General features: G+C 38.9%; 2 protein-coding genes across 5 annotated transcripts; both read right to left on the bottom strand.

Annotated features, from left to right (window-relative positions):
• Positions 1-20821: 20821 nt before the first annotated feature.
• npas4l (neuronal PAS domain protein 4 like) lies at positions 20822-28776 on the bottom strand. The gene is made up of 9 exons (XM_047350982.1): positions 28529-28776; positions 26347-26510; positions 26018-26163; positions 25837-25936; positions 24374-24629; positions 24180-24289; positions 23946-24081; positions 22652-23862; positions 20822-21695 (listed from the first exon to the last, which is right to left on the bottom strand). Exons 1-9 carry the CDS (start codon positions 28627-28629, stop codon positions 21667-21669), a joined length of 2253 nt encoding a protein of 750 aa, XP_047206938.1. The 5' UTR covers positions 28630-28776; the 3' UTR covers positions 20822-21666.
• A 7912-nt stretch (positions 28777-36688) lies between these two features.
• On the bottom strand, positions 36689-71490 carry klhdc3 (kelch domain containing 3). 4 transcript variants are annotated; one of them, XM_047351742.1, is made up of 11 exons: positions 71353-71490; positions 69448-69690; positions 67680-67856; positions 67352-67467; positions 67197-67268; positions 64768-64981; positions 63437-63523; positions 60616-60724; positions 45550-45623; positions 43632-43710; positions 36689-39972 (listed from the first exon to the last, which is right to left on the bottom strand). In XM_047351742.1, exons 2-11 carry the CDS (start codon positions 69599-69601, stop codon positions 39906-39908), a joined length of 1149 nt encoding a protein of 382 aa, XP_047207698.1. In that variant the 5' UTR covers positions 69602-69690; positions 71353-71490; the 3' UTR covers positions 36689-39905. The 4 variants fall into 4 exon arrangements, with proteins under 4 accessions (XP_047207698.1, XP_047207697.1, XP_047207700.1 ...); XM_047351741.1 differs by having other exon boundaries at positions 71280-71431; XM_047351744.1 differs by lacking the exon at positions 71353-71490 and adding an exon at positions 71030-71133.
• Between the last annotated feature and the right edge of the window lie 599 nt (positions 71491-72089).

Here is a 72089-nt window from a genome sequence, read left to right as displayed (position 1 = left end):
CTCCATTGAATAACCTGGGATGCATCATCTCAAACATGCATCTCTCATTTAAAAAACAGCATGTAATATCAAGGGCTGCATGGTGGCACAGTTGGTAGCACTGTTGCCTTGCAGCAAGAAGGTCCTGGGTTTGATTCCCAGCCGGGGGTCTTTCTGCAAGGAGTTTGCATGTTCTCCCCGTGCATGCGTGGGTACTCCGGCTTCCTCCCACAGTCCAAAGACATGCCAGTTAGGTTAATTGGTCACTCTAAATTGCCCTTAGGTGTGTGAATGAGTGTGTGCTTGGTTGTTTGTGTGTTGCCCTGCGATGGACTGGCGACCTGTCCAGGGTGTACCCTGCCTCTTGCCCATAGACTGCTGGAGATAGGCACCAGCTCCCCTGCTACCCACTATGGAATAAGTGGTAGAAAATGACTGACAGACTGATCTAATATAAAAAAAGAAACATTATTTAACTGTGAGTGAGAGGACCATTTGAAGTACAAAAGTGACAAAGCTCATGTCTTAAGTCGAATAAGATGGGGAACCTGAGCTTATCTGTGAAGCCTGAATAACATCTAAATGTTAGGATGTATCTTTCTGATCAAATGGGGGTTAAGTCAAAAGTTTATGAGATCGATTTAAGAATAAAATAACACATGAGGTGAGGTCACACACGGTTTTACAAAATGACTAATTTCTGAACGATAATACAGTGCACACCAGAAATACTATTTTCAGGCACTGGATCAAATTGAAGACTGTTTTACTTATTTTGACTTACTGTACAAAAGAACAGTAGTTAGCAGTGTCAATCTATGTCTTTTCAGGATAATGTCTGAGCAATACATAGTTTAGAACAATATCTTTCCTGATAGGGCATGGTAGAATGGCACTAAGCATGCTTCCAGGGGAAAAGGTGATTGCTTAAACTATCCTTGCTAACTTCTGTTTCTTTCTTTTGCATGAAAACCCTGAGCGAATATAATTGATTATCACTGCTAAAAGGAGCAGTGCCTATGTCTATCAGTACAGGCGATGAGAGGGAACCAAATTGACCTACAGAACGTTACCCTTTGTTGATTTAGAGGCTGGACCTGGGTTCTCGTTAAGAGAGCTTTTAGAAGAATGTTCTTTGTGAATGGAAAATGGTTTGACCATTTATTCTATTTCTTAAGAATCTTATGTATTTTTTATTTGCTGCATCACAATGTGTTCGGGGCTCTGCTTAATTGACTTGCTCAGTGACAGAGTCATTCAAACGCTAACTACCTTTGAATAAATTTTATAAAGACAAAGTCCGGGTTTTCTCTTGTTGTGAGTCAACTTCTCTCCCACTTTGATAAGAAAATTCCACTACAGGACTCTGACTTCTAAGACAAATTGAACGCAGCATGAATGTTTCCAACTTTGTGTCAAAGTCATCCAACGGCCTGCTAACATTTTCAAATCCTATATGCTCCACAGCAGATAGAGACAGAAAGCCCAAAAGAATAAATGAAGCCACTTTTTGTAATCCAGTAAACCTTCTCAGTCTCTCCTCATCTTATTTTCTCTTACTATGCCCAAATATCTCCAATGAAGACCATACTGAGCAGCAGACTGTCTATTGGACCTCTTTAACAAGGTTTGCCAATAAATTTATAACTTTAATTAATCTGGTAAATTTCACCACAAATCTATTAAAACATATGAAACATCTGTTTATTTACATTTAAGTGTGCAACACTGCAAATATGTCCTGCAACAGCACAGGACTATAGTGTCAGGATTATTGGATGGACTGGTTGCCACAGTCTGATAGGAAATTCAAGAATAGCATCAATCTCGGGTCTGATAGCAATATTGTATTGGATCGGTCTCATCTCTGGTGCCTCTGTAAACATTTTCGACATGAAGACAAATTGCACCAACAATTTGGCTATATATACAGGAAATAGAGACTGAAGTGTCCATCTGTCTCCTCCTGCTATGCCTGAACCTCTTTCCAGTTTCCTTTTACTTAAGCATTTACCCATGGTTTGATGAATGGATAAATGGATGGATGTACTGATGACTGAGAATCTATATCAACATATTGCTAATGCCCAAGGATTTTTTTTATCTAACGGCCTTGGTTCCTTCACCTCTTCTAAGTATAGATGTGATCTGATTAGCTACCAATTAGTGTCCTTCTTTATATTTTTTTCCAGTGGGTCTTATTATTGCTCATGTTTTGAAATTGAAATATTCCCAGTAGCCATTGTGAGGCAGAAAGTGAACAGACAGTTCAATGTCATCCTGGCTGAGGTTTCTCTAAGGGTGAGGACTCAGAGACTGTTAGTTTATCTGGTGCAAATTAATCACAGAACTGAGCTTACTCTACTGGAACCGTTAACAGTCTCTTGACTTCAGAATCACTTACGATATTTGTCTGTTCTGCCAAAAGATGGGAGGAAGAGAAATACACTGGCTTTAAAAAATATTAACATTCCTTCCCTGCGACATTCAGTAGCCTCTACTGACAAAATTATTATGTAAAACTGCCATTTTCTCAAGAGATCTTCATCCTTCTGGCAGAGTGTCTTTTACAGGACGTTTACTGGACTTAGAGTACCAGCTGGACTCCTAATCCTCTCCCTGACCAGATTCTGTTTGTTTACTGAAATGCAGCGCTGACGTCAAAGAGTTGTAGTTGTTGGTAAACTCTCTACATCTTTTTTAAATACAGAGCTTTAGAGATAGCTATAAGCACATCCTGATCTTTCTCTTTGTTTATAAGATTTTAAAATGATCAGAGTTTTACATCATATCTTACTAATTAAGCCTTTTTGGAGACCTGAGCATTCACAAAAACTCAAATTTTGCACACATTGGTGCCATGAAAATGTCCATGTGTTAAGGGTTCCTAAAAAGTATTTCAAATAAGTCCAAATTGTCCCTCAGAGGCCAATTTGATCTACTGCTATGACAACTGGTAAACATAAAGAACACTGCAGGGCAAACAAAAAAAATGTGCTGGAGGCATGCAATAAACCCCACAAGATGTCAACCATTTTGGATTAATGTTGCCATTTGACATCGACCTTGCTCAACATTTTTTTGAGGCTTGGGGGATCTAAAGTCATTAAGAGTTTCCGTCAAGGATGTGAATGTGGTCAGACCCCAAACTTTGACTTCTCTCCATGAAACACAAATTTGAAAATCTCAATAACAGAAGGTCAGAGTCAAACCAAACCAGCCATCAGTGAATGACCTCATCAACTTCAAACTGTGTTCAATGTCGGCTAAGGTGGTGTTAATTCTTATTGAATAATGTGACTTTTCACTGTGTTGAATCCAAAACCGACAGGAAGTCAGCCATCTTTGATCAGAGCCACTATTTTGGTGAGTAAGCACAAAATCTGTTTGATAAAACTCGTTGAAAATCAATGAATATAGTTTTAAGGCATTGGTTAATTAGGTTTGATTAACTAAACAAGCATATGGGTGTGGCTTGGCCTTATAATCTGACTTTTCACTGCAAAACACAAAATTGCAACATATCTTAATAGATCTGTTTCTGTTTCTCATCACAATTCACGCCTCAACACATCTACACGGTAATGTTTGGAAATCACTTAAGCACCATCAACACACAACAGGAAACGCTTTTTTTGACTGGAAGATGTCCCAGTCTGATATTGCATATTATACAAGCTTTAAAGTGTTTCTACTAACAGCTAATCCAAACCCAGGATGTCAATCATTTCAGATCCTTCCCCGCCAAAACGAAAGGTAGAAAAACTTCCATTTTTTGATTTCACCCTACTGAATTATTAAAACGGATGCAAGCAAATGTTATTTTCAACCAAACAGCATCACCTACTGTTTATGCACACATATGAGAAGCCTGGGTGTGATCATTCTGAGTTTGTGGTTCTCAAACCCCTTGGTAGCACAGGCTACAGCACCGCCAAGGTACGATGTTAGTTCAAGGATGCTTAGCGCTCTAATGTTTTCTTTGCTACAACAGTAAAGTTACTAGAATGTCTCATTTAACTTTCTTGTTAATCTATTAATGTCTATTAAACTATGTCTACAGTTTTAGGGAACCATTTTGCGTAAAATACAGCTTTCCAAGGTGCACATTCCCTTAAAAGCATTGGTATAGAATGAGAAAGAACTGACTCACACCTTTTTAAAATGAATAATGCAGAAATTATACACGTGGAACCATGTAATGGCAACCTTTGGCTTTCACAACGTGATGTTAATTGTCTAAATGTATTAGTAGAAAATGCAAAAGAACATAAAGGAGCATAGTCATTATGGGATATTAAGTGGTTGTAATGACTAAATATAACTGTTAAGTGCTCTTAATTTTCTAAATCCTGCATATTCTACAGAAAAAGGTTGACAAATGTAAAGTTTGTCTGCAGTAAATGTCTGCATTGAATATACTAGGAATGAGATCCCGGACCTTTAAAATGAACATGTTTGAGCACGCTGCTTGCTGTTTAAAAGGTCATTGATTCTAATGACATTTCCAAGAGGTTTCGTAATGTGACCAGCTGATGCATAGCAAGCACAACGGTACACTACAAAAACACAGCAGTATCCAGAGTGGAACCTGTCTGCTGATTGATACCAAATTCCCGTTGCATTTCTGTATAAGTATGAGGTTTTTTGGGGATACCTCATTCAGTGTTTTGTTGTTGAATGCACACTGTGTAAGCGTTGTAAGAAAATGAGCCTACACCTTGGCTGGTTAACAAATGCTGTTGTCAGCCTCCAAGTCGGTACTAAATTAAATGGCTTTTTGACTGTTTTTTTCTTTTTTATTCAATTCAATTCAGTTTTAGTAACAGTATATACAGCCAATTCACAACACATTTCATCTCAAGACACTTCACAAAGTCAATTCAATCGAATCATACAGATTTCAAGTGAGGTACATACATTCCAATTAATCCTGACTATCGAACAGTGCAGTCAGATTCAGTTGTTTGTTCAAATTGATTAAAAAGTTTTTCTATCTAAGGAAACCCAGCAGATTGCAATGACTTGTACCTGTCACTCCTCCCGGATGAGCATGTAGTGACAGTGGACAGTCACTGGCGTTGACATTGCAGCAATCCCTCATACTGAGCATGCATGCAGTGACGGTGAGAGGAAAAACTCCCTTTTAACAGGAAGAAACCCCCAGCAGAACCAGGCTCAGTGTGAGTGGCCATCTGCCACGACCGACTGGTGGTTTGAGAGAACAGAGCAGAGACACAAAGAAACCCAAGAAGCACTGATCCAGGAGTCCTTTCTATGGGAAGGAAAAGTAAATGTTAATGGATGTAGCTCCTTTAGTGGCTTCATCTAGGAAAGAAAGACAGACTCTGAGCCAGTTTTCAAGGATAGAGTATAAAAGAGAGCACATACAGTTAGTTACAGTAAAAGCTTGGTCAGTAGCTATGTCTACGAGAAAAATAGGGTTAAACACTGAAAGACAGGGCCAAGTGTATCATCGGTAGAAGGTGACCATTAAGTTTTTGACAGCAGAAGATTGGACGATGCCCCTCTCCAGAAAGGTGTCACAGGTAGACACAGAGTCAGGCCAGGTTTAGCTTCTAGGAAGAGAAAAGAGAGAGAACATAAAGTTAAAAGCTGAAATAACAGCAAATAATGCAAAATTGGAAAATAGTATGAGAATGTAGCAGAGACAGTGAAAGTGGTCATTATGTCCTCCGGCAGCCTAAGCCTACATCAGCAAACTGCAGAGATAGCTCAGGATAACCTAAACCGCTTTATCAAAAAGCTGTTTTTAAAAGAATCTGACATATTTTTTGTTTTAGAATAGTTATTCTGGGGAGTAGGTGTGTTGGTACAGAAAAAAGGTCTCACCCTGAATATCATTTGTGCAATAACCACTACTGACAGTGGACATTGGGAAGCTTTGCCACATATTCTTCTTTTTTTCTCAAACAAATCCACCTAAACTGTTTTTTGGCAGAAAAGGCAATATTTTGTCTCATCAGATAAAAGCCCATGGCCTGAGTTAAAGTCTTGAATTACATGTTCTCTTGTTTTATCCCAATTTTGTAGAGTGTCTATTAGAAGCAGACCTCTGTAATAAGTCAAGCTTAGAGAGTCGCGAATTTTCAATTTAAAGTTCCTTAATACTGCTCAACTGACAGCAGAAAAGAATACTTTAAAAAATAATAATTCAGTTAAATTTAGTATAAGAAAAGTTGCTGAATTGGAAAGTGTCAATTTAGAGCAATTATTTTTTTAAAGAAGGGTCAGTTTGTAAATAGACTAAATGTTGTTTTTTTCTGAAATTCACAACATGAAATTACGTAAATATTTTAAGCGTTTTTACACCTTTTTGTGAGGGTGCTAATAAATGTCAAGGGTTTTTCTACGTACACGCCTGTTTAGTACAGTGTTGATATGACATATTTTGTTTCCAAGGTGAAAAGCATTTTAATGCTAACTTTGACATGTAAAATCACACACATAAAATAATGGCCCACACCTGTTCTGTGCTAAAGGTGATATCACATTTTACAGTGTACCATTACATTTCCACTGATGGAAATGTTTCTGTTGACTTCATTAAATGAGCACCATAGTCATACAGTGTCTGACTGCTGGCTGTCAGCTGCGGCTTCAATGCTTGGCCGCTTGTTAAATCTATGGCTGTTCATATAGTTAATGCATATAGTATAAGTGCATTTGTTTGGGAATCCAACATGCTGTGGGATGTAGCTTTACTGCTGTTTTAAATAACACATATAACATCATTAAATCATGTGGGATTCAATACAGTGTTGCTTTAAATAGGATCAATGTTTTATGCGTATTATGCATTCAGAAAAAACAGCAGCTCCTATTAAAAAATTTAAATTAACTGCACAGATACATTATCTTTCTGTTGTTGGTGTTCACTCACTCTGGAGTGTCACTGCAGTAATTCTAAACCTCGCAGGTACAATTACTGCCATTATCGTAGTAACAACTGCCAGTCCATAATCACAGCTATTGCCTGTTTCAATCAACTTCTCCAGCAGCAGTTGGTTCTAGTTTGACAACAGAGATCAGAGGAGGTAGTTCTTATCTTCTTGAGCAAGAAAGAAACAGACCTGCAGCTGAGCATGCTTGTGTTGTGGTCTCGACCTGCAGACTCCGTTTTTACTCACTGTGGAAAATCTAATTAGAATTGTACTCCTCGTATAATTTTTTGCATTTAAGGATTTAATAAACTAAACTAAATTAATGGTTAGACAGAAGAGGAAAGAAATGGCTTCATACATCTGACGTTGCATGCTTTCACCATTTTAAAATCATCTCTGTGAGAATCAATAGAAACATAAATAAAGTTGACTTTACCCTGATGGCCCAGCAGTGGTCATCATTAGTGGAACATCTCAGCAAAGCCACAGACGGATATCTCTTAGTGGATTTCCAATAAAAATCAACTGTTTATGCACCTTGACATGCGATTTCATAGCAAAACACAAACAAATTCTAGATGGACTCTATACAACTTCACGTAGAACTGACTTTGAAGGCACAAATGCCGTTTTTTCCGTTGCATGAGTGAACACATCATTATTATCCCATAAGCGGCTGAGAAGAGCTCTCATTGTCACCCCTCTCAACTCGTTTGCATTCCAGGAGGCGGATTTCCCTATTAGGGAATGTTAATAACTTGCTAATACTCTAAAATTTCAACCTCAGCAAAAAGTGGGGCTGCTCAACGCTTTAAATGCATCCAGTGTGCACTCACCCAATTTATTCCTTCTACATTCCCCCATAATCTGTAAAGTTTGATTAACTGTAATTAATACTTCATTCTTGCAGCCAAGTGAAGGGGAGAGTGTAATTTAATCGGCTTTAGATTAGGGAGTGGGTAAAAATGTATTCACAGTATTCACACCCTTGAACTTTTTCACCATTTAGGTTAACTCAAAGTAATGCTTAATGTGGAAGAGAAGCAAAATATTAGGTTTCATTTTATTTACAAATAAAAATCTACAAATGGTGTTTTACATTTCTACTGAACAACTGAGAAATAGAGTCTGTCTATATTTGTATGTCAGAGGTAGGAAACAGAGCAACACGGATTAGAGAAGATGAAGATGAGAAGTTTAGAGTTAGTTTATAAAACAAAATCCAATGGTTTAAACATCTTACAGAGCTCTGTTCAATCCATCATTTGAAAATGGAAAGAGTATGATGCACCTACAAACCTACCAAGACATTTCTGTCCTCTTATCCTAACAGACTTGGCAAGGAGATCAATAATCAGAGAAGAAGCCAATAGGCTCATGGTAACTCTGGGGGAGCTGCAATGATCAACAGTTCATATGAGAGAATCTGTTGACTGAACAACTAGTTGTGCTTTTCACAAATATGGCTTTTAGAGAACAAGATTTGTTAGAAGAAAGTCATTATTAAAAGAAATGTAGGTGACACAGCAAACATGTGGGAGAGGAAGTGCTGGTCAGATAAAACCAAGAAGGAACTTTTTGACTTGCATAAAAAGCACTATATATATAGCGGTAGCAATCACTGCAGTCACCGTGAACACACCATCCCCAGCATGATACACGATAGTGGTAGCAGCATTCTGTGGGGTTGCTTTTCTAGGGACAGTAGGGACAGGGAAGCTGGTCAGGGCTGATGGAAAGATGGATATAGATAAATATAGGACAATGTTGGAAGAAATCCTGTTAGAGGCTGCAGGAGACTTGAGACTTGGATGGACGTTTGCCTTCTAGCAGAAAAACATACAGTCAAAGCTAGAATGGAATGGTTTAGATCAAAGCATATATATGTATTAAAATGACCTAAGCAAAGTACAGATTTAAAGCCAATTGAGAATCTGACTGGGCTTGAGTTGTTTTACAAGAAGAATGTTAAAAAATTTGGTAAAACAAAAGATATGCAGCCGTAATTACAACTTTTGCCACCCTATATACTAATACAAAATACTTTGTGTTGGTCTATAATATAAAAACCCAAGAAAATTCATGGAGGTCTTTGGTTGTAATGTGACAAAATGGTGATGTGTTCAGTTTGTATGAATGATTTTGCAAGGCAGTGCATTAGCTCCTCAAAGGAGCTACTTTTAAAAGGTATTAAGGTTGTGTGAGATGATTTAAAGTCCTTCCTCTCAGTCCCAACAGCGGGATATAAAGCACTGCAGCTGAACATCCAGCTTGTTGTGACCAGGCTTTTATGCATGTCGCCTGCTAACGCTCACTGTCCATGGGGACACTGGGAACGTGGAAAGAGCCTGTGACCTTTCCTGTAGACAGACATGGTATAACCGCCTCTGATCGATAGGAGAGAAGAAAACCCAGAGGGCTGTCGGCTGTTGCGCTGTTCACTCAGGGCAACACACACACATATATTCCACCCATTAAAACTGTCAGTCACATCAACACTCTTCCAGTAGTGGCGCTGTGACAGAAAGGCCACACGCCACAGGAGAGCCCTGGTCAGTTTAGATTCATGATCTGAAGTCTAAATTAAGGTTGCAGCCCGTTTCAAGTTCCATGTCCAGGTGAAAGAAATGTGTTTGTGTGTGTTTACTGAACAGAACACTAGAGATGGGATCAACCACAGAAAGCCGATTTAAAGCTTTTAAAGTGGAGCTGTAAGCTTCTGTAAACCCATTTCACTATAACTAAATAAAACATATATTTCATTTGTTTTAATCACTTGATAATTATGGATGCCAATGTTTTGTGTCCTCTACGGGGTTTTAAAATCTTACCATTTGTTATTGTTCAAAGTGAATCTAATTAAAGAGCTATTTCCCCTCTGAAAAGAAGCAATGATGTGAGAAACGATGCTGAATGAAAAAGTCAGGAGACATTTATTTTTATTTGCAGTCATTTTGTCTTTGTACGGGTTTCTGTTTGATCTTAGTCAAAAGATTTACTGCTGTCAAAATCTGACAGGTAGAAAGGAAGAAATGAAGGTTGGAGACTGCAAATCATTGTGACCAAACTTAAAAGAGCCCTTTTCCAACATGTTTCCACATGTTCATCATTTATAATGTACTTTGTTCATACAGCCCTAACAGCCTGCATAAATAGACTTATTTTACTTGCATAGAAGAATTAGGAAAAACCAAACGTTTTACAATTATTTAATCTGGTAAAAGGTGAAACATTTCCCACCAAATTTTCCGGAATAAGCACCCTGAATGAAGGGCTAATCGAATGGAGAAAATCCAGATGGAAATTTCAGGAGCCAGTATGTTACACTGGGATTTGGTTATTGTTTTGTCCAGGGAAATCTGGCATAAACACTCATCACATTTATTCTAATGTGATTGACGGTGAAGAATTTATTGGGGTGCAGTTTAATTCAGTTAATTTATCCATCCATCCATTGTCACCTGCTTACCCTTGCAAGGTAACGTGTGGCTGATACCTATCTTCAGCGCTCAAAGGGTGAGAGGATACACCAGAAAGAGGTCAGAAGTGCTCCCCAGGGCAACACAGAACAAAGAACCAGGCACGCACACACTCACAAATTAGAGTAACCAATTAAAGTACCAGTTTGTGGACATAGGTAGGAAGATGAAGTACCTGGAGAGTACCCATTCATGCTAACTCCATGCAGAAAGACCCTAGGCTGGGATTCAAACTCAGGGCAGCAACAGTGGTATCAACTGCGCCATCACACAGCCTAGTTTATTTATACAGCATCAATTCATGACAAACCAGTTATCTTTTGGACCATCATGTTGGTAAAAAAAAGAAACCTAATTATTACCCCAATTGTTTGCTTCAAATGATATTTGAAACAAGCCCAAAGCACCACGGATCCTCCACTGTGCTCAACACTAAGCATCAGGTGCTTTTCCTTTGTTTTACACATTTATCTGTGGCAGAAAAGCTCAGTCTTACTCTAACCAAAGAACACCGTTCCTGTTCACTCCATATTTACATTTGTGACGGCAGGACAGACAAGGATGTTTTCTGACATCACTCCGAAACAGCATGTTGGTAACATCCAGTAAGAGTTCCAGTAATTTAGTAAAAACATATTTCTAAGTCAGATCTAAATCAGATTCCCTAAATATACTCAAATTTAAGGCTGTTTTTCCTCATTATTCTACTGCAATAAAAGATTACATTTATTTACATATCTTTACCAGGGGTGCCAGTAAGTATAAAAGGAGCTGCACTTTGTGTACAAGACTTGCAAGTGTTGCAAGTGAATGTGTTATTATGTAAAAATAAGCCCTCTAGTTTTAAAGTATGAAAATTAGCATATGAATAATGTCAATGCCATTGATGGGGTCAACATACAACAATAAGAATTAGTTTTCGGACGCAGACCAACATTTACCGTAGTTGAAGTGGATTTTTGCTTGTTTTGCACCCTGATTGCTGCTTAATACCTCTAATATGTGCTGAACTAGAAGGAGGTGTACAGAATATTATGGCACCTTTGAGGCTTAAACATATGGGGTTAGGGATGAATCCACATTCGGATTATTAGTCAGAGGAGGCAAAGCGCCTGACCAATCACAACTCCTACTCCATAATTAAGATTCTGTTGAGAAGCTGTGTACACCATTGCGATGAAGGACCAAACAATAGTGTAACTGTATTCGGAGTGTTCTCCTGTTCTGCAAAAGCCTCATTAGTGGTGTGAGTCACTGCTGGAGTGGAAATCAAATGAATGCAAATTAAATGTGATGGAAGGCATCTCCCCAGGTAACATAAAGATTTCACATCCAATGACGACTGTACCAGGAATCACGCTTGTGTCAAAACCTGAACGCTTGTCGCGTAAACTCCTCTCAGACGCCAGAAGAGTGCATCCCAAATTATAAAAGCTCAGATCACATGAGAGAGATCAGGGAGGCATGCTCGCCAGGTCATGTGGTCCTAACAAGTGAGGGTAGTGCAGGCAGACCGCTTTTAAAGCTCTGATTTTCTGTCTGTGGCCATTTAAGCAGTTCAAGTCACCCTCTAGGAGTTCATACCTGCTGAATAAAACTGTGCTTGCTGACAAGGCAAAGCGGGTGCTTTAACACTGAAAAGGGTTTGTTCAATTTGAATCAACTACTTTCATGTCAAAAATCCAAAGAGATTGTCTTTGATTAGCTGTGGGAAATCATTATCGATTTCTGTTTGTGAAACCCTAAAGTCATTTGGAGTGTGTATGCTAGCGTGTGGGTTAGAGAGGCAGGGAGTACTGTACATTTGGAGGTGTGTGTCATGTGGGTTTGGACAATAAAATATGAGTACTGTGGCAAATCTATGTTCGTTTTTACTTTCCATGACATTTATTTTCCATTTGGCTGCCAGCCCAGGCACTATCAATCGAATTATTATATTTTTTTCCCCCTACAAAGCTGAGTTGTTCCAACATGTATTGGCCGTAGAAAGGGGTGTACATAACCTGCGTCCGTTGTCTGGGCTACCTTAAGACCACAGGTCATCAAGATCCAAGCCAGCATATTAATCTGAGCATAAAATGGACATTGTAGATTCAATCAGTGGGCAGTTGTCACCCAAGGCTGTGCTGCATTTAAACCATCAGTTGTGAGGGATGAGCAGAATTACAGTCCCTGCCTGAACATCACATATACAGTTACCATGGGCACAAACGTCACATTAACTTGGATTTTTATTGATTAATTCAACCAGTTGTGTTTCCAGACAGGGAAGATCATAAAACAAACAACTTAAAAAACGAATGAATGAATGAACTGAATTTATTCTCTAATCCACAGTGTCATATACGGATGCTCAAATATATACATTTACACTAACAAATATTTGGTTTAATCCTCATTAGCAAGTTTTACCAAGCAGCTGGCATAATTCTGGCTGAATTGTTTTACACCAAGTGATGTCTATTGAATGTATACAAACATTTAAGAGAAATCATTCACTGGTCAGACTTTAATTCCTGAACTTGTGAAAACCAGAGGTTGGGAGGAAGGAATAGATTAAAGAAGAAAGAAAAAAGCCTCAAAAATTTAAGAAATAGGAAAACAAGAAAGGATATTATGAAGAAATGAAGCAAAGATGAAAGAAAAAACAAATGAATGAATAAACCAAGGAAGTAATAAAGAAAACAAGGAAGAGAGGACAGAAAGAGGGGCAAATGAATAAAAGGTAGATATGATAAAGGAATGACTAAGGACTGGAACAGACAAAGGGTAGAAATAAGGAACAAAAGGTGAAAGATAGGAATAAAGGGTGAAAGAATAAAGGAGAAATGAACAAAAGGATGGATGGAAGGAAAGAAAGACAGAAGCAAGCAAGGACAAAAGTAAATGAAGAAGGAGGTAAAGAAAAAAAGTAAAAAGGAAGGATGGGATGTATGACTGAAGAAAGAAACAAAGACACCAAGGATGTAAGGATGGATAGTGAGTAATGTGAGGTATGGAAAGACAAAGATGGACGGAATAAAGGACACAGCTTTTAGATTTTTTCGTACTCTTTTTTTCTATTTTACTTACTCCATACTTTAATACTCCAGACCCAGAAAAAAAAAATATTTCAGACATTTGCAGGCTGGGTAGCGACCATGACAAGCAGTCTTGTTGGCAATGGGTCTGCCACTTGTCAGTGAGGTGGAGGAATCAAATGCACACAGGAGGTAGGCAGAAATGGAGTTCCAACGAAAATTCAGAATGAAAGACACACCGTCTCCGCCGTCCAATGACTCCACTGTGCATCTCCCGGCCCTCCAATCAGCATCCTGTCCGCCTGATTCATCATCCAATCACCTTCCGACGCTTTGTTTTAAAGGACCTTTGGCTGAATAACTAAACATGATCGCATGACAGAACTGAAAAACAAAATCCAACATATGAATAACTCAAAGTACAAAACATAATAATCTACACAAACCAAAAACCAAATTGCTTCAGGTCTTGACACTTTCCGAATAAAGCTACTCAACATGTTTAGAAACAACCCAGAACACCCCAAGGCCCTGGTCTCCCATGCTCAGTAAGCCTAGTTCACAAGTGTCACTGTCCACAGAGAAGCAGCTTTAAAATCAATCATGCAGTGAGACAGTGCCAACCAAAATAGAGGCTCCAGCTTTAAATTTGACAGCTCAGCTGATATTTGCAGCTTCCCACATGCCTTCTGGGGAAATGTTTTCTGGTCAGACAAGACAATGATTTGGCTGTTTTACCAAAATGACAAGAAATGTGTTTAGAGTACTCAAGGTGACGCTTTGAAACCACAGAAAATTGTATCAACTGTCAAGGATATTTGTGGTAGTACTATATGGAGCTGCTTTGCAGCAGGCTGACATTGAGTTTCTTGAATCACACTGACCTGAGACTTATTGAAATTTGTAGATTTTGTATAAAAGTGTGGTCTATGCCTGGAAAACAACCAAAGTAAAGACATTTGCTGGTTTCTCTGGACGTTACTAAACATACACAAAATTATTGTTACAAAATCAATGCAGTTGTATTGTTTTATCACAATGAAAAGCTAATGGTTAGAAAAAATTATCAAAAGCACCATATAAATACAGCAGTAATTTGGTTATGATAGTGAGCACATGTGAACCTCTGACAGGAACTGGATGAGATGAAACATGGGTAAAATGTACCAAATGTATCTGTTCTCTAATATTTTCCTATTATACATATTTTTATTGAGCTCATTCGCCACAGTTTTTACCAATACTGCGCTTAACTAAAGTCAAGAGATGGTCTTGGCTATTCAGGAGCAGGAACAAATAACCTTTTTCTCTTAATTTCTTTGCTCGTTTTATGCAGGTTTCTGCATTCTGTGAAGCAGAATATAAATCGCAGATCACTGTTCCACATTAGTTGGTTTAATAAAACCTTATCCTTCTCATAACACCTGGATAATCTAAGATAATATTATCTGCAGGGTTTTCTTTTTACCTTTACCTTTGACAGCCCGTGTGCCTCGCTGTTTCCATGGCAATATTCTTAAGATCTTGAAAGCAGCGACACTTATAGCTTCAGTAACAGAATGAAATCGTCTGTCATTACTTAATCTAACTGTACAATAAAAAGCTTTGTTTATACTATAACAAAAGATTTTGTAGCCTGCCATTCACTGACACCCAGTATGGGTTTGCCATCAACACTGAAAGACCCAAAAAAGAGAGAAAGATCTGCTCAGCGGTGGCTGAAAGGAGTTCTTCATGTTCCCTCAAAGGTTGAAAGTGAAAAAACTGAAAAGGCTGGACGCTCTGCTCTGTGTCTTTGTTTTGTTTCTTCTCAGCACCTCGCTTCACCCACACAGTGACCCCCAACAGGCTGAGCTTATTTTTCAGAGCTGCGAGGCCATGAGAGCTTTGTCTTGACGTCAGCACTAGGCAAAGTTTCTCTCGTGTTTGATTTGAAGTGACTCGGAGTAGGAGAAGTCTCTGTAGTAAAAAGAGTTCATCTCCTGCTGCGGTAACTGTCAGCTATGTTTGATGTTATTCAGAAATGTTAATATCAGTGTAGCGTGTACAGTAATCAGCAGAACATCCCTGAACCCTGCCAGTGACGTTTTCTTTACCTAACTGTAACTTTGAGAAGCCAAAATGTACAAAGGTCTGACAAGAGAAATCAAAATGTGAGAAAGAATAGACAAGGGTTGAGTCTTTGATAAATGGGGTTGTAATGTTTATAATTTAAAATGTCCTATAAAATTCCAAGCATGCAGACAAACATGATTTAAATAATGCTTTTTAGCATGAGATGAGTGACATTCACTGTCAGAATTACTGATGAGAGCTAAATCCAGACTTTTTGAACTGTTCCCTTATTAAAGGAAATCCTGAAGTGCACGCACAGAAACGACAGTATACGCCAGTCGGTCAGATTAAATACTGTTAAAGCTCATAACATGCAGTTAACATGCTAAGTTAAATTTAAAACATGAGTTATTGTAGGAAGAGGATTCATTTAAGATAGCAGAAAATATGTTCCTGTTGTTAGTAATACCTTAGGAGGATTTTGTCAATCAGCAGTTTAAGAAACATCACTGAAAGGGATAGTTCAGTTAGATTACTGAGGTGGAGTTCTGTTTACAGGTTATTTGTCTTCAATAACTTACATCATCCTTGCATTCAAACTCAGACATCCCTCTCTCCAGCAACGCTCTCCGGCTCATTCTGGGGACCCCAAGGCGTTGCCAGGCCAGAGGGGATTTATTGTCCCTCCAGCATATCCTGGGTGTGTCCCAGGGTCCCCTCCCTGTTGAACATGCCTGGAAAACCTCTAAATGCCTCATCCATGAGAGACCCTCATCAGATTCCTGAACCATCTCAGCTGACTCATTTTGATACAGAGGAGCCGCAGCTCTACTCGGAGCTCTTTCAGATGATGGAGCTCCTCACCCTGTAAAGCCTGGCCAGATGACAGATTAACTATATAATTATACAATAAATACGTTTTAAGGTTACATAATCTGTTTTCTTTGTAAAATATGGATTGGTTTAAAAAAAATAAAATAAAATGGAATTTAGAAAAACAATCTATAAAATTTTCGGAGCTCTAAGTTTTGGCAGCTCATTAAAGACATTTTTAATTCTAGGTTGCTATGTATAATTTTCTCTGGGTTTGTGTAACTTCTTGTTTTAACGCTACATTCTCTTGTTGCGCTTTAAATTTAGTACTCAAAAAGAGTTGTTCTTTATCTTCGACATTATCTGAAAATCAGATTTGGACCTTTGAATATAAAGTTTCAGAACCCCATTTATATTCATTTCATCTTCAAAAGTTTGACATATTTACTGTTCATAAAGTTTTTAACAGTACTTAATGATGCAAATTGTATGCCTCGCTTTCCCTTTTACAACCATTTTTCATTTTATTCCAATAATTGATGAATTAATTTACCTATTTTAAAGTCCTAATTACATCTCACATAACTAATCAACTTTGTGAATACATTTTCAATCCCCAAAGCGCTGCATTAGAAACACTCCTTCTTGTTTATTTGTGTTGACCCTTGAGGGTATTGCAGAATCAGAGTAATAAACATATTAATGATGAGTGCCCCATATACATGTTTGGTATGTATGCACGGTGTATACGTGAAGAACAACCAGCAGTTGCTTCCATTTTGAGGACTTCCTTTAAATACCCACATCAGCGAGAGCCTGGAAAATCTAACTGGATCCTGCAGAGAACAACACACAAGCATGAGCACTGATTCTTTGAATGCTGGAGGGCGAGTGCATGGAAGTAAATAAACAATACACTCGGAGATGTTCTCTCGCTAAACCCTGCACTGTTAGTTCTGCACAACAAAGAAGTTAAACGTAAACCCATGAAAACCTGCTTAGGATTGTTGTAAAGCACAATACAACATCTTGGCATGTATTCTTGACTCAGTGCACAAACATTTCTTCTAACAAAAGATAAGGTGTTTATGAAGTCTTTCCACAGTGGGGATGCGTACATCTCCTGGGAGGACAGGTGCTTTGCTGTAAGTATGGCATGAAAACAAATCAAACATTCATATGCAAGAAGACTGCACTGTTAGGCTGCCATTTGTATTTTCCTCCCTGGATGGCTGGCCTTTCTCTCGTGAATATTATCTGGACGTGTTGATCTTTGTACCTCGGCTCCAGTGCTGAATCAGAGCAGTGCTTTCAGGCAGAGCAACTGGAGGAGCAGGCTGCTGTCTATTTTGGGGGCTTTTTCTTTAACCCAATTACAGTGTCAGAGCGTGCTGACTGAACCAAACCCAGTAAGGTGATGTGTCTCCTTTGAAAACTGGGGCAACAGCAATGCTATACACATGGAAATGTGATGTAAGCAGATAGATGGCAGGCTGTTTTTACGCTAAGACTGTGACAAAACTACTCACACTGTGGAGGATTTTCTCATATCACATGTAGACTCTAAAGCAAGGTTAGGGTTAACATGTAAACGTTGCTCGAGTCATTGTATCAGTGACCTTGGCTGCAATCAGAGCGTGGTGCAGCTTCAATCTGCCAAACAATCCCTGTGCACAAGTGACAAATCACATCCTTAGCTGGATGGGTTTAATCCACCGTCTTTACCTATCTGAAAATAAATGCACACCCATAGATAAGCTTTCATAGGAGGCCTCATGCCTGCCTGCGACAACAATAAAAGCATAAAGGCGCTAAATAAACAAAGATGGGGCAGCAACACCTGAGGCCCTGTTGTATAAAATCAAGCAGTTTCAATTTAGAAAGTTTTTTTTTTCTTTGCGAGTAAATGAGGTAATCATTTGTAAGGAGGTCGCTGGTAAGGGCGAGATATGAAAAATGAGTTCCCTGTGGAAGACATAAAATTAAAAAAGGGTTCCTGCAGGGTCTTAAAAACCTTAAATTTAATCATCCTAGTTTTAGGCCCTAACCCATTACTGTCTAAATATATTTACAAATATATGACAAAAATGGCTTTCTCTATTAAATTGAAAGTGTTCATTTATACATAGCACATACAATAGAGCCATATTCAATAAATTAGAACATTATTGAAAAGTTATTTCTTTAACTCAATTCACAGAAACAGGTTAAATAGATTATCACAGTCTGATGTTTTCAAGCCTTTATTTCTGTTAGTTATGATGATTTTCCGCTTACCACTAATGAAAACGAGACATTTTCAAATCAATAAAAAAAATTTATACACAAATGTGAAGTTAATGAAAGTATGTTTAGTACCTGCTTAAAGGCATTACAGATATACAAAGACTATTTTGGCTGGGTGCTGGGATGATGCACATTTTCGACAATAACCTACATGAGGTTAAAAAGCCAAGATTTTCTGGACCACATCTTAAATTACATTTAGTTATATCTAATATGTACATTTATTCATTTGTTATGACTTTAATCAACTTTTTTTGCATTATATGTGATACTTTTTTCCATTTTTCGCTCGTTATTTCTGTGATGTGCTGTAAGCTGTAATAATCAAAATTCACAGACACATACATGAGTTGAATTGAATTTCTGACTTCAATGATACTTTATAATGTTCTCAAGTCAACATCGTTTAGTTATTTATTTGTTTTGTATTTATTGTAATATATAAAGGTCTTTAATAATGTCACCACTGGTCCAAGAAAATCATACATTTAACCTACTAAAACTTGCAGAAACCATGGAAAGAAACTCGTGAGTTTCTTAGTTTCAGCTGCACTGATGCACTTTTCCCTCAGCATCCGCCTTCGAACCATTCAGCTCAGAAAGCATTTTAGGAGCTATTGAAGTAGGGCAGATAAATGTTTTTCTGATATGCAGTGCTATTATAGTCATGTAAAGACAGCTAAACTCTGTTCAGGAAGTCTGAAGGTTTTCACTAAGGGTCACTGAAATACAAAGGTGAATTTTTTTCTGTCTACTTGGTGTGGACACAATCTCAGTGTCACTGTGCCTGTGGGAAATCATTATCGTTGCAGGTAACACTGAGTGAAGCAGGAAGCCTGTAACACAGCAGATGTGGGAACTTGTTAGGAACTTTATATGCCATTGTACCCTTCAAGAGACATCACTTCTAATTAGGTCTCTATGGATAACAATAGGCATCTGGACTCCCTCCTATGAACGGACACACACACACACACACACACACCAAAAAAAAAAAAAAAAAATCCCCTTCATTTCAACCTTGTTTGAGTTAATCATGTCTGACTGAGAAGCAGTTGGAGCATTTGCTCCATCTAGTGGTTTTGACCAGTAATACATCTAAGGTGTGCCTGTGAGGCTTTTTGCTCTGCGTTCATTCATATGAACCAGGTGTTCCTGTGGTGCTACATCTCATTGCAGCCAACAGCAATCTATCACTCGCCTTAGCATTTAGTCAGGTCACGTATCTGAATTTTTATTCATGCATGCATTGATTTTAGGTCAACCTTGAATTCATTTCTCTGTGTAAAGTTTATATAACCAGACAGAAGATGTAAAAATCTCCCCGTGAGAAAGGAGCCATGCCAAGCCTGTCCTGATTATCTAAAGATATTTAGGATTCCTAAACAGTCTCAAAAGTATGGAATTTGATTTCAGCCTTTTCCATGTCTGGATAAGTATAGAAAAAGAAAGGTGAGGAAAAATAGTTGTATTTTCAGACTTTAATTCCATTGTCTAAATGTTGTCTCCTTAATTCTATCCTTCCTTCTCCTTCCTTTTCATCCATTAAGGTCAGACAAAACAAAGATGGAGGTACATGGCCACAGTGAAAAGAAAGGTTTGGGGGCATTAAAGTGAGGTTTTCAAATCTAAAAATACAGTACCAACTGTTATGCATGGTGATAGTAGCATCATACTGTGGGCCTGTTTTGCTCCCAGTGGTACTGTCTCATTACACAAGGTGAATGGGTATATTGAAGAATAAATCTTTAACTTCACCTCAGCTACTACGCGATTGGGACTTGAATACAACAGGCAGGACAACCATTGCAAACAAACTAGTTTAGGAATCAATAACTGGCTTTAAACTGGTGGCTTTTAAAAATGTGTGGGTGAGGTGCAACTCTTTATTTGCAAATATTATTAGTGTATGTGTATTAGAGTGTATGTGTATATTTGAGGTTGTCTGATCATTCAACACTGGAAACCATGTTTAAATAACAATAACAATTAAAACCCCAACATCAACATTCATACCGATGATGAGTGTAATGAAAGCCCAGTCTGCTCATTTAAATCCAGAGAATCCTGGGTACAAACCCACAGAGAATCCAGTTTCATTGGTTTGTTTCATTCGTATTTCTCACCTCTGATAAAAGCCACCGGCTTCAAACTGCACATAAAACTGCCAGGTGAACCTACTGCAGCTTTTAGCAGCTGAAGAGACGATGTGCTGCTTCCACAGAAAGCAAATGAGGGATTAAAGGAAAATGAATATTTTTACAGAACGCAAAATTAACAGTCATTGGTCCTTGTTAATTTATTTACATTTAAAAGACAAACTGATACAGCATCACTGATCATAGAAACCTACAGGCTTCTAGTACCAAAGGAGAAAAAATAATACAGAGAATAAACGTAAACTGTAGATAAATAAAACATATTATTAGAAGAAAGTGTAAAACAAAGTCAGTGTTCAAAACAGAATAAATACAATAAATGAAAATAAGTCAGACTTGGAATGTGTCGAGCTTTGCCACTGAGGTAGAAGCTGCATTTACAATCATTATTTCAGTCCTGCTGGTGGTTTACCTTCATTCCTGACAGCATCTCTTAGAGAAGTAAAACAACAAATCAGCAATCATCAATTTAGCAAACTACATATTTATTACCAAACTACATATTTATTACCAGTTTTAAGGCACCCGAAAACTAACTTTATTATAAGTAGTGTTAAAGCTTCTTCTGGTTAGATCAAGGTACCAGTTTCTGTCTTATCTTTTATGAAATTTATGCATCTGTGACTTTGATAAAGTGCTCAATAGTAAACTGTGGTCACTTAGTATTAAATGAAAAATACCTCCATTTCCATGTATAAATCCTGTCAGAGACATTATTACAAAGTACCTTCTTGTCTTAGAATAAAATACATCAGCAAAACATGGAACACACAGCAGTGCTTTGAGGAGTTACGACAGAGCTGCAGTGTACAGACTGACAGAACAGGACAATTTATCTTGGTTCAATTTGGGCACAGTAAACAGCATCTAACCGGAGACATCCTTCTTTCTCTCACTTTAAATCCATGGTAAGAGGGCTGCCCTGACAATATGTCATACGGGTGGTAGCACGGTAAGTCACAGACTTATTTCAATACAAGTTCTCCTCAGCAAGTCCATCTGCAGGGAGACAAAAAGTACCATTAATGAATCTTGTAAATATTGTAAATATACAACTGAGAAAGTATTTACCCCTTTACAGATTTCATTGGTTTTTTTGCTTTTCTTTCACACCTAAATGTTTTATGTCAAATGCATTTTAGTATCAGACATGAATAAACATGGAACGTATAATTTTCACATGATAATTTCATTTTTTGAGAGAAAAAGCTATCTGAACCAAACAGGCTCTGTGTGAAAAAGAAATTCCCCCCCTTGGTAAATCATGAAATAACCACATTGTTTAGGTTCAGTTTCACTAGCCACACAACCAGGCCTGACTACAGCCAGACCTGTACAATCCAAAAAATATCTTAAACTGAATGAAGTGGGCTCAAACATTTTTATAGCAACACATCAAAAACAAAGTCATTGACATCTATCAGTCTGGAAAAGGGGTTACAGAATAGCTTTGGGGCTCCAGCGAACTTGGTCCTGCCAAAATTTCAGATAAACAAGCAAGTCCACCTCTGAAAAGTTAATGAAACAAAAAATAATTAGGGTTTTAGAGTGGCTGAGTCAAAGTTTGGACTTAAATCCAACTGAGATGATGTGGCCTGACCTCAAGCAGCCGTGCATGCTTGAAACCGCTTCAGTGTAGCTGAATTAAAACAATTCTCAATGAAAAGTAGTCCCAAATTCCTCCGCAGGGATGTAAAAGCCACTTTGAAATGTATTGCAAACACCTGATGGCAATCAGGAGTGGTACAACCTATTTTTTTCATTTAGAGGGCAATGATATTTTACTACATAGGTTGTTTTGGATAGCTTTTTCCCCTAATAAATAATATCATTATCTGGAAAAGGTCATTTGAAAAATCTAGATGATCTGATATGAAATCTGCAAGGGGGTAAAAACTTTATCTCAGCAAAAACAGTTTATGCATGAAAACAGTTGGACTTGTAGAAACATTTACCTTGCTGGAGGCTACTCTGCATATTGTGGTTGAGTTGATGCAACCCAATGTTTTGGCCATGGTTTTCCAGCTGCAAACTGAAGGGATCTATGGCAATGCCACCTGTGCTGAACTGCTCTGCGGGCAAAGAGTCGCTGTAGGAAACAACCTCAGGGCTTGGCGTACTACTTTTTCTTGAGACCATGTTCAGGTCTTTGAGGATGCTGTCCAGCGTGCAGTCATCATAAGCCGGTCCGTGCTTTGGGAGAAGAGATAAAGGAAGAGGAGAGCCTTGGAGCCAGTCACAGTTGGCAGTTGCCGCTGGGATCACATTTTGCAGGGGATTCAGGCTGCGGTTCATGTTGAAGCTGCTGGCAAGGGAGGAGATCTGCTGGGCCAGTATACTGATCTCTGCTTGCTCCCTCTCATCATAAAGATTTGGCTCTCTCGCTATGGGAGACTGGGTGGGAGTCAGAATGCTGGAATGCATGACAATTTCTTGGTGGATTTGCTCCTGATGAAGCTGAACGAGAATGCCCCCTTGTGGATTGTCAAGAAGGTTGATATCATCTGGATGCAGGGATGCACACTCCACTTGGCTCTCGCACATTTCTGACACGGAGAAACAGTCTGGAACTAATCTAGCATCAGCTGAACATGCCTGGAAATCGTAGTTTGGAGATGATGAGGAGACGGAAGAGGAGGAGGAGAATGGGGAGCTGCCGGTGAACAGGTCAAAGTCTCTGCAGTCAAAGCCTTGTTCAGCGGTCGTGAGTAAAGAGTCAGCCGGTGACTGATGACAGGTGAGTCCTGTGTCTTGGTAGGAGTAATAAGAGGGAGAGGCCTCTGGAGATGATGGCAGCTGATCTTTGCATTCATGCACATCCATCAGGAGGTCAGGGCTGAGCTCCTCCTGATGCAGAGAGGAGCTGGATGAGGCTGGGGAGTAGGGAGGGGTGAACAGTGCAGGGCTCTCACCCAGGGGAACAGGAGAGCTGTTATCTTTAGAGGAATGGCACAATGCACAGTAAATGTCTTGCTCAGACTCCCTTCTTGTTCTGGCTCCAAGCGCCTCACTTTGGCTGCTACATATCCTCCTCCTCTTAAAACATTTAGCGCTGACGCTCTGACTCTGTGGCACCTCTTGAGCAAAAAAGAGGTAATTTGGCACAGACGATGGCTTGAAGGCAGCACTGCTGATTTTCTTCTGCAGGAATTTGGCCTCGGTTTCACTGTGAGATTAAAAAAGATGAGTTAAGAGAGTTTTAAAAGTAAAACGCTGTCAGTTCAGGGTTGCCTGAGAGGTTCATCATACCTGATGATGTAGTTAGTGCAGCTGATGCTCTGGCACTCTGGGTCCTTGTTAGCTCGAATATAGATCCAGGTCCATGACAGATTAGTGCTTTGAAGCCTCAGGATCATCTCCACCTGGAAGCCCTCTTCTGCCTGCACTAGAGAAAAGACAATTATGCTTATTATAAAGGATAAAAAACAAGTGATTCAGAGCTAAAAGCTTGGCAGCAAGCTTTAACAATATAAAAATGCTTACCTAAACTTTTATGAGAAGTTGCAGCCAATGACAGATCTTCAGGATGCAGGAGGCTGTACCATGATCGGTTGATCATTTCTTCCACCGAATACCCCAAATTGTATAAAACACTGAAATAATAAATCTATAAAAATCAGAGATTGTAGAGAGAGAGATCATTTAGGCTTGGTCTAAGTTGTAGAGTTTGAGTTTACCTTTCTGAGACCTGAGTGAAACTCATGTCCAGTCTGTGTGTGCTGCTGAAGCTGTAACAGAAGTGAGAGTCAGCGCTCGTCAGGCGATTCACTGTGGGGGTGCAGAGGGCCACAAACAAAGGCTCAACAGTGGGGGAGGCTGCTGAGGAGGGCTGAGGGAAGAACTGGAAGCGTCCTCTGACCAGCATGGAGCAGCAGCTTCCATGTTGTAGCTTAAAGGCCTTAGAGGTTTGCATGCAACATACAAAGCTCCTCTCTGACAAAAAAAGTAAAATCAAAGTTTAGTCTTCATAGATGCTAAATAGCAAGCTTTACAATCAACTTAATACATCAAATTCCACAGTGAGATTTGATATTATATGTGATACAACAACCACAATTAATGGCAACCACACTTTACCTTTTTTAATTTGTGTTTCCAAGAACTTTCAATTAGTTTCTTATAAATACGAAATTACACAGAGGCCCATTTCTTATAACCACTGGCCAAAAGGCAGAACCAGGACTTATATTTGTCTTGGCATCATGCAAAGTGCCAAGGAAGGTTAAAAAAATCTCCAAAGCTGGAGCACAGAGTGCGATCTTGAGGTCACCAAGTCTCAATAACAACTGTTAGACCCTGTCTACATGTCCTTTTCTGTCCAATTATCCCTCTTCTTAATCTGGAACTCTGTGCTTTGTTAGACAAAAACACTCTAGGTAGGTTTGGCATAACACCTCAATAGAGCTGTTAAGTACAGTGGGGGATCTGTAATACTGTGGGCCTAATTTCCTTTTTCAATACATCTGGAATGTCTAATGTCAGCTTGATTTTAAAATCTATAACCCATACATTTATCAAATGTGGATTACTTTAAACTGACTACAGATTCTTTAATACCTTTGATACCTTTAATCTGTTTACATAAAATATAATTGCAAACTGATAAATCCAAGGCAAAAAAAAAAATGCAACTTAAATTGAAATCTGTGTAAATAATTACTTCTAAATCTCTTTTATCGTCTACATTTTTTTAATATTCTCTATTTTCGATTTTGGATACTAATCTAGACCTGCGAAATGACACAAACTAATTTCAAACTGTTTCAGGCTTTTCCAGACAGTGTAGAAATCTTGTAAGACATACAGCCAAATCAACACAGAAACGGTTAATCAGACACAAGATCAACCATCTTTCATTGTTAGTTCCCAGAACTAATTCCTACAGAAACCCTGTGGTGTGAAGGAGAGAGCAATGGCAGCAGGGGTACCTATAATTTTGCAACTGCTGATTTTGTAAAAAAAAAAAAATGTTTTCGGTTGGACATTTAATAACGAAACAATAAAAGATGGATTAATTCTAAGGGTTTTTACACATCTTTATCAGAAGTGCCAATAAATGTGGAGAGCACAGTCTGACTGAAGAAGATTTTGGTTTAATTTTAGACTTAAAAAGAAAAATTAGAAAAATAAGTTTTTTTACCTGAAATTAAGTTGCTTTCCATGTTGAGGTTTGCGTGAATAATATCCACATCCGAGCGTTCCACTAGGTCATAGAGTGTGTCTCCTTGTAGAACATCTACCTGGAAAAGCAACATGGGATTAAATAAAAAAATCAAACCCTATAAAGGCAACACAGCTAAAAGTGAGCTTTGAAGACTCACCATGGACAGACCGAGGTATTCATCCACATTTTCCGACACATACACCAGTCTGCCTTGAGCCGTGGTGACGAGGATGAAGCCGTGCAGGGCTTCCAGAAAGGCCTCATACTGTGGAGAGCACTGGGTTCGTTCCACAGCCGGGAGCCCTTCAGGATGAAAGCAAGAGTACAGCTTTTGTTTCATGGTTTTTCGTCTCTGCAGATTGTCACATCTGCTAATTTTTTATGTTGTTCCTAAAGCACTTTTAAACTGAGCCTCCTACTGCTCCCCGCCATGCATTATGAATGTAAATTAGCTGTTCAAAGGCAGGAGAAGTTTAAAGAACTTACCCTGAAAGAGAACAGACTTCCGGATGTAGGTGCAGATGGCAGCCATGGAGTGAAGGTAAGAAAGGCGTTCTTGGTCCTCCTGGCTAATGGGAAGCAGAGAGCGCATATTCCTGATTTCATGGTTTATGTGGTCTCTCCGAGCTTTGGAGGCTCCTTTGGTTGACCTGTGGGAGACCATGTTTGCTGGTGTGAGAGGTGAGATCTAAAAATCTACAGCTTTTCAAAAAGTTGATCTGATCTCATTCTGTTCATTTAAAAATAAAATAAAGAATTGGCCTGGGCTGATTCAGCCTTTTCCTCCCTATGAGCTAAAGCCCACTTTGAATATCAAGGGTTCCTATGGAAACGGCTGACATAAGAGGCTGAGTTGAGAGATGAGGGCTTTCAATACAATTAGTCTGCATGATCAGTGTCTATCTGGGCCCATCCTAAAAGAGCCTTGGGTTTTTATAGCTGCCAGGGCTCAGAACGTGGGCGTCACACACGCAGAAAGGGAGGGGAGGCTGGGCTTCTCATGCTCCCTTCATTGCCTTATAAAGAGGGCGTCCTTGGAGCGGGAGCACCCCACGTCACACCACACAGAAATTGCCACAAAAGGACAGTGGGATCAGTCTGTATCCAAGCATGATTAAAGTGAAAATCCTAACCAGATATAATTTTTCAATATAATTTAAATTCAGGCAAGACACATTTATAATTAGAGCTATATATAAAAACATGAATACATTTTGAATTAGTGCGGTAATATAGTGCGAGCATCATTGAGGCTGCAGCAAACTGGCAACACATTTTTCTCAGCCTTGAGTCTCTGTGGTAGTAGTTCTCAGACTATTTATACTGTGCACTACCTTATAAAATACTAGCTTAATCAACATGACAGAGAATAAAAAAGCATTAGTATAAGTCAGCAAGAATGCAGGAAAACTGGTCAGATTTGCAGATGGAAATAAAGACTGAATTTAAGTCACTCTATGAGCTTTCTTCCCTTCTTTTGCCACGCTTTCATTTTTTTTGTGTGGAGACTTTGCAGAAGCCCTTTAAACAAAAAATAAACTAAGAAGAAAAGGCAGTTTGCTCCCACACAGGACATTATTTAATAACAAATGGCCATTTTTCAACATGATGAAGTGAAGTGAATTAACTTTGTCCAGAACTTGACAAATTAAAACTAGGTTTTGCAAACCATGCAGCAAAAAGTCTAAGTTTTGATTAAGTGATTTCAGCATATTCAAGAACTTCGATATACTTAATGAGATTTTGTATGAAAAACCAACAAAATGCAGTGAATAACTGTTAAGCAGAACAAAAATTATTTATATGGTTTTTTATTTTTTTTTTTCAAAAGAGAAAGCTGAAAACTGTAGCGTGCATATGTATTCAGACCCATATCCTTTGATAACCCTAAATAAAATACCTTTCAGCACACCTGACCATCAGAGATAAGGTTATGAAGTACTTAACAGCAGCTGAGGTTGAAAAACAACGTTTAAAGCGTTGAATATCTCATAGAGCACATCATCCGAACAACTGGCAGGCCAGGCAAAGACAGCATTTTTCATTTAACTCTGGAGGAACAGCAGAGATACTGAGCTCAGGTTGGAGAATCTGTTAACAACTATGGGTTGTGCACTCCACAAACCTGGCCTTTATGGGAGAGTGGCAAGAGCAAAGTCATTGTTGAAAGAAAGCCAGAAAAAGTCCTGCTGTCAGTTTGCCACAAGACATGTAGTGGACACAGCAAACAGTTGGAAGAAGGTCAGATGAGAGCCAAATAATACTTCCTGGCCTAAATGCAAAACGTTATGAGAGCTGGGAAACTGCACATCACTCTGACCACACCATCTCCATGTGGTGGTGGCGGCATCATACTGTGGGATGCTTTTTTTTGAGCACCAAATGAAGCTGGTCTATCAAATAAAATCCTATTAAAATAAATTGATATTTGTTGTAAAACTATGACAATATTGAAAATGACAACGCTGTAGCATCTATTCCATGCAAATGGTAAAAACAGCTGCTGGACAGGCCATTCAGCTTCATATTTTTAGATTCAGTTTCAGTTAGTTCAAAAACAAACATAGCATTTAATTAGCCTATAATTTAAACATAAACGCAGCCTTGTCCCACCAGTGGTACAGAACCAGGCCAGCTGGAGGACGTGGATCAGAGAGGAAGAACTGACCTGAACCTCCTGCAGGCTGAACGGCGCTGATCTCCGGGCAGAAGGTGAGATGTGCACGGAGAGCTGACGTGACATTTGCAGGCGTTGCACCAAAGAGCCATTGTGGCGAAGATCTGAGAGTGGACAGACCATACAAGTTGTTGCCTCTTCCTTTGAAAGAAAAATCAAACTTTTTTTATGAGGCGCTAAATGAATGCAGAGAGCGGCCGCTGTTTCAGGGTCAACCCCGCAGCCTCTTCATCTCCTACCTCCACAGGCTCTGGATGATGAGTGCCAGCCACTTGCTCTCGCCCTTCCTTTTATAGCCCCCCAAACCAAACCCGACACCCCTCAACCGCAGAGAGAAAACTCCGCGGAATAATCTCACTGGTGACGCGATGACAACCGACCGAAGCCAGTTATATTTAGTTTAACGATCACTAATAATAACCCGCTGGACTATAAACCACTGGTCAAAAGGTTTAGACACACTCTCTCATTTAATGGTTTTCTTTATTTGCATGACTATTTACATTGTACGTATATTTTCACTGAAGGCATCAAAACTCTAAATGAACAGATAAAATGATGTGGCAAACAAAAAAGTGCAAAATACATTTAAATATGTTTTTTTGTTTTTGTTTTAATTTTATTTTAGATTCCTTAAAATAGCGCCCTTTGCTGTGATGACTGAAATGTTGTGGCCGTCTCTCAATGAACATCTGGAAAGTTCTTTCAAGACTCTTTGGAAAACTATTTCAGGAGACCACCTCATGAACCTCATGGAGAGAATGCCAAGAGATCAAAGCAGTAATCAAAGCAAATATCTATAACTTCAGAAGTATGTCAAGAAGTTCTCCTCTAAGCAGCTCCAAACAGTCCTTCAGAACCAGGCTAATATGGGCTGGAAATGGTTTCCCACTCAGAACCAGCATGAATAAGTCATGTGAAACTTTTTACACAATTTTGATAAAGAACACACACTTCAGTCCCGTTTTGTTGACAATAGAACTGAGAGCATTTGCATAGGTACAGGGGTTGGACAATGAAACACCTGTCATTTTAGTGTACGCTGTATTGGCCACAAAAGGAGGCCCTACACCATACTAATAAATTATTGTGGTCTAAAACCAGGTGTTTCAGTTTCATTGTCCAACCCCTGTAGGATCGTGCATTTATAACCTGACTTGGGCATTTATGAGTTTAAGCTATTTTACGTGCAGTTTGCAATAGGATTAGAGGATGCAATAGGGTCACAAGATGAATAATGGTAGAAGAATTTTTGAATTTGTCACACTACTAAAAAAAACATTGAATACAATCCGTATTAAACTAATTATTTAAGACATTTGGAGGGATAATCAGCTTGCAGGGTAACTGCACTGTTAGAAAATCTGTCTAAATATGAGAAATAATCACTAAGTTCAAGAGAATATAAACAAAAGACAACTAAAGTAAGATACCCATTCTCCACAAGAATGTTTGAATAGGCAAAAAACAAACTAACTAAAGGCTTTCAAAGAGAAATCTACAGAAAATAAGTGACAAAACATTATTTGCAAGGCTTTTTTTTTAGTACTAACAGCTAAAAACCTTAAGTACTATGATACATTATTTAGGTTTTTCAGTGTTAAATTCAATTCAATTCAGTTTTATTTATATAGCGCCAATATACAACACATGTTGGCTCAAGGCACGTTACAAAGTCAATTCAATTGAATTATGCAGATTTAAAGTCAGGTACATACATTCCAATTCAATTTATCTATCAAACAGTGCAGTCAAATTCAGTTTATTATTGAAATTCGTTAAAAGGTTGTTCTATTTAAGGAAACCCAGCAGATTGCATCAAGTCAGTAGCATTTCGTTTATTATTTATTTTTATTTTATTAAACTATATTGCTTAAAAATCCACAAAGCAGTGACTGATTTTTATATGGGAAAAATGACTCAATGACCAGGGAGAGATGGTCTGAGGGATGCCTCGAACAATATATTAAAGCTATGAGTCTATTGCACCCAACAAATTTTATGTTGCTTATTTTGCATGCCAGTTCAAGAGGGAAGAGTGTGTGTTGTGCATATCTGTCAGAAAATGATTCACTGCAGCCGGCTATTGAAGCTGATTATCATCATAGCTTCAGTCATTTCATGCAGTATTTCACTTTCCAATATTGTCCACTATTTAGAAATTATTAGAAACATGTTGTATTGATGTAATTAATTTAATAATTTAGTCATTTCCTTAGTTAATTTAATAAGGAAATTTAACTAAATTAAGTTCCATGATAAAAAGTTACTACTGTGTGTTGAGTGACAGAAGGACGATATTGCTCAGGGCCTCATTCTTGCAAGAATCACCACTGCTGTAAACTGTTGCAAATCTTTACCAGCAAAGTAATTTATTAATGATTCTTTCACTATAACATCTATGCACTAGAAAATATCATTTCTCAGTTCAGCAGCAACTTGTTTGCAGCTAAAAATCAACAGCTGCATTCATCGAAGAGCAAAACAGCACTGGAAGGAGATGTTTTACTGCAGAAAGCTGCTAGGAAACTCTGTTGGCTGAATAAAAACAAAACAAACATGAAAAAAATAAATAAGAAAAGCCATCAGTTTCAGGAGAAAGGCACCAGGTTTATGAATGTCCACTGTATCTTGATCTAGCTCATGAGCCAGAACAAAAACTTCAGAGACACTGGTTTTAACTAAAACAAATCAGGCAAGACGAATGGAATGAGGAGACTCAGGCAGACGTCAATTGGCTGATTTTAAAGGTCCAGGGATTTCCCAGCAGTCCTGATTAAATTCCTCCTATCAAAGCAGGACTGTCACAGCTGTCCTAATAGCAGCATACATACTGAAAAAAAATGTCTGGTTGCATAATAATATGCACACATCTTGCTGAATTAGTGTTTCTTTATCACTTGTTTTAAAAGTACCCATCACTTAACTGTAATTATTCTAAACACTGGTGTCTGCAATAATCACATTAACAAATAATTACTTTGGCAAGTCTTGATTATCAACTCATCAGCCTCTTTCCCAGTTGATATGGACCATGTCCTTATTATGGTCACTGCCATATCATACGGTTGGGAAAGAAGCTGATGCTTATCATTGGTTGATAATGCTGAGTGACACACTGGCTTCCAGTAACCACAAATTAAAACTAGTTAAGGTTGCAACACCAGCTTTTGGAATAATTACAATCACATTGTTTGGTACTCTTAAAACAGGTTCTGAATTAAAAAGCCTTACTGAGATCAGTAAAGATCTCAGAGACTAATTTAGTCTGAAAAAGTCAAATAAGTAAGCATCACAATCTAATCTTTTATTAAAAATACCTCTCAAAACAATTAATTGAATGAATTATTGCTAATTACCGATTATGTCTTGGTTAAAACAGGGTTTTTTTGAAACCCTGTCTTTTTGTAAAATAAAAAGGTCTGCAGATTTGATGGCAAATTAAAAAAAAAAAGATTGGAGATTAAAGCTTTCATATCACAAACACACATAACATTTCATTGCTATAAACTAATTCATACTACAAGATCATGAGCAAACATATTTAAAGAACAAGTAGGCCTATGCGCAGTACTGTGTTATAAAGTGTAGGACAGCACTGAACACACTGGCAGATAAAGCAGTTTTATTCAAAGTGGGCTTCTGACATCAGATTTTAATAAATCCGGATAACTTTCACCCTGCATTTTACACAAATGTAAAAGTGCCTGTTTTATTGTTTTTGGTTTTGTAGATAACATGTTTACTAAAAGAGCTTTTCTAAAAATATTTAACAATGGTTGGAGCCAAAGGTCTTCTTAGCTTAAAAAACTCAGACTGGCTGGAAGAGCATTTGCCAACATCAAGTTTCATGTCTTGTCGTGCATCCTTAATTAGATTTAGGTCTGGACTTTACTGGGCCATTCTAACACATGAATATGCTTTGATCTAAACCGTTCCACTGTGGCTCTGGTTATATGTTTGGAGTCATCCTGCTGGAGGTTGAATCTGAAATTCAGTTTGAAGCCTATAGCAACCTCTAACAGATTTTCTTCAAAATTATTTCCTATATTTAGCTCCATCTATCTTTTATCAACTCTAACTCCTTCTCCGTGCCTGCTGAATAAAAGCATCCCTCAGCATAATGCTGCCATCAACATGTTTTAAGTGAAAGTTTGAAAATAACTCGTCTTACAGTGTTGGAGCAATAAAAAAGTGGCATACTTAAAGGGTTACTACTTCAAATGTTTTTATTTAGTTGTTTTTTTTTTTACCTTTCTTGAAGTTGAAAATGTATTTGATAGGTTTCGTCATATAGAAGAAGTATTTTAATATTGAAACAGATTGGCCTGAATAATAATGAATTTGTGCAGAAGCACAAAATCAATTAGATTGAACCCGCCAAACAACATGAAGTAGACTAAAAGATCTCTAAAAGCAACATATATACTGACCCAAGTAAATTCAACAACAGTCTCTGACATCTGTCAGTCTGGAAAGGGTTACAAAGCCATCTCCAAGGGATTGGAACTCCAGTAAACTGGAGTCAGAGCCATCGTCCACTAAGAAGAAAACATGGAAGAGTGAACTTTAAACCAGGAACCATGAATTTGGCTCTCTGGCAGAACATCCTTAAGGGGATTGTCAGACTGTCAGTTGGTGACCTTAAGCATGTGGGTTGTGGAGCAGAACAATGATCTGAAACACACCAGCAAACCCATCTCTGAACAGCTCAAAAAGCCAAAAATAAAGGTCTGGGAGTGGCCTTTGATTGAGATGGTGTGGGTAGAATTAGAAAGGGTCGTTTGTGCATAATAACCCTTGAATGTCCCTGAATTAATACAATTCTGCCATAAACAGAGTAACAGTTTTCCTCTGTAGAGATGTAAGAAGATGTAAGAAATAAATGTATTTCGTTTATCACAAATTCCTGATGTCAGTTGTTACCACCTAGGGTTGCACAACACAGAAACTGTTGCTTTGCATAGTTTTCCCCTTCATAAATTTGAAAATTGCTGTTTGTTTTTACCCAGTTGTTCTTTCTCTCTTTCATTCAAAGCATTTAAATGAGGCAAAAACCTCAAAACAAAACCTCAAGGAAGCAAATACGTTTTCACTGCACTGTATGTCTTGTTTTGTGGTTTTATGAAATCAATCATACTTCAGTAAAATACAGCATTGCTGTTTTGCAATAAGGCATGAAAAGAAAGAACAACCCGACTCCAGCTTCTCGAGTAAACTTTTGAGTCATCATCATTCAAATCCTAGACAAAACAACTGTTTGCTGCATCACTGCTTAGTTTATCAAGGAGGTTTGTGAGGCAGTGCGCTTTGGGAATTCGTTTTCCCAAGAACTTTAGTTGTGCTCGTATTAGTCAGCCAATTAAACCCCTGCTGGTGAAGAATTAAGCTACAGGACTGTAATCATGACGCACTGAGGCTGAGCATCCCAATTGCTCGCACTAAATTAGATCCTTTAGCAGATGAATAGATTATGGGTACCACACAATATGAGAACAATCATGGCAGAAACTTGGCATTTTAAAAAACAAAACCTAAAAGAGTTATATTTGTGAGCGTGACATCTGCAGGGAAAGCTACTTTTCTCAGTTTTCCTCACTCTTATAAAAATAGCTTCTGTTTTCTTTCCCCCTTATGTTTGCTTGAGTTTAATCTAAACTGCTACAACATCTATCCTCTTCTTCAGTGCCTTTTTTGTAAAACTCCAAATTTAGTGACCTCCTCAGTTCTGGGAGCAGAGAACTAGAACTTGAGTGAAGGAACTGGACAGTGATATGGCTGGACAAGACAAAACAAATCACTCAGAACAAATCCTTAGCCGTATTCTCAAGTGCCAGTGGGATCATTTGAGTCCTGGGGGGAAATTAGAGAGTAATTTGGCTGAGTGTCTCCCCACATTAGCGCCTGTGTTTTTGGGCTGAAGCAATCTCTGGGGCCAGACGAGGGGGACCCAGCACAGCCACGCTTCCTGTGCGCGGTGGGACCAGGCGGGACAGGGTGTCTCGGCTGCCTCACTTTAAGCTGACCCTCCGTCTGTGGCTTGCACTTAACGCCGCAGATAACGCTGGCTTTATAGCACATGGCTGGTGACAGACAGGATCAAACTGCCAGGCCACCGCTGGATGCTGGGGTTCAGGGTTAGACATGATGAGAGGGGGTGGGGGGTGACACCATGACTACCTCAAGTACCCACAGAAGTAGACGGTGAGGGCTATCAGACAGGCCGGCTGGGGTAGATGTTTCTGCTTCTCAGCAGGGAGCAGAAGCTGTGCAAGCAAGAGTTAAAGAGTAACTGCCAAGAATCCTTACAGTAGATCCAAGAGGAGACCTGATGCAGCTACTGTGGTCCTGAAAAAGCAGAAAGACGTCTTTAGACAAATCTATGCAAGCTTTTGCAAAATCTGCATTTGCAAATAGCTTATCATCTAATGTTCTTTAATGACTCAATAGCTGGGATTTGGTTATGACAAGATGTTGGATAAAACATGGAGCACGATGCAAAGCTTGGATCTTGACTGCTTTGCGTTCAACATTTCTGAAACAGCTTGTGTAATTTATTTATTCTTCATCATTCTTCAGTGTGTCCTGTCTTCGTCCATCTCAGTGTGGTTTAGTTCATCTACAAAACAGGACAGGTCCAGACTGCAACAAACAATCAGGTCTGCAGAGAGAATCATCAGGAATGACCTTCCCTCTATCCAGGACTAATACAGGTCTAGGGTCAGGAAAAGGGCAGCAAAAATCTCTGCACACCCAACACACCCTGCACACAAACTGATTAGGCTTTTACTTTTAGGTCGGCGCTACATAGCCTGGTCTGCTAAAACTAGCCACACCCACAGTTTCTTTCCCCACAGTTTCTCTGATGAAAACTTGACAGTCAGAGTTCCCGAACAACACCATGCATGCTCGCACTGTTCTCACATTATATCCAATTGTAAAGTCAAATGTGTATATTTGTTCATTTAAAAAGATATTCTTCATTATTGAGAGCAAATTGTACCAGAGTCAAATTCCTTGTTTGTACAAACTTAGCAATAAAACTGATTCGGATATTACTCTGTTATAACTGCATCCAACGGACCTTTTTGCTTGAGGAGAAATATTCACATGTTGGTGTCTAAAAATCTCTGGAAAGTTATTTAACTGCACTTTAACAACACAATTTAACTGGTTTACTTGTTTAACAAAAGATATAAACAAAAATGTGTATTCTAAGGAAGAAGTTAGGACACCCTACTCCCTTAATAGCTAGTGTTACCACACGTTTGGCTGAACTAAACCCAGTGACATAACTCTTGTAGCCATCTACCAGCCTCTGACATCAGTCTGAGGAAGGTTTGCCCCACCCCTCACTTTCAGCTGTGATGTTTGCGAGGTTTCATGCTTGTACAGCCAATTTGAAGTCATCCCAAAGAGTCTCAGTAGGATTCTCAACCTGACCAAGATGTGCACCAAACAGGCACAGACTATAATACTCCCTGCAGCTTTTTATCATTTGCTGATGAGCTTCCTCTGAAATCTGAAAAGTGTGGTGTGTGTTTGTATTTAGCCCCCCCTTTATTCTGATGTCCCTAAACAAAATCCAGGGCAACCCATTGCCTTCAGAAGTCCCCTAGTTAGGAAACAGAGTCAACCTCTATGTAACGTCATCTCTTATAAATCCTGCTGTTCTCTGAAGGCCTCAGAGGGTTTTTAGAGAACATTAATGCATAAACAGCATCATGAAGGAACACATCAGATGGGTGGTAGAGACGTTAAAGCAGGGTTAGGTTATAAAACTATGTATCAGCTTTGCATCATTTACCTTCCACTTCACGATTATTGACTACTTTCTGATGGTCTTGCACAAAATATCCCAAGAAAGCCATTGACATTTTTTGTTGTAATGTGAGAAATGAAAGATTTCCAAGTACTCCTTACAGTGTAAATGTGGTGGAGTCAGTCCACAGTAAATCCGAACTAAGTGGAAGCCTCAGGGCCTGCTGAAAAGCCTGATTTCTAGAGTAAAGGCCGAGTGAGGAGAAGTATTTATTGAGCCTAATTAAAAGCTTGCTGCTGTAGAGTGTCCATCTATACTCCAACATTACATGCTCGCCGTTAATGATAAAAACCATAACATTTGCCAAATAAACATTAACACAAAAGAAATCAGCTTAAAAGGTTTTCAATTTATTATTGATACACTTATAAAGCATATTGCACAGGAGGTCCAACCGACCCTCACCACACAAAGAATCCCCTTTTTAAATATTGTGAAAAATAAAAGCAGAATAAAGAACAGATGCAGTTGTCAAAGGAAACAGAAACACTCCATATTTTGTTCTTTCTCCCATGTTTAGGCTTTGAATAAAGAAAACTAGCTGTCAGGTTTTGCCCCCTCCCCATATTTTTTTGCCTCCGTTATCATTTAGTATTTATTTCTTGTAGAGGACAAACATTATCATCATTCAGAATCTTCAAAGGCAGCAAATCCTCAAATTTAAATTACTTTCATACTCTATTTAGACAAGCAGGAAATCTGTTTTGCCAGCGGCCATTTGGTGTCATACAAGCAAATTTGTTAACGTGAACACAAATATGCTTACATACGATTTCACTGCACTACCCTTTGTATAATCCTTTATCTATTAGGTGTACATGTGTGTAGTGCAAGCAGCATAAGACTTCCTGGGTCATATTGGCACTGCTGGTCGGTAAATAAGTCGGTACTGGTGTGTGTAGGCTAACATCTCAAACTCTGAAGTCTACCTTGGCAAAAAGCGGCATTAACCGGTCTCCTCTCCGTAAGGCCAGACGTGCCACAGTTGGCTATAGTGCAGTTATCTGGTGACTCCGAGCGGCAGTTACAGACTGTTTTACACTGCTTCTGTTTTGTAAACGTTTACATTGGCGGTCAGAGGTGTTAAATCCTAATGTTTGAGATTCGGAGCCTTGCAGTCTTTCCCTGTATCCATCAAATTACACTGCAAGCTAAATGTACCGGCACCTATGGTAATGTCATGTAAAAAAGCTGTAAATTACTCTTTTATTGCATGATAATAATCTCGACCTGAACATCTAGATTTTTTACTAAATTCCAGGCGGCACACATATTGGCAACCCCTACTTTTTTATCAACAGGCTGGCATTTTATCTTCTAATATTTAGTATGGCTGGAGCATAAAGAGAGAGGAATCAACATAATCTCTAAATCTTCCAGAGGTACCCTCTTCTTTTCAGATTACCCCACAGGTTTTCAACAGGATTTGGGTTTATAGACTGTAATGGCCAAGGAACCATTTTTCTGTCACCCGGAAGACCCAATGATGACCTAATTTTACTTTCTAGTAGAGTCCACCAGATTTGTACATAAAATCTTCTGGTCCATATATGAGTCTATGATGCAGGCCCACTGCATCACACATCCTCTACGCTAATTAACATCTAACTTAAGGTTATTTTCATCCTGAATTCATTATTTCATGCCAAACTGGAGCTTTTGTTGCTGATATGCTGGACTGTCATAGAGACCAGTGGCTAAAGGAAATAGGTCTGCGTGTCTCATCTTATTTATATCCAAGGGAAACAAAAAGTCAAGGATTACAATTAGAAATTCTTAGAAAATCTGATCAACCTAAAAAGTATAAAACACAGCTAAATAGTTGCATTTACTGCAAAATGGTTGTTTGGGGTACCAATAAGTGTGCCACCAGTGATTTTTTTAGAAATTGTTTTTTTTAATGTGATTTTTGTTTTACTCCTGCTGAATAAATGCACTCCAATTAAAACATTTGATCTTTCTAAAATTTTTAGTGTGAGATTGAGCTGCTGCCTAGGGCAATGTAGGAGCAAACTGATGCATGTCAAGACAAAAAGACACTCCTGGTTCCTTAGATGGGACAGAGGTTCAGCTCATAGGTATGGGCCTTTAAGACAGGTTCTATCTTATTTCTGTAAAGCCTCTAAATGACTAATTAAATTCAAATCTGATTTGTGAATTGGGAGAAAAAAGGAATAATTCTTCCAGATCTTTTGCCTTTCCATCCTCACCGAGTCATTCCTATAATTCAGAACGACTGATCATGTTTAGACTTATAGGACAGATGCGACTTCTTGAATCTACTGATCACAAAGATCAAATGTAGTCACTGAGTAGTGAGTATCTGGAATAACATGAGCTGTAGAAACAACTATCAGCAGGGACAAACAGTCCATGGGCTGACAGCTACTGCAAGGCAGGAGAGCGATGAAAGATGGTGTTACACAGTTTGGTTTGGTCTTTTTTCTGGGATGTATCAACAAAAACAAACAAAAAATGACTGCTCACAACATTATTTTCTCAAATGAACAAACTGTCATTCTGAGCTTCTCCAAGGTTTTCTCCAAGCTGTGCACAAAAACGTGCATCGCTTAATTTTGCTCTGTTTGATAAATGAACCATTCCCAAGGTGCTGGTCTGAAAGCTGTAGGATTGTCCATAAAAAATGAATGAATATATGTATAAAGTGATGTTCCACCTTCAGTCACACATAGAGCATGTATCTGAACATCTCACTCATTTCCATCTAAATAATCTTGTCTGCATTTGATACTGAAATCCTCTAAAGTTAGAGAAGTTGCACAGCAGGTTTGTCACACTTTTTTGTAACATCAGTATAAAACACTTTTTTTTTTCTGGAGACTAGCAGGTGTCAAATGTATAGGTGTTAAAGACCCAATGAGAAATACTTTAGAGGGAGGTAGATGTCCTTGATTATTTTACAGCTTTCTTTAGCTGTCTTGTAAATCATTTAGGAGCCCCTTTAGAGCAGCAGGGAGGCTTTCATGTTGCAGTGAAACAAGCCAACCACTAAGCAGAAAAAAAAAATCAGCCCCACAGACCTTCTGCAAACAAAACACTCCTGGACTTTACTGAATGTGAGAATGTTCACAGACTGAGCCGCACGATGTGCAAACTCACAACCACGCCAGTCTGTTTACACCTGCAACTGGACGCTGTTTTTTCAGGGAGTTTCACATCTTCAGGACATCTTCAACAAAAGTTAGCGCTCAAGACCTTTGGCTGAAAGTTTTGACAATTCCTGTGCTTCAGAAGAAGTTGCATGTCTATGATTATCATAGGCTGATTGGGTTCCTAGAGAGGCTAGAAAGAAGGGGAGCATGTGAACAAGCATCATCTCTTACAACCAGAGTGCCAAGAATTAAAATATATCCTTAGGCAGGGCAAGGTCCATGTGTCCACTGAAGTTATATGCCAGGACGGTTTGGTCAGTAATGAGTTTTCATTTGAAGAATGTGGAAAATAAATCTGATGCAGTCCGTGGAGTTTAGTCAAAAAGTCCAGCTTTTCTGAAACAGTCCTGATTCTGTTTCATTTGCAGCTGCATCAACCATGCGAGGAGAAGATGGGTCTACTGATGTTGCTGTTGGTCGTCATGGCTGCCAGTTCCCATCTGAGGTAAACAAAAAGGAAAAAATGTGTCAGTGTTTAAGCAAAAGTTTTATTTCTGCTGGATCTGAGAAACTGTAATGTGATGTTTTTATTTGCTGTAATTCCAACAGTCTGTGGAAGATTTCTGCCGTCTTCTTAGGTTTCAAATGCTGTTTTCACGTTAAATTTCCAGATTACTCCAAGTTTATTCAAGTAAAAAGAAAAATTACTCAAATCTCTTTTATTTATGTATGTTTGGATGTATGGATGGATGGATGGATGGATGTATGGATGGATGGATGTATGGATGAATGGATGTATGGATGGATGGATGGATGTATGGATGGATGGATGGATGGATGTATGGATGGATGGATGGATGGATGTATGGATGAATGGATGTATGGATGGATGGATGGATGGATGGATGGATGTATGGATGGATGGATGGATGGATGGATGGATGGATGGATGGATGTATGGATGGATGGATGGATGGATGTATGGATGGATGGATGGATGGATGGATGGATGGAAACAGGGCTAGGTGGAAGGATTTTCTACTCAGAGATACGTAATAAAGTATGAAAACACATTTTCCACAATTTATTTTCTTTTTCTATTCTTATTCTGATGCAGATTTTTCCAGACTGTGCTGGAACTCTGTTTGTCTCTAACAAATTTAAACAAGAACAAACAAAATAAAATTTTTCTGAAATATAGAAAAAGTTGCAAACCTACTACTGTGTGCCGCCCACATCGCCTCCTCTAATTTGTCTAAATAAAGAGGCAGGCTCTGGAAAACACTGACTGTAACATGAGCATCAGGAGCAGGAGCTGAAAACAGGGTCTAGTGGTGACCTGATGACAGGTCAGAGGTTGAGCTGCAGATTGTTATCACTGGCTCTGGTTTCACACTCACTCCCTCTCAACTGCTTTGTTAGTTTTTTTGTTGTGAGCACGTGTGTTTAAGAGAGGAGATTGGCACTGGAGCTGGGGATGCCACCGAGAGTCAAGAGGGAGTTAACCAAAGTCTTGTGACCCCAACTGGAAACCCCTCTAAGGGTTAGAAACACAAATGCAAACACCAAAGCTGGGAGCATGCAAGGTGGCAGTGATGATGCAGGAGAAATGAGAGGTTAAGAGGAGTAATTAGGATCAGGTTCCACTGGACAAACGTGGAAGAAAAAGAAAAGAAAATCCTTTAGCTGGAGGCCTCAGTTTCAGACACACTTGCCTCAAAAAGTGCAAGCTACATTTAAGCTACCTGAGATGATTTAGCTCTACAAAGTTTCTGCAAACCCTCTGCATATTTCTCATTTTTATATATTTCCATGTTCAAGTGTTTAGATTCCTCACAGCATTTCTGGCACTACTTTCATCTCTGCATGCAGCCAGAGCTCCAACAACACAAATACCACTTTAAAATAAAGCAATCACTCTGTGGAATATAAACTCATATCCGTTTGAACTGGAGAACAAGTGAAGACAGAATGATCAACCAGCAAAGTCGCGCACCCTGTCCCTCGTGTGTTTAACTAGTGGTGGTGAGAGCAGCACTGTTTGTTAAACAGATAACCAGAGTGTAAGTGAAGTCGAACAATGTTTCTGACAACAGACTTTTCTCTGTAAGTGAAAAACGCAAATGATGATGGCTAAAAAACTAATTTATCTAAACACAAAGCTTGATGAAAAAGTACGTAAAGTACATCAGAATGTGGGAATGTTTTCCAGACACTTCATTTTTTCTTTTGTTCCTTATCCAGACCTGTAAACTATTATTTAACTTTTCAGGACAATTTAGGAAGCCGGCAAAAAACACTTTATACCACTGGGCACAAATTATTGTACCTAAAGATCATATTTTAATCCATTTAACAACAACATAAATACAAAAGACACAGCTTTCAATTACTCTCTCAAAATATACATTTTATGTTTTGCCTCCAGATGCAGGAGGGAATTTAAGCTACATGTAACTAGGAGATGGTCAGCAAGAATACAAACAGGGTGAAAAGAATAGTAACATCAAGATCAATCTCTTCTCAACTCTATTTACCTTTAAATAAAAAAGCAAAGACATTTATTAGAACAATTTGCTCCATTTGAAATATATTTGGTAGAAAGGAAATTCCTGCTTTGTTCTTGACCGAACAAGAGCAGCAGCATTGGAGGGAAAAATGATGTCCTCATCTTTTCTAATATAGCAAAACTCATCAAAAGCTTTATGTACATTTTCATCTTGGCAATGTACAAATTATAATGTGTATTTGCAATAACTTTAGTCTGAAATAAGTTCGTTAGATATTTTAAAACTACTGAAAACCTCTCAACAAAATTGAAGTTGTGTTGGATATAGATGACAAAATCCAGGTAGTTTGGTGAGCAACAATTGGAAGTTAAATATGATCTTATATGTAGAAAGAGAGAATAGAGAAACAATCCAGCCTTTTAAAACATTTAAAAACATGCAAGCTTAGGAAAAATTTGTCAAGTTCAATAACAACTGGTGTTGGACAGCAAAATTGTTCTTTTTAGGGTACTGAAAAGATCAGGCATGTGTTGGTTTCTCATACAAAGGTATTCTAAGGTTTTCAACAGTGACAGGTTCAACACAGCAAACATTTCCCAACGGTTTATATTTCTATTGACAGTAGAGAAAATATCCCGGAGTAACTGGGGTTATCCTTGGTTGTGTAGAAAACAGGTGTTTACTCGCTTGATCAGGATGAGGGACTGCTGCAAAATATTGGTTGGTATCTAACTTTTTACCACAATATGGTTGTATTAGAATGGATATGAAGTCCTCTTAACTGCCAAAAAAAATAAAATATGTTCCACATAGATGTTACATGAATAACTGAATTCAAATGAAATGTGTGGAGGATAGCGTAATGACACACTGACCCCTCCCACATTTGTTGCTGAGCATTACTGGTCAGCTGGTTGAAAGAGGGTTTCATACTTTCTTTTCACTTACAAGAAGTAACTGTAGAATCTGCCAGAGCAAATATGCCAAATGAATGTATTAATATCAGCTTGTTATACTTGTGAATAGGATATATACTGTAATATACATATATAGGAAGAGCAGAATGGCAAAAATGGATAATATTCTGTGCAATAACCAGGTGAAGACTACTACTAAAATTAACTGCTATTTATTTTATTTTTACCTTGTCTGCACGTGAAAATCAAAATCAAAATAAACAAATTTGACATAAAAGTAAATAATGTGGTGTAACTAGAGTAATACAAATCATTTATTAATCATGAATCATTTATTTAACTTTACGGGCTGCCAACGTATTGTACTCTAATAATAAGTTTTTGTCTGAGTAGGTTTTCTAGTCTTCATCTTTGTTCTCCCATACAATGAAGCATCATCTGCTTGATGTAAATAGGTACAAGACTGAGACTAAAGACGTCACAGCCTGCATTAATGCTTCTTCATGATTATTTGATTCTTTTATAAAACAAACTTTTCTGCTATTAACTATAATTATGTGTAAGCTGTACATTAGTACCCCACTAACTGAAAGAAGGATAATGAGTTATAATTTGCCTTTTTGTTAAATAACCTTATTACTGAGAATGACAAGCAAAATCCAAACAACAGGACCAAAAATGTGTTGATTCAGTGGCAAAACAGCACTAATGAGAGGAGGATGTATCTCTGACCTGATATCATGTGGGAGTCCTGACTGCTCCAGGCTGTACTGAATAACAGCTATTTTGCATAATGTCTTCAAATTAGGGCCTGTAAAAAAGAGAAAGTGAAATGAGTCAGAGCTACTAATTATACTCATGCTGCTAATATACATTTCAGATGTGGGAATTCAATCTCACACTGTGTAATACAGATCTAACAATCACAGGTTTTCTCTCTGTGGTGTAAAATCTTCCTGAAGTGATTAGAAAACAGGACAAACAGAAACAAACAGTGAGGTTTACATATGAGGGAAATGACGCAAGTGTCAACTCATCTTGTTACAAACCTGCGTTCTAAATTTACCTACCAACCTCCTCTTAGTATCCTCGTCATGGCTGTTCAACCATATGCTCACTGATGAACAGTGTGAGGACACACGTGACTGGCACTGGGACGTGTATGGCACAGGGGATGCCACTGGGTACAGCCGGTCCCTGTGCAAGCCCACCCACACATGGCCAAACTGTGACCAAAAAGCACTACAAGCTAGTCCCATGCAGGCAGGATATGTGACTATATTTGGCTGTCCATTAGACGGATGTGCCCACTGTGAAAGCACAAAGCAGGGCCAAGGCCAAGGAGACAGTCTGGTGAGAAATGAAGCAGTACGGTAAGAGGGCAATGTTACAAAAAACTTCACCAGACTAGTTGTTATAATGCATAATAGTTTGGGGATTTTTAAATGTATCAGTAAGGACAAAAACTGGGACCAAGATCATTTTGAGCTGTTGGGATTTGCAACTCTTTTTGTTTAATACTGTAGAGCTCTGGTTAGAAGTTTACATACACCTGTCTTGGGCATAAATTGTCTATTGATTTTGGGTACATAAAGATTTATTTGGACTGTTCTTTCATGGTGGAATGATCATATAACAAACAGCCTCACTAAATGTCCCTCCCTTAGCAAGATGATCCTTCTTGGGTGACTCTGGGTGGATTCTTCATAACCTTTCTTGGTAGAATTAGTTTAGCGTGGTTGGTAGAGGCACAGTTTTTAAACAGAGCCCAGAACCTTGGGGTAGGGGCATTGGGAAAGCCATTCTAGAAACTTCATGTCAGCCGGCTTTACAAACGTCATCCTCCCATTAAAAAACATGTTATGACCTGTGTTTGGGGTCTTGTCCTGTACAAACACCTGGCTAAGTTTCATCTATCTCACATAAACTGTCACCGTCAGAAGAATGGAAACTGCTTAGGATGTTGAAGAACAACCGGGGAACCATCAAGGCTCAAGCCTGGCATGAGCTGGGAACTGCTGGAACAACATGGCAACTGTCCAAAGTAAAAGGGGTTTAACTTTACCAACATAAAACCTGCTCCAAAACAAACACTTTGAGCTTTAATGAAATTTGCAGCCAAATGCATGTCCATGTGCTGTTTGGAGAAAGGTTTTACTAGCAGAAGAGAGAAAGATTGGGCTTTTTGGCCTCAATGACAAGGCGTGTTTGGAGGATTCAAAGCGAGACTTTCAAAACTAGCAGCATTGCACCAACTGTCAAGGATGGTGGTGGCAACATCACGCTGTGGGGCTATTACACTTCTAGTTCTACTGCTGCATTGCATAAGGTGGATGGAATAATAAAGGACGGCTATCCACAAATTCCTTTATCCCAAATCAACAGCTAGATGTTTGAAACATGGAAGCCGCCAGGGGTCCCAACATGTCAATGATCCCCCAAAAAATACAACAAAACTGGTTTTTGAATGATAAAGCTTTCATTTGTACATCTGAAAAAATCTATCTCTTTTTGCTTTTTCCAAACTCCCTTTCTTTGTGAATGAACGATTATTATTCCAGTTAAAAACTACCTGAACATGTTTGATAGTTCAAGCTTAGAATAGACTGGTTTTTAACAGACAGTGGTAACAAAAATCAAGGATACTCACTGAAGTCTAAGATGTACAAGTCTGAATGATCCATGAGGTTAAATTCGTCCCCCATTCCTTGCTCTGGGCAGGGGCTGTCAAGAGAACAAAAACAATTATAGTAAGGTTAGAGTAGGTCCTCACACTTCCTGCCCTCATGAGCATGATCCAAACAGCTTTTGAGGATGTATTCACTGCTAAGCTCTTTAATAGAGCCATTTACAGGACTTGAAACACAGAATTACCAGGAGTATTTTATCTGCTGTTGAACTACTGTTGTCTAACCCTTAGCTTCATTAATCAGGGACTCCCAGGTTATTGCCAAAAAGCACGACAGGTCACACTGCTCTCCTTATCATGGACGGGCATGATTTAAGCCCACAGGAAGTGGAGTGGTGCAGTGAGACGGCAGGCTGGCCAGTGCTGATAGACTCCTGGAACCATGCAGTCCATGATATCACTGCACATCTGTTTCCTGCCACAGCTAAACACACACACACCCCACACACAAACACACACCTGTGAGCCACCTGAACCCAGCCTAAGAAAGAAAACTTTGCTATATCAAACTCTATTCAGGCGCTATCTTTAACATTTATTAACAATGAAAACCTGACCATCTGGAACGATATTTCATAAAACAAAATATTACTGTAATAAATAGTCTGGAGCCAAAGGGAGTTAAACTTTGAGGACCGATTTATTTTCTAAAGGCAGTATTTTATGCGTACTAGATCCCCATAACGGTTTTACAGACACAATAATAATGCATAGACCCGTCTAAATAAGATAATAAAAATTCTCCTGACAGTTTCACACAACCCAAAGGAGACATTCAGCCAGCCCTGTGCCATCACCAAGCATTTAAGAGACCATAAACATCTACTACACAGATCAACACAGCCAAGATCCATCTCTACAGAAGCTTTGCCTTTCACTGAACTTTTTCACATTTTGTTTCAACTATAAAATCCAATGTATTTGTTTGGGATTCTGTGATAAACCAATACATGGTACATTATGCTAAAGTGGAATGTAAACTATACGTGTTTTTTAAAATTGACATACCTTTGTATTTAACCCCCTAAATAAAACCCAGTGCTAGCTACTGCTTTCGGAAGCCCCCTAATTTATCAATATTGTCCACCTGTGTGGATCTTATTTGGACAGAAGAGTTCAAAATTTAAGTTTTTGGCCTAAATAAAAAGGCGAGGTGTAGTAGAAAGCTTACATTGCACATCACTCTGAACACAACGTCTCCACATTGAAACATAGTGGTGGTGGCATCATGCTGTGGGGATGCTTTTAGTCAGGAAGGACATCGAAGCTCATAAAATGGAGATGGAGTTAAATGCAGGAAATTACTTCAGAAAACCTGTTAGTGGCTTGAATCTGGAATGGAGCTTCACATTCCAGTAGGACAATGACCCTAAACAGCTGCAATGTAATGGTTTAGATCAAAGCATAATTGCGTTAGAATGGCCCAGTTAAAGTCCAGAATTTAAGCCAAAGATGCTCTCCATGCCATCAGAAGAATGGACAAGAATGGGCAACTATTTCTTTTTTAGATGTGCAAAGCTGATAAAGACATAACCCAAGAGAACTGAAGCTGTAATTGCTGAAAATGGTGCTTCTACAAAGCATTAACTCAAAGGGATGAAAATAAATGCAAAGCCATTTCAGCTTTTTATTTGTCAAAAAATAAACTTTAATTTTCCTTCCAATTTACAATTAGGTACAAATTTGTGTTGATCAGTCACATAAAATCTCAATATAATCCAGCGAGGTGTGTGGTATGACTAAATGTGTTAAGGGGTATGAATACTTTTGCAAGGATTCATTCAGTATTTTTTTGTATTCTGCAACACATGGAGCCAATAACAAACATGGGGCTAACCAAAAACACTTTTAAGCACCAGAGCAAACACTGATTACCGCTTCCAATTAGTGCACATTTTCAGTTTTCTTTAATTTCTCTTTAAACAATCCTCCTTCTCCCGCAGCACCCCACTATCCCATCACCTCCACTATCTTTTGGTCCATCAATCTCTATTCAGTTCTCCTGCTGTCTTCTCCATCGCATCTCCCTTTCGCTGCGTGTTCAGGATGTTGTAAGGGTTTTACGTTGCTAATCTTCCTTAAACAAACAAGGTGGTGGACTTAAAGCGTCTAGGAGAGGTGCTGAGCACGAGCACTGTCGTCCCAGGGGGCCAGATGGGGAAGTCATTACAGCCCCCTGCCCTCTGGAGCTGACCCTCTGCACCTTATAAGAACACCCTCTACTTCTAGAGCTGGTCGCAACAGTACTCAGGTCAATAAATATGTTTTTATTAGTCTACTTAATGTTAAAATCAAGAAGAAACAAGCAATAACTTAGAAAAATGAAACATTTTAGGAATTAATGGGCAGTGATGAACAAAACAGTCCTGATCATTCTAACATTCTAACATTTTCTTTTTTTGCTTTGCATATCTTAAGGAGTCAATGGGCGACTGGGGGGTAGGGGAGGTACACCCTGGGCAGGTTGTCAGCCCAACAGACACTCAGAACCATGCACAGGGGCACTCACACCTAAAGGCAATTTAGAGCGACCAATTAACTTAACATGCATGCATGCATCTGGACAGAGGGAGGAAGCCGACCGTGCTGCCTGAAAAGGATACATGGTTTTCAAAACTTTTTACCATTAAAAAGCTCGAAATTGTGGCACCTGAGTCAATTCATTGTAGAGCCACTCTTTGCTGTAATTTTAGCAGAGTGGCCCTACAGAGTCTTTTGGGTTACATCTTTACCAAACAAATCTAGAGACTAAAATTTAAACCTGCTCTTTCTTGCAAAATAATTCATCCTCACTCAGACTGCATGGAGAGCATCTGCAAACATATATTTTCAAGTCTTGGAGCTCTGGCTATAGACTTAGAGTTGTTGCCCTGCAAGAAGGTGAACCTATGCCCAAGTCTCAAGTCTTCTGCAGCCTCTAACAGGTTTTCTTCCAGGATTATTTTATATTTTGCTCCAACAGGAAGCTCATCAGAGAGTAGATGGATCTTCCCATCTACTCTGATGAGCTTTCTTGTCTCTCCTCATGAAAGGCATACACTCAGCATGATGCTACCACCACCATGTTTCACCATGTAGATGGTGTGTTAAGGTGATGTTATGCATGGAGGCAAAAAAGCTCAATTTTCTTCTCATCTGACCAGATGTTGTTGTGTCATACTTCCTAAAGATGGATTGAACAGTACTCTGTAATATGTTCAAACCTTACAATATTTTGTTTATGACTTAACCCTGCCTTAAACCTCCCAACAACACCTCCCTGACCTGTCTGCTGTGTTCCTTGGTCTTCATTGTGCTGTTTGGTCCCTAATGTTCTCAAGCAACCTCTGAGACTTTCACAGAACTGCTGGATTTATTCTGAGATTAAATTTCACACATGTAATTAGGTGACGCCTGTGGGCAGGTGCTTGCAATGGATATTACTTTGGGGTATCATAGGAAAGGTGGCAAAATAGGAATGCATACCACACCTTAATTTTTATTAATAAAAAAAGTGAAACCATGTATTACTTTCCTTCCACTTCGCAATGACGCACTACTTTGTATGGGTCTATACCACAAAATGCTAAAAAAAAATACATTTAAGTTCGTGACTGAATGTGATGCAATGTGGAAAATGTATTCAAGATTACATCCAAGGACTTTGCACTGGTAATATTGCCAACATAGGAACTGTAATAGTACCTGCAATGCAATAAATTGTCCAGTTCTAGAGGTAAAGAAAAGTAACATTTGTATCTGAAAAGCCTGTCGCAGTAGCTGTGGACTACTGTGCAGACTCACTTGGAAGGGACGGTAGAGGCTGTCGATGCTGACATGTGAACGGGTCCAGATAAGATGATGCTTTAATAGTAGTAACAGTGTTAACAAGAATGGTGAAGATTGCATCCTCTGGGATACAGGTTTCTCATTTGCTCGTGGATATTGTCAGCCGGGGTGTGAAATTCAGCAGCGCATTAGGGGATGTTAATACTTTATTGGTCACCACAAAAAGGAAGAGAAAAAACTGAACTGCGAAGGCAGAAGAAAGAGCGAGGGGGTGGCGGTGGATGCCTGATAGACTCGCGGTATTAAGTAGTGGGAAAGTCACAGTGTACGACTTTATGTGGCATCCTGGTGTTTGATGGGCCACTTTGTCACTTGATCAGCAATGTATCAGTATGTGTGAAAGTGCTCCTCCCCCTACAGCGGCAGTGGTTCCCAGTCTGAATGAGGCCTGAGCGATGCTGCTCCCCCTACTAAAACAACACTGGTTGCTATTTCAAACAACACTCAGTGAGGGCGTCTAATCATCTAGTTGCTAGTCCTTGGCCTGCCTGCTCCACTTAATGATCGTCTAAACCAAGGCTGTGAAGAAGAAAGAGCTGAGCTACTATCCTAAAATGTATAAGGAAGCATTTAAGAGGCTGGGAAGGAATGGAAAAAAAATCTTATTATTAAAAATGATTTTTAGAGAAGGTAAAATGCAGACAGAGTGGCCAAAAAATAATAGAAGCTGAGATTTTCTGTGGGTTCTTTAGATGTGAAACCTGTCCTTTTGTAACAATGTTTTTACTGTCTTCATTGGCCGTATCCTCATTCTTGGACTGATATGATCTGCATCCTTTTCCTTTTTCTCCTTCCCTACTGAACTCTTCTTTTTCTGAACCCCCTAACCCACAGGAACTCATCACCCACAACAACTTCCTGCAAAGCACCTTATCAGGACAGCCAGCTGTGCATTTAAATTATTTCACAACCACAATGGTAGTTTAGTAAATTCCTAAAAAAGGTTGTGGTACTGCAAAACATTTGGATAACCACATGACTGTAAGCATTTATCAACAAAAGGAGCTCCTACCCTACCAGCAGGACAAGTAAAGCATTAGTTGTTCCAGCCAAAATATATATTTGTCAAATGTTAGGATTTCCAACAACGTAATCTTAAAGAAAGACGTTTTGACGTCTGCAATGATTCCAGCCAGAGATAGGAATGATTGGGGATTAAAATGTTCGGAATTAAATCCAACATAGCAAGTTATCACGGATTGATAGATTAATCCTCCCTGTCTTTTAGGGCTATCAGTGCCCCCTCCCGGGGTGTTGCAGGACAGTGGATTAGGACCTGTAGCTTTCGAGACCTAAACCCCATGCAGAGGTTGAGACACAAACTACATCAGTCCTACAGGGAGAGACGCCTGACTTTAGATTAGACAAAGGGGATGCCAGCCCCAAACAAGCACTTATCTCGAATTTCGGCCACTGTGGACGAAGGCAGCTGGGTGTGCTGGTGATGCTGCAACAGAACACTGAGAGTTCAAATCTGCAAAAATAAAATGCAGCCCCTTCCATCAGCAATTATATAAAAGCCTTAAACAGACCGTACTTAAGAGCTAATAGTAAATAATTCAATGCACTGGATTTTATTTAGGGCTTGTAAAACAGTTAAAAATCCGCATGCTGTTTTATTTCAAATGACTTTGTGGTCAAATGACTTTGTTGGTCAACCATATAAATCCCATAAATTGCACTGAAGTTTGTGGTAGTAGGGTGAAAATATTAAACCGTTCATAGGGTGTAAATACTTTTGCAACAGTACTGTAATTCTTTTGTCCTCATTTTACCTGGAAATAGGGACACGCGATATGACGATCTCAGATCACGAAGGATTAAAAAAGTTTGAGAAGCTGCCAAAGCAGAAAGATTGTGAGATTGTGCAAGGAACATTCTATGCATTGCAGTTCTACATCCTTACTCAAGAGATTTATTTTCATTTTCCTTCAATTTTAAAAAACAATTACTTATGTAGATGGGGTAAACTGGTTACTGGTTTTAATGATTGCCACATTAGGAAGGCTTTTTGGGGTGCAGAGGCAAACTACAGGAGCAGCCATCTCCTCTAGCTGCTACTAGCTACCTGATAGCTAAGGCGGAGGTAGTAAATATTTAACTGGAACCCTGCGCTAATCAGAATGGTCTGGTTTGTATGTTTAACTTGTTACCAGCTTGTCAGATTTATTGGGACTGTCTGCATTGTCTGAGGGTCTGATCCCACTTGGCAGGGCAGCCAGAATAATATCACAAGGGTTTATGCCCGTATTTAGAGGGTCAATACAGCAAACCTTCACAATAAAAGCCTTATTCAGGTATTAAACACTCTGGACTTCAGGCAGCATAAAGTTAAATAACACCACTTACAGCAAGTTGATACAGATAGGATACAAAGGACAATGATGAGCTTTTATCAGCTCCATTAGATCTGAAGCTTAGCACATGCATGCTTAGACCAGTGATGTCCACAGCTGCAACACACACCAAGTTGAAAGTACCCCCAGACCAAAAAAAACTCTCTTTCTTTCTTTTATTTATTTTTAATCAAAAACACAAACATATTTTAAAATGATCTGGACAATTTCCACAATGGTACACCTGAACACAAGGGTTTCTGTTCATAATTCAAAAAGTCATTTACACAGCTTCAATCAGATGAGGAGACACGGAGTGCAGACTACGAGCTGTGTGCAGAGCAAGCTGAATGAACAAAGAAAAAAAAGCTTCGACTGTGGAGAAAGAAATATTCTCAGTACAATAAGTCTTTATTCTCTGATTGTTCCCCCGCAGCGGTATTCTATGTAAACAGAAGCACACAATCTAAAGGAATGGGAACAGTTATTTTAAACTGCATAAAAATATTATCTCATATATCTACCTCAGAGGGAATAGAATATTGTTAGCAATAAGAAAGGAGGAAACTGAAGCAGAAAAAGATAGAAAGTGTTTAACGGTGGTACCATGGTAACATGAAGGTACCAACAACCCCATAAAAACAACTAGAAATCACCTCCAACTAATCTGTCTTTGTTTTGCAGCACACACAGAATCAGCAGCCATTAAGATGACATCAATAACAATAATGTTTCTACAAAATGTTACGTTTGTTGTTAAGTAGGTAAAAAGAAAAGAACACTCACAATAAAATTAATTAACCATTTTTAAATAATAAAAAAAACATTTTGTGTCCAGAGATTACAAAACGTTTGGACGCCACTGTTAAAGAGAGAGCCTTGAAATCATCTTTAGTTTGCACAGGCAGCAGTTATTCAAGACAGGCTGGGACTTTTTTAAACAAACTGATTTACAGCAGCATCACAAACATTCACCTATTCAGGGTGTTTATTTGAGCTGCTGCCTAACACTCAACCCTATGACACTCTAATATACACAGCCAGTTAGCAGGTTAAGGAGGGTTAAGACGCAGATGAAATACTATCATGAGCATGTCTTTGAAGAGTAAATCACAGAGTTGCTGTGCCGCCCCGGGGTCTTGTCCCGCCACGCGCGGGATGCCCCACATCCTGCTGGGGTCGCCTTCGCTGTTTGACAGGTTTTATCTTGGACATGCTAACACACACAGGCACGTGCACAAAGACAATTAATAAAGGAAACTTCTGGAGTCTACCCTTTGACACTAAAGCCATAAAATGACAGATAGTGTGGGTTTGAAATTAATGGTGTTGACAGGCATGTTTCTGTGGAGCCAAGAAGACCCCCAGTAGTAGGTTTGAAGAAATAATAAGCTGAGTTCCATGTAGTAATCACTTTTAGACTTTAAAACCAATACAAATGTAGGATTTAATATTTTTTTTACGAAGGTGTTTGACTAATAAAATTTTGTACCTCAATCCCATTTTCTATTTAGCGCAACATTTTGACTGTACACTTTCACAGCGATGGTAAGCCACACCTCACACTGAGGAACAGACGCCCTCTAATAAACCACAAAAAGTCCTGACAGGAGGTATCAAAGCATCAGGCTCCTGACCTTCATGAACTGCTGGACAAAACATCTGCACTCTGCAGGACAACAACTTTCTGTTTTGAAATGACCAGTTAAATTCCCCACAGATTAAATATCATGGTGAGATTTCTGCGGACTAAACTGGGCGGAGATGTTTTGGCTACCAGTGAGATTACCAGCCGTGTGGTCTCTGCCTTGCTCGGTGGTCGGAGTAGACACGAACTCTAATTGGTGGCAGCACAAATAGAAATCTGTCCATTTCTTTAAACGTTTTTCATACACAAGCCATTTAATTCTTTTTTTGTTTTTTTTACAACCACAACTTATTTTTTATTTTACTGGGATTTTATGTGACAAACCAACACACAGTAATGTACAACTAAAGGGAAAGGAGAAAATGCATTTTTTTTTTGTGCAATATACACTCATGTAGGCTGCAATTACAGTTGCGAGTCATTTGGAGTATCTTTGTAGTTGCTCTACAGACCCAGAGAATGACATTTTTCTCTAATTGTCTTTCCTAAAGTAGCTTTAGCTCAGCCAGGATGCAATAAGAGCATCTGTGAACATCATTTTTTAAGTCCTGCTACAAATTCTTAATTAGATTTAGGTCTGTATTTGGACACTCTTTTGCAGCCTCCAACAGGTTTTCATCCAGCACTGCAACGCATTTGGCTGCATCCATCTTTTAATCAAGTCTCACCATCTTCCCAGCAGCATCCCCACAGCACGGTGCTGCTCCCATTTCGCCATGAAACATGGTAGTTGTCAGGATCTGAGGATGTTTGTGGTAAGACTGGCACAAGAAAGCAAGCAGGTGGGTGTGTGTGTGCACCCTGCTGACGTAGGTTTGATGAGGGGAGCTGTGAGTCATTCAGTCATGTGAGTAGATCAGAAGAAAAAAAATGCTCAAATAAAAAAAGGCACATTTCACCAGAGAAAAGAGAGAATGATGGAATGGAGTTGTCAGACTGGTAGCTGTATACAAAGATAGGCTAAAAATCTCAACATTTCACTGAAAACTAATAAATTAACATTAAATGAAAGTCAGCAGAAGAGCACTGTTACATTGTAGAGGCAGGAAAATCTGACTTGGGAGTCCGTCACCGTTATTGTTATTTGAACATACAGCGGAAGATTTATGTTAAAATGAAAGATAAAAGTTATTGTGACGCAGCATCAACTCCTACAAGATCAGCAGCATTTGTTTGGAAACTGATATCAAACAGATGCTATTTTGATGCAGTTATTACCAGTTTTACCCATCACTTCCACTGAATCATCATATGACACGTTGATACATTAGCTGAAATAAGTTGAAATCAGACAGTTTCATTGTTTGACGTGTTTTATCTCAAATTTGAGCATCTTTGCACAGACCTGTTTAGATTTACTTGGATTGAGCATATACTCTTATAAAAACTGTCCATATATTGTCTGTTGTTCTAAGCTGTAACAGTGTAGTAGTTGTTGCCCTCTCAGTTATTCTTTCAATAGAAAGTACCCCTGGCTCAGTGCGTCTGTGTTTGGCTGTGTCTCTTTCCTGGATAGAGATCCTGGTTGCATTATAGCTGTGATTAAATGTGTGTACTTTTTTCCTCCTATAGAAAGTAGTCCTATGTCAGTACTTTGTGTTTTGCAGTTTCTTTTACCAAGAAAAAGCCCTTGACTAAAATATTGTTGCCATTAACTCTGCGTTCTTTTTATCTTTTCCATGGAAAGCACTCCTGGGTCAGTGCTTCTGCTCTGTCCTCTAAGCCAGTTGGGGTAGATGGCCGTTTATACTGAGCTCGGTGGTTATGGAGGCTTCTTACTTTTAAAATGAATAGTTCCTGTCCATCATCACCAGTTGTTTGCTCAGGATTGCTGCAAAGTCAGTGAATTGATGCAATCAAGTTGGTTTCCTTACATAGATAATGTTTTACCTACTGGATAGAAATGATCAGTGTTTTTAAATTGTGCTGGACTAAAATCCTCTTTTTTTAGGCTAATGAATCTGTATTTGACTGACTGTAATTTATTGGAAAGAACTGGGCTGGTTCGAGCTGAATTTGGATTGAACTTGATTTCACATAATCTGATATGAATTGGATCTGTTTATTTTGTGAACTGTTCTTAAGACTACATTTGTTTTGAACTGGCACGATGTAAACTCTGTGCAAAACAAAAACACGCAGGAAGGTCTTCCAAAATTTGCACAGGCCAAGTTTATTCTAAGGAGGCAGAAACAGCTTCTCATTACATTGTCAGCTGTGTGAGTAACACATTAGATTCGTCAGATCCGATTACCAATAGATGCTTCCATCTGTCCTAAGGCACCTACACAGGCACAATGAATCTCCTTTGAGCACCAAACATTTCTTCACAGGTAAGGAGAAGAACTATAGCAGCAAGCTTTTTTTGTCTGCAGTAAAACAGTTGGCTGCACACGACAGAGAAGAAACTACATATTTTTTTCAAGCCGTTAAAATCTGGCTGTATATGGGTGCATTTTAGTGTCTAAGTAACTACCGTCACCATAAAAAAAATGGTCACCATGCAAAAAAAAAAGAATGTTCTCCCTTATTCTCCAAAGACTTCAAAGAGACCCATTTATCACATCCAGGCATTGAAAGAAGTAAAATGACTGCTCTCTACTGCCTGCAGCAAAATGTATTTAGAATCAATTTAATGAACTTATCAGCTTTCCCCATAGAGGTACGAAAAAGGCGCACTCTTACCCACAACTGGGATGATTTAGATACAGACATTTGGCAAAGCCTTTAGTCACAAGGTAAAATTTCAACACAATCATCACAGTTTTTAGAGAAGCACAAAACTGTTCTTATAAAAATATAATCCACAAAAGGCCTACAGAAAAAGAAATCTTCCAATGGCCAAATTGTTCACGGATCTGTGGCAAATTCCCCTTCACACAATTCGAACTGTCTGCTCCCAGCATGCCAATCTGTCACGTCCTTGTTCACATCCTGTCTCTCATAGGATGCCCCTGCTTCCTGATTTAGCTCAAACTGGGATTATCTTAAACAATTAAGCACAACGTGATGAACGCCAACCATGACACCATAGTTGCAGCGTAATCTATGTGGCGTTGCTTTCATCTTCAACTCAGATCCTTCTGAGGTGCAAAATACAACACAAACTTACAGGTTTTAGATGTATATGGTGTGTGTGCGCTCAGTTGAAGGTCAGTGCAGGTGGAGTTGGTCATGCATGGGGTCGTCCTTCGTGGGGCAGTGAGCAGGTCCCAGTAAATGAGTGAAACAGAGGCATTCAGGGCATATCAAATTGCACCCGGTGAGAAGAACGCTCCCTAAGGTCATAAATCAGAGATGGGGCAAAATTTCGCGCCTTTCTACAACTCAGCAAGCCTGTTTAGACTGACGAAAACGGCTCTCAAAGGATGGCTACTAAAGTCTAGCCTGTCACTGACACACAAACAATGTCTGCTCAGTTACTCTGGAAGAGGTGAAGGATTGTCTCACAAAACCTTTGGCAATCGAAGTCTGTTTGACTAGAATTTAATATGTAGGAAAATAGAGACTTAATAAAGATTCCAGAAATAAAAATGTATAAAACTGATCGATAATTCTATAGCTTTACCTTATGTTTTTATTTATTTTTCTGTTAATAAATAAAGTACTTGTACCATACTGAAAGCAAAGACAGTGTTGTATTTGTTGGTTTTATTGTCCCAAACTAAAGTAATAAATTACTTCTTCCCAAATTCCTGCAAGTAAAACAAATATCATTAAGAGGGAACAAATATCAACAGAAGGTGTTCTGTTTTGGATCAGTCTGAAAGGGCAACCAAGCAGGAAAACAAGATGTAGTCTATAAATTTCAACACAATTTCCTCAGTCAACCTAGAAAAATAGAGAGGCCCAGAAAAAACACAAGCAAAGTGTCCAGATGATAATTCATGATAGCCGGTGCAGGCATCTGTCAAGGCTGCTGAGACAAACACCAATAACTTTTAGCCCATTTAACTGCTCTTGTGCAAAAGTAAACAAGATACACCGGCAATGGGTAATTATAAAGCCAATATTTTCTAAGTAAGTGGTCTGTAGTGAAAAAAACCACCTGCATATTCTTTATTGATGCAGATCATCCCAGGAAATAAAAACTAATGAAGCGTAAGAGGACAACTTTCTAAGTAAAGCAAGCAAATGAGTTCGATAAGAAGCTGTTTGGGGTTTGTTTGGTAGCTAGTCTGTGCATGTGCTTATGGGAGTTCCTGTGTGTAAGAGGCTTAAGTGAGCTCACATAAACAAAAGTGCAATTCTAGGTAAAAGAACCTGTGTGGTCAGCTTTCTTGGGGCAATGAGGACAATGCACTCTTTTGTACAATGACAGAAAACTACATCTTGGCAGCATTAAAACCACAGAACATCTGCTTAGCAACAAAATCCTGCATATTAGTAATACTGCAGACAAAAGAAATATTTTTTATATGAATTCAAGGGGTGAAGGTTTACAGATGTTAACCCAGGGTCTTAAAGTGCTTGGGATTTTAAACAGGATGTTGGAGATTTTCTGTGATGTTTGATTTCTTCCTCTGCACACTTCATCAGCTCAAAAACACTCCCTTGTCCAGACTCCTCTCTATCTGCTCTCAACAGGAAATCATGACTCCTTTAAACACGGACTAATCACAGAGGAAAACCAAAACAAAAGAGGATGCTTTAGTGTAGTTTTTTTCTTTATAATTTTATATTGTTTTTCATCCCAGTACCATGTCAAAAACCAAGAATACAAGTTTGTTGTTTTTATTGTCTTGCTGAGAATTTCCTGTTATTCATTTTTATTTTTCACATCTTCTAAGATACAAGATGCCAAATAATGCACAAGACGAGTGTGTTGTTCAACTTTACAGTGCCTTGCAAAGGTTTTCATATTCGTTTACACATTTTATCACATTAGAACCACACACTTTAGTTCATTTTATTAGAATTTTGTGCGACACACCATCACAAAACACTGCATAATTATCAAGTGTAAGGAAAGTGATCAAGTTTTTATTTTATAATACAAACGTTAACATCAAAAGTAGCAAGAAGGTCCTGGGTTTGAATCCCTGCTGGGGTCTTTCTGCAGTGAGTTTGCAGGTTGTCCCCATGTGTGTGTGGGTTCTCTCCGGGTACTCCAAACTTCCTCCCACAGTCCAAAAACAGGACAGTTAGGTTAAGTGGTTACTCTTTAGTTGCCATTAGGTATGCATGTGTGTGCATGGTTGTTTGTCCTGTGTTTCTCTGTGTTGCCATGTGCTGGACTAGCGAGCTGTCCAGGGTGTACCCCGGCTCTTGCCCAAATACTGCTGGAGATAGGCACCAACCCCCAGCGACAATGCAAGAACACGCCCCCCTGAGTCAAACAATCTTTATGGTATTACAGCTGCAAATCTTTTAGGGTATGCCTCTACCTGCTTTGCAGATCGAAATATTAAAACATTTTCACATTCTTCTTTGCAAAGTAGCTCAAGATCTGATTAATAGTCTGTGAAAAGCAATTTTCAGGTATTTCCACAGATTCTTAATTGGAATTTAGGTTTAACTTTAACTGGGCCATTCCAACACATGAATTTCCTTTGATCCAAACCACGGGTTGGTAACTCCAATCCTTGAGGGCCACTGTCCTGCACACTTTAGATATGTACATATGCTCCGAAACACCTGAACCAAACAGCTATCTTATCTCCTCACCCTGTCAACAATTCTACACGAGCATGCTGGTGATAAATTAATTGATTCAGATATGTTCAACCAGGTAAACATCTAAAACACTGGCCAGCAACAACCAGAACTGCTCACTTCTGATATAAAAAGTAATTTTTTTTCTTCTTTGACCAGAGCACCTTCATCCACATGCATCCTGTGTCCTGTACGCAGCTTATAGCTAATTGCAAACAGCAATCCTGATGGCTTTCCTCCAACAACAGCTTTTTCTTGCCGCTCTACATAACGGCCAGACTAGTGGAATGCACTAGTAATACTTGTCCTTTTGACAGATTCAGAACCACCTGAGCTATGTATCTATGCAGCTCATCCAGAGTTATGATGAATACATGCCATACAATTCAGATTTTTAATTGTGAAAAAAATAAACTGTGCCTCATTTTCCTTACACATTGCAATTATAGCTTACTTTGTGTTGGTCTAACACATAAAATAAAATAAAAATACACTGAGGTTTGTGGTTGTACCATAAGAAAACTGTAAATGTTCATGGGGTACAAAAAAATGTTGCATGGCAAGGCAACGTATGTGGTAAAATATAAAGCTTTTAAAAAATGCATGTTTTTGGCCCCAGTTTTAGATTCCTTTAGGGCTTCAGTGCCTGTAGAAAGAGTGGAGCTCAGAATACTTTATCCATGGCTGTCTGAACTGTTGTCAGGTTGTCCCTGTGGGGTCTGCCTGATAACAGTAGTTTTGTTGATAACACTAGCCCAGGACTCAGACAACTTTAGACAATGCCAACGCCGTAAGCTGCCTCATTAATCTGCTGGCTACTGGCCTATCACAAGTCCGTCACCAGCCCAGCGGCACCTAACCAGCTTCAAACCACTGGCTATCACTACTGTCTTACGAGCAACAAGGAGAATAATCAGCCTGCTGTCTACAGGCAGCAGACCCTCCACTTTGGTTGTTTAAAAGAAAGACAGTTCTTCTTTGCCAGCTGCTTAAGAGGATTTAAAATTGTTTGTTTTGTTAATAAAAAATAAAAAAGTACACTTGTTTTCACATCTGAGAAGGATTCTAGGTATTTATGCCTTTTAGGTAGCTTAAAGTTGAATATGTACTCTAAATATTTGAAACACTGAAGTGTATCTCAAATGTTCCCATATAATTGTTATTTTCATAGCAGTTTGAACATTTAAAATGAGAACAAATATCTATATTTCCCTCAATAACAGTGACTGCGACAAAAATTACATGCTGCATTTCTAATACCCAGCAGCAATATGAAAGTGTGAAAATGTGTCGGGGCGTTTTCACACGGCAGAATTTGTTTTCTTGGGTCCGAATCAGTTGATGTGTTTGTTAACTTGTAACTTTTTCCTGGTGGTTCAGTTTCCTTTCACACAGAGAAAACTCCAAGCGAAGTGTTAGTTTAAAAAGCTCATTAAAAAAGGAAATAAACCTAAAAGTATCATGAAGTATTTATTGCATAGATAACTGTTCAGGAAGAAAATGGAGACAGATATATGAAGGGTAGAAAAATATGATACACATGTAGAGATATCTTCTTACCTGGTTCCTCCAAAGAGGACGATCCGATCTCCAACCATACAACAGCACTGCCGCCTCCGTGGACATGGACCTTTCCCCTTTGGCTCTATCTTCTTCCACAAGAATGCTTCTGTTGAGAGTAAATTCAAGAAAGAAAGTAAGTTCAGGTGAGTCACAATGATATAAAAGAAGAAAACATTTGTTTTCAATGTCTGGCTCATACATAAAAAATATATATATATCTCAAGGATCTTTAAAAATTGTAATACCTTTTTATTAGCTCAACTATTGGAGCTAAATCATAGAAACTAATCTAATTTTCTATCACTTCAGTTTACAAAATTTAAGAGTGTTTTCTTTAATGCTCCTGCAGTTCATCGGGTTTATTAAAAACCAGACTCCGATTTGAGAAGCAATTAAAAATGTAATCTTATGTACAAAGTGCTGCGTGAAGTGTTGGCTCAATTATGTAAACAACATGGTGCAAATTATGTCTGAGAGCTGCTTTTTTCCTCCAATGTCTGTTTCTGTATACATGCAAAGGCACACTGCTGGGAAAGGATTAAGGCTCGAACATCCCGTGTTGATTCCCTGCTTTCAGTCACAGATACATCCTGAAGTCCAACTATAAGTGACAACCTTCACATTTCACACCATAACAGCTCCTTTCTACTGCTCTCAATCACAGACTGAGTGATGACGTTGAGGCTTCCTCTTTTGTTCCATATAAGGCTTAAGTGTAGCCTCACAGTCTCATTCTCAATTGTTACTACATCTCTATAGCAACGGGCCATTCAAACTTGGGAGTATTAAGACTTCAATCAAGGTGCAGCCCTCTAGTGGACAGCAAATAGTTTGGATAAATAGGTTTATAATAGAAGTCTGGTTGACTCAGTTCAAGCCACTTTAAATTAATAAAGATACATGGTTCCAAAATTTTAGATAAATAAAAAAGAAAATTCAAAATGTTCAGATAAAATCTAAACAAATTCCTTGTGTGAATTTTAATTCAGTCCTCTTGACTTTATTTAGGGATAATAGAGTAAAGTGGGAAACCATTATGCACATAAGCCCACCGAAGTTTAGTCTGCAGTATGCCGTATAGAGCAACAAGAAGTGGATAAAGGTGCTCAGGTTGGATGAGGGCAAAATAAAGTGCAATACATATATGCAAACATCACCATTAAAACACCATGCCCACCATGAAACACAGTAGTGTCATCATCATCATGTAGAGATGCTTTTCCTTAGCAGGCACAGGGAAGCTGAAAGCTACATAAAATTGATAAACTGTAGCAAGACTTGAAACTTCACAAACTCTTTCCGACCAAGCCAGACAGGCTTTAGCTACTTTGCAAAAAAGAATTGGCAAAAGATTTAAGTCTGCAAACCTGATAGAGACTGTTATGGCCTGAAGCCATTTAACTTGCATAAGACTGTGCGGTTGCAGGTTGAGAATTTGCTGGCCCAGCTGTGCAGTTACACATCTGGGATTGGCTGAGTTTTCCCATATCCTCCCGATGTACATCTCTCTGGAACCAGATTGGACTGTTCATCTCCTACTCCTCCAATCACAGAAGAGACCCTCCTATTTAAACTCATCTCACCTGTCACTGTGATTTGATTTGAGCAGCTCGTCTCTTTGTTGGGTGTCTACTGAAAATGTTTGACTTTGACTCTGGCTTGTTTGGTAAAACGTCTGTTAGCTGTAACTATTTGGTATTGCCATGTCTAGGTTGCAACTAAAGAGTTTATTTAGAGACCTGTCTTGTGTACCTTTACAGGCATTTATGAGCTTCTGAAGACAGGCTCAGAAGCCTCACTTTGGGAAGTTATTTGTTAAGTTTTGATGAGGGACTGAAAGCTATTTATATCAGTCCTTTTGGTTATCCATACTTTTGAAAATATTAGTTTTAGGTAAACTCCATCTTGTTTTATTGGAGTCCATTCTTGTTTTATCTGATGTTTTTTGTTTATTAGAGATTATGTATGTAAACCACAACTGATGGTTTGCACGAGTTCTAGTATCTTCCTTTTGTTTCCATTTGGTCAAAACCTGAAACTGATGGAACAATAAACTGCTTTTTATTTTAAAAACCACCTACATCTGGTTTAATGTTACTTTGCCCTTTCCCTGGCTGAGCTGGGTCGTAACAAAGACATATTCCAAAGAACAGACCTTGCAGCAAAAGGTGGTTCTACAAAGTGTTGCTATGGAGAGGCTGAATTCAAATTCACAATACACTTAAGATTTTCTTTTTTGGTAAAATGATGAAAACCATGTAACATTATTTTTCCATGTTACGTTTACACAAACATTTATGTTGGGTTAATCCCAGAAAGCCCAATAAATTACACTGATGTGCGGACAAACAACATAGAAAAAGAACTGATAGAATCTGAATACGACAGTTGTGTTGCTTTATCTATAGCAGCAATGTTTTTGTTGCAACAATTGCATGTTTTATTCCCCTAGGGAAAGCAATTATAGTGACTTGAGAGCTGACATTTCTCAGTGCTCCAGACTGAATTGTTGTCAGGTTTTCATCTGAGTACATCTAGCCCAACAGATATGGCATCTGGGTAACTCTATGCACACTGGAAAGAGAGCAGCCAGGCAACACTGTGAAACTAGCAATGATGTAGTAAGGGAAAGAAGGATTGTCTGCAGATAAAAGGAGAAAGGTGTGTCAGTGCAGAGAAGCACTGCAATAGCTGCAATTACACTGCAGACATCAACAACGATAACGCATGAAGAAAGAAAGGCTTCCTGAAAGGCAAAGATTTAACTTCGATAATATGACACTTTTACCCAGATAGAATTAAGTAGGAAACAAATCACCTGGATTGAATTTCCAAAGGTCATTGAAGTGCCGGTCCAGGCGGGCATTGTAACCTCCAAATATGTAGAGCTCCCCATTGTAGCAAACTAAACACAAACGGACAGTTTTATAGCTCTTTACAAAGATAATCAAATAAAAATGGCACCTCCTTAAATATACAATCCTGCTTAGAAATGTTCAATCATCATGGACATTAAGGTCATAGATATTAGGGTCTTTTTTGTAACGAGAGTGGAATGATTCTACAACAAACAATTTCAATGAATTTCCAGAACAAGAACTGTGAGCACAAGCTTTCAATTTATTGTAGACGTTTTCAAATCCTCACATGCATTACATGATACATACAGCCTCAAATATATACATAAGCCAGTTGGTCTTCTCGCTAGTTGCACTTTGACTACATGCTTTTTGTAGCCATTAATACGCCTAAATTACATCCAGTTGGTAATGTTCAATTAAATTTGTTGGTTTCCTGGCACAGACAGGACTTTTAAGAACAAATTTAATATGAAGTGGAGGTCAGAGTTTTTCTTAAAGCCTAATGTTGCCTGCTTTATCTATTCTAAAACCAGTTCTGATCTGTTTGAGGGTCATTGTCCTAGTCCTGTGAAAGTTTCAGCCCTGTTACCCAAACGGTAAACTTCAGATGAAAGAAAATATTTTGTGATGTTGAAAAGGAACCTGTAAAACACCACGGCTCAAACCTGCCATGAACTGGAAGCTGTGAACACTAGGGACGCTGTCTACGTTGATCTGAGCTTTAAAATGCCTTCAACAATGTTTGCCCAAACGAATAAAGTCCTGGCACCAGCAGTACATTAACGGACTGTACATGAAAGTCGGGTCTGTGGCAGGAGACCAATTAGTTCAGGTGAGCTCTATTATTTCAGATTAGACGACTGGCTCAAAGTCCAGGCCAGAATTATGGCACGACCTTGTTGGTAGCTAGAAAAAGGCTAGAATTTTTTTCCCGCAACTTTCGAAGGGACATTCATCCAAATATTTGTGGGACTGTATGTATATATTTGAACCTCTATGTTCATTTTTCGCCCTGTCTGACAACAAATTCTAATTTGTACACCCAAATAATAAATTGAAAAGCTGTTGTATATCACTCCATCCTGGACAAAATAGCCCAAACAGAATATTAATCACCCAAAAGAAGTGTATGTAAGCTTCTGACCAGAACTGTATCCTAGTTCTTTTTATACTTTCATCACATAAATCTGAATACCATAAAAAAACATATTTTTAATAATGGACACCTTAAATAAAAAACTAAATGTTTCAAAGTAACACCCATTCCTTGTGTGTGGTTATGTCTTACAGGCTGAATGACTCCTGCGTCCTTCTGGCAATAGCTGTGTTGAGGGGGTGCTCAGCCAGCAGTTAGTCTCCGTGTCGAACACTTTGATCTTGTTGCAATAGATCTCGTTGTTGGAGTGGAAGGGGCCAAAGCGGTCTGCCCTCCCTCCAAACACAAAAATTTTCGTCCCTATGATGGTGGCAGAGTGGAAGTCTCTCCATCGTGCCGGAGTACCCTTTAAAGAAAACAAACATGGTTGCTGAAGCTGCTGTTACAAGTCTGTTGAGGGTAAAGCAATCTACTTACAAATAATAAAAATGTAACTAAAGCTGCTGCAACTAATGGCAATGTTCAATGTCAATATCTTTAGTCACACACAATTACTATGAATTTAGCTTCAAATAAAAATGTAGTATTTTTCTCCACACTGCTCTAATGTGAGGAGAACACCCAGGCTTTTTTATTTTTACACAGCCATGAAAAAGTATTTGTCTCCTCGGGAAGCAGCTTTCTTGGACAGCTCAGTTTAGCTCAGCTTAGTTAAATTTTACAAGCACACTAAGGCCTGAATATTACCACACCTTTAAAACAAACATGTACCATAAATACAATGTGTCTAAGAACATGAACCAGGCTAAAACATGGAACAGTGTTAAACACTCTCAGGAGTGGCCAAAACTCCAAGAACGCCACACGGATTCATCCAGAAGATCCGGTTAAGAACACAGGACAACATCTAAAGACCTCACTTAAGGTCAGGGTTCCTGAGAAAAAGACTGGGCAAAAATGGCATCAATGGGGGAGTTCCAAGGCCAAACCACTGCTTTGTGTCATGTTACTTCTGGCGTACAAGTAACAGCTTTTCAGAAATAGAACATCAGAGTTAATGGTGCTTGCTTAGCTTATGAAATGCAGGAGCAAATTTGGAAAAATATCTAACACAGCCCCAATAACACCACCCCATCAATGGTTGGATAAACGATTCATATACCCCTGGTGCATAAGAGTTGAAAGAGCTGAAAGAGGATGAGACTAACATTTAGCAATTATTTCTGACATTTATTTTTTGCTTGGTATAATGGGGATTTACACCAACTTTGTAAATTTGTCTGACTAGAGGGAATGATCAGATATCTTTGGGTCCAAAAGTAGGAAAACAGAAAGATTAGTTTGATCCATACTTTTAATCTGACCAGTTGCTCCCATTGTTTCATTGTTCAGATGCCCTCGCCATCAATCAAACATGGTGGTGCTAATGTAAAGCTCCGGGGCTGCCTTGTTTTTCAGGACGTAAAGGACTTTCTGTAATTAATAGAACCACAAATTTTATTCTCGTTCTTGTTTATGAGCTTTAGCTCCACTGCCCTTGGGTTATCCAGCAGGGCAATGATTGGAAGTACAGCTCAGAATGGCTCAGAAAAAACAAAATAATGGCTATGAGTGGCCTACTTAAAGTTAGGACATAAATCCAATTGAGATGTGGTGGTATGACCTTCAACTGTCTGTTAATGTTCAAAACCCCCCTATGTGGCCGAAATCCTGCAAAGAAGAATGGCCCCTAATTCCTCCAGAATGATGTAGAAGACTTATTACCAGTCATTGCAAACACTGTTGTGGTCAAGGGTGGCACAAATAGGGGCTGGGATGGGGGTGGAGGGGAATAACCTCTTCACACGTTTTAGGTTTTATGTACTTGTTATGTAATAAATGCCAAATTTGGTTAAAAAAAAGACAATGCTCGCTTTGATGTTTTGAGGAAATGGCTTCACTTAAACGAAAAATATATATTTATATTTTTGGGGGGCTGAACAGCAGAGATGAATATTATTTAAAGTCTACGAATTTCTCAAATTGAGTTCAAATGCAGTGCACAAGCTCACTGTCAGCGACAAACAAGGCAACAGCACCAGCTAGTGGAGCTCATTACCAATTGCAGAATGAAAACCAAAATCTAAACCTCTTTTCAGACACCACTGTGTTGTAATAGAGACTGAGTCTATTTGTAAAATCCAGCTTACTGTTGCTGCGAAAGAACAAACATGCAAAAGCAAAACAGGCTCTGTTTCTAATGAATAGCATTGTGCAAAACAAAGAAAAGTCTCTACTGCACATTTAGCTGGCCCAGAGCCATGCTAAAGCCTTTCACATGTCTGCATTTCCAGAATGTGCAGATTTTTATTCTCTCCAGTTGTTATGCAAGGAAAGGCCCAGAATAAAAGCCATTTGAGAATTATAATTAGTATGGCTCAGGAAAACAAAGACAGTTTTTTTATTTAGAAAAACAATGTAAGCCTTAGGAGAAAAGTATTCATCACACAATTCATTCTTCAAGTTCAACACTTCACACTTTTTAATATCAATATTTTCTCAGCAATAAATTGGCTGTTTCTTTAAGTGAATGCTGAAGGATTATCTAAAAAAAACAGGACTAGCTGCTGATTTAGACTTACTCTGGCATTAATTAATGACCAAACCATGGTGGTGGTCTCCAGCCGGTGGATGTCATTCGAGAAGCAGTCAGCCTAAAACAGCAAGAGGAGAATTACTTTAAATATTAATGTTTCTCTAAAAAGTAGGTTAAGAGTCAAGATTGACACATACTCACCAGCTGCTCATATCCTCCAAATATATACATTGCCTTTCCTAGCACGCAAGCGGAGTGGCCATCCCTCGCCCCAGGAACTGTCCCTGAAATCTTGGGCGTGAACCACCTGTGGGTATCTAAGAAGCACAAACTGGTTAGAAAATGCTGACATTTAAGCAGCATTTTAACTGCATAAAACCACCACACACATATGCAGGTGCCACAGCTTTCCAACTTAAACGGTTTGTCTCCCTTCTGCTAAGAGAGGTTGACATCAAACGTGTGCACCTGAGAGGAAACAGCCTGAAACATTCACTCGAAAGCACAATTGAGACGAGGGTCTACTTACTAACATCAAAGGCATACAGCACATTGCAGGCCCCCTCTGTGTCGTTACGCCCGCCCCAGAGGTAGATCGTATCATCTAGCAGCACAGCTGTGTGGCCGTAACGCATGTACGGTACTTCACGGGTACGTTCGTGTCCCCCCGCCCTCACTGGGGGCAACTTCATCCAGCGCAGAGACACTGCAATACAGAATTAGTCAACAACAACTACTTAAATTAAGTGAACAGCAATTTAATTATTACCATTTCTTTTGTGCTGCTTAAACACAAATGAAATGATCACAAAGTGTAAAGACAATAACAGGATTAGAGGATGCACTATTCATAAAATACATATAAAAAAATTATGCAGCAGTGAAAAGAAACACAATATTGGAGAAATACAAATCAAGGTGATTTGGACTGCGAAAATAGAAATCAAACAATCTCTTAGAAGAAAAACAAAGGCTTTAAAGAACTGCTGTAAAGAGAAGGAGCACAGAGCAGCAAAACAATACATATGCATTAATTACATTCAGCTGCAGATCTAGTTCTAGATGAGCTCTTAGGATACAGCAACGGCAGGTAAGATGAAGCTACTTGAGCAACTGTAAAAGCCATAAGCACCTGGCTGACCTCACAGAGGAAAAACCTATAGTATATGGGTCAGGAGGAAGTAACGGAACCAGTTTTATTCGAGTCGAGGTAAAATGTTTAAAGATAACAGCTGTGTTTGTGAGTTAGTTGTGAATTTCCTATGGTTTAAAGCCAGCTTAACACGAGGCCACAGAAGGTGGCGAAGTGACTGGAGCTTTTTCCTGTCAAAGTTGCGCACCTACACGATTCCCTCTCTTAAATGGAAGGCAAACTTCGATCATGTAAAAACACACTGCAAGCAGCATGTATGTCACCTGACTGCAGACTGGCTACCAGAACAGATAACATGACAGATGACCCAGCTGATTGGTATTCTATAAAAACCAAAACAGCAAAAAAATGTAATATTCTGTGGAAATAAGCTCTTAACCACACCTAGTGCCCCGTATGGTCGCAGTAGATGACTGCCCATACTGAGCCAGATTCTGCTGGAGGTTTCTTCCTGTTAAAACGAAGTTGTTCCCTTCCACTGTTGCCACATGCTTGCTCAAAAAAAGGAATAGTTGTAAAGGTAATGACGATGCAAACAGCTGGGCTTCCTCAAATAACTTCATACCAGGTGAAATAACAAAGCTGATTTAATTGTTATATTACAACTCAGGTATGTAACTGAAAATGTATTTGTGCCTTATCGGACTGACTTGATTATATATTTCTCTATATAAATTTGATCTGTTTGTCTCGTAAAATGCCATGAGATGACATTTACTGTCAAATGAATTTATATAAATAAACTGAAATGGATAACCTAATTCAGCATGTGCTGGTGTATATTTACATATGTCAATGTACAAAATTTAAACCAATGTTATATTTTAATAATCAATATGTTTCATTATTTTACACAGCAACATGAATAACTGATGCTTTCGATTTTGAAGAATAGTTTTTAGATAATGTTTTTGTTTGAGTGCTGTGATACTGTAAAAATGTGGCATTTTTATTAAAGGTCATTAAACCTTGAGAACCTCATATGAGCCTAAGCCTATTTTTAAACCTTTTTGTTTCTGACAGTCACCCTTGCTGTCAAAATTATATTATCTAAAACAACAAAATAGGGTTCCATACACACATAAAAGACACGTTTAGATGTTGTAATAAGATTATTTCAGCAAAAATCACTTTCACCACATACCTGAGTTGAAGACATGCACATCAATCTGACGCAGCGTCTCGTAGTCCTCCCCGGAGCAGTAGCCTCCAAAGGAGTAAACCTTGTGTCCCACCGCCACAGCAGCATGATTGACTCTCCGTGGCCCTCCTTCTAAGTGCACCGACCAGCGCAACATTCCAGGCGCAAGCACCCCTTGTGACTGCGAGTCTTTAGACCATCACTTTGTTACCCGCTTGCACCCCGATAAGTCCATACCAAGGATTCCTGTAACCAAAACAGCAAGCGAGTTATAGCGACACTATCTGCAAGATATGACAAAGAAAAGCCCAAAGTGTAACTGCTCTCTTGGATAACTGAGCACTAAAGTCACTGAAAGGTTCGCAAGCCCCTGTATCTAAGCTGGGAGAGTATTTTAAGAGGTGATTAGACTTGCACCTACCAGTACTCATTCTTTATGTTCACTCCCCCTCTCAGAGACCTCCTACTGTTCCCAAATGGGCTTCCCAGTATATCATAAATACATAAACTCAACCTTTAAGCGGAGTACCTTATAAATAAATAAGTTGTATTTCCACAGCTGTGCATAAAAATAAGCAATCGCCCTTCAAAATTAACTTATTGTTTACATCTATAATCAGAAACTGTAAACTGGTCATGCTAGTGGTTGGCTTGATTATGCAGCCATGAAATGCAAACTTAGATTCATCTCTCCAAAGAGCAACAGCTGCCTGAAATATTTTCAGATGCAAATTTAGTTTGTGATGAACAGAAAATGTCAGTAAACATGGAGACCTATTTATGATATTTGACATCTGCAAGATTCATAATAAGCAACTGTGTCATCTGAAATACAAGTAATCTTATTAATAAACACTGTGGTTCCTGGTTGATTATTATGTCTCTATGACCTAGTTACTCACTGACCCTCAACCTTTTGTCTACTCTTAAAAATAAAATCCCCTGACGACTATTACACATAGATGTCTATTTTGATCCCACATAGTTCTGAGGAGCAGCAGGAGTCAATGTAGGGGAAATCAGTGTCAGTTTAAAACATTGTTTTGTTTATCATTGTTTTTGCAATTAGCCTTAGCTAACAAACTGCCACGTATGTTCTAGGCACAACATGAGTCAAACTGACAAGTTATGTAAAGCTCACAGTGACTGTTCCAGTAGAGGGATCTGAACATACAACAAATAACATCTCAGTTGTAGTACATACGACTTATCTGATGTGTGCCTAATATAAATGTAGACAACAATGATAGCCAGGCAGCTTTTAACATCCTGACCTACTGATCTTGAAAACACCGATACTGGAAGAGTTGTCATGATCCTGCCAACTACCAAACCACACAGAATGTGTAAAAATGAAAGTCTTGCCACTGTATACATCACATCTGACCAGGAGTAATAAATGAAACTTCAACGATTAACCTAGATCTAGTTACATTGAAGTCTCTCTCAGATAAAGCCTAAATAACGACCTACACAGCAGCTACCGAGGCTGGCTAACGTTATCAGCCAATGGATAACACAGGCTAGTGGAAAAAAATACAATAGCTGCAAAACAACAAGGTCACTTGTTTCTCACTGCGCCCACATTTGCAACGTCCACTGCGTAGCTTTCCAATCGCCCCAGAAACCAGCAGTTTGATACCCAGATGTTAAGGAGAAGCTAAGCTAAAGCTAATCAACAGAGGCTAACCACCTGACTTAGCCGTTAACTAGCTACCACTTATGCACAATAACAACCGGCATCAACAAACACAACTGCGTGTATTTCCTCCCCCATGTGAAGGTTACAAGTGGCTTATTTACAAGAAGGTCAAATACGAATGGAGCTTGTCTACCTTTGGGTTGAGAAGCGTGCCATTAACTGCTGTTTATACAGCTAGAACCATCCAGTAAGGAGAGAGCCTTTACCGTGATGTCATGAAAGTGGGAGCGTCAGTTAGCGCCACCTGTCGGAGTGTGGACGTTTTCATACAGAGGAAAGCATGCTTGTAAATTTCCTAACAACAGTCTTTCGTATGTAATTGAAATAAGTATTAGGAAGTTTGTCACGTCCACACGTTTTTCTACAAATTCCGGACGTTACTTAGGACTATGGGAAAGTTCTAAGCAGCATGACCGGATGAACTTGTTATGTGTCTGCAGGAAACACATACTGTTATCTTAGATCAATATCAATCAGCAGAGAAAGCATATGCCATGCAAGTCAAAATCGCATATTTTCTAATTATTAAAAGCACCTAAATCAGTTATATACATTTCAAACACAGCAAAGGTGAACAAAGAGCTCCATTTCCACCAACTTTAGACTTTAAATGTCGACTTTGAAGCCAGATTTAACAGGTTGTTTTCTGACAGTCTGATTTTAAGTCAAAAACTTTAATCAGACTAAAGTGTTCACCTCTGGAATATTGCCCAAATTAGAAATATTCTATCCAGGAGTGATGCTGAGAAAATAGTCCATGCATTTGTTACCTAACTTTAATTCTTTATTATCAGGAAGTCCACAAAATGCAGTTAAAAGCCTTTAGCTGATCCAAAATGCTGCAGCAAGAGTTCTGATGAAAATTAGAAAGAGAGATCATATTCTGCCTAGCTTCCCTTTATTGGCTCCCTGTTAAATCAAAAATAGAATTTAAAATTCTTCT

This window comes from Girardinichthys multiradiatus, chromosome 22 (genome assembly GCF_021462225.1).
Source record: "Girardinichthys multiradiatus isolate DD_20200921_A chromosome 22, DD_fGirMul_XY1, whole genome shotgun sequence".
Lineage (NCBI taxonomy): Eukaryota > Metazoa > Chordata > Actinopteri > Cyprinodontiformes > Goodeidae > Girardinichthys > Girardinichthys multiradiatus.
The sequence above is the reverse complement of the archived record's forward strand: the minus strand, read 5'-3'. Positions and strand labels throughout refer to the sequence as shown.

Excerpts from the sequence above, each read along its gene's own strand:
- npas4l (XM_047350982.1), bottom strand. The coding sequence starts at position 28,629 with ATGGCTCTTTGGTGCAACGCCTGCAAATGTCACGTCAGCTCTCCGTGC. Across the intron at positions 24,630-25,836 it reads GGAAAGCAACTTAATTTCAG|AGAGGAGCTTTGTATGTTGC; the intron begins GTAAAAAAACTT and ends TTTTTTTGTCAG. Across the intron at positions 23,863-23,945 it reads TGCACTAACTACATCATCAG|TGAAACCGAGGCCAAATTCC; the intron begins GTATGATGAACC and ends TTAATCTCACAG.
- klhdc3 (XM_047351742.1), bottom strand. The coding sequence starts at position 69,601 with ATGTTGCGCTGGTCGGTGCACTTAGAAGGAGGGCCACGGAGAGTCAAT. Across the intron at positions 67,269-67,351 it reads TTGGAGGATATGAGCAGCTG|GCTGACTGCTTCTCGAATGA; the intron begins GTGAGTATGTGT and ends TTGCTGTTTTAG. Across the intron at positions 63,524-64,767 it reads ACGCAGGAGTCATTCAGCCT|TTTGCTACAATGGGGAGCTC; the intron begins GTAAGACATAAC and ends GTTTGTGTTTAG.